Source organism: Synchiropus splendidus, unplaced genomic scaffold (assembly GCF_027744825.2).
Source record: "Synchiropus splendidus isolate RoL2022-P1 unplaced genomic scaffold, RoL_Sspl_1.0 HiC_scaffold_21, whole genome shotgun sequence".
Lineage (NCBI taxonomy): Eukaryota > Metazoa > Chordata > Actinopteri > Syngnathiformes > Callionymidae > Synchiropus > Synchiropus splendidus.
In genome coordinates this window covers 312,579-384,667 of record NW_026527055.1, presented here as the reverse complement: position 1 = coordinate 384,667, position 72,089 = coordinate 312,579, and positions in this window count along the sequence as shown.

Sequence of the window (72,089 nt, the reverse complement as noted above, 5' to 3'; positions counted from 1 at the left end):
GATGTGCAACTACTAGAAAGACCCTTTCTGCTATAGTGGGAGGTTAAAATTTCATGTTCTGAAGCTTCCCTGAAAAGTTATTGCACAATGCACAAAAACGCTTTTCAGCCTGAGATAAGGTGGGTTTCGGAACGCCAAACATAAAAGTGTTGATAACTTTTGAAAAACAATTCAGACAGCTTAGATTTGATGTGCAACTACTAGAAAGACCCTTTCTGCTATAGTGGGAGGTTAAAATTTCATGTTCTGAAGCTTCCCTGAAAAGTTATGGCACAATGCGTAAAAACGCTTTTCAGCCTGAGATAAGGTGGGTTTCGGAACGCCAAACATAAAAGTGTTGATAACTTTGGAAAAACACTTCAGACAGTTTAGATTTGATGTGCAACTACTAGAAAGACCCTTTCTGCTATAGTGGGAGGTTAAAATTTCATGTTCTGAAGCTTTCCTGAAAAGTTATTGCACAATGCACAAAAACGCTTTTCAGCCTGAGATAAGGTGGGTTTCGGAACGCCAAACATAAAAGTGTTGATAACTTTTGAAAAACACTTCAGACAGCTTAGATTTGATGTGCAACTACTAGAAAGACCCTTTCTGCTATAGTGGGAGGTTAAAATTTCATGTTCTGAAGCTTCCCTGAAAAGTTATGGCACAATGCACAAAAACGCTTTTCAGCCTGAGATAAGGTGGGTTTCGGAACGCCAAGCATAAAAGTGTTGATAACTTTCGAAAAACACTTCAGACAGCTTAGATTTGATGTGCACCTACTAGAAAGACCCTTTCTGCTATAGTGGGAGGTTAAAATTTCATGTTCTGAAGCTTCCCTGAAAAGTTATGGCACAATGCGTAAAAACGCTTTTCAGCCTGAGAAAAGGTGGGTTTCGGAACGCCAAACATAAAAGTGTTGATAACTTTGGAAAAACACTTCAGACAGTTTAGATTTGATGTGCAACTACTAGAAAGACCCTTTCTGCGATAGTGGGAGGTTAAAATTTCATGTTCTGAAGCTTCCCTGAAAAGTTATGGCACAATGCACAAAAACGCTTTTCAGCCTGAGATAAGGTGGGTTTCGGAACGCCAAACATAAAAGTGTTAATAACTTTGGAAAAACACTTCAGACAGTTTAGATTTGATGTGCAACTACTAGAAAGACCCTTTCTGCTATAGTGGGAGGTTAAAATTTCATGTTCTGAAGCTTCCCTGAAAAGTTATGGCACAATGCACAAAAACGCTTTTCAGCCTGAGATAAGGTGGGTTTCGGAACGCCAAACATAAAAGTGTTAATAACTTTGGAAAAACACTTCAGACAGTTTAGATTTGATGTGCAACTACTAGAAAGACCCTTTCTGCTATAGTGGGAGGTTAAAATTTCATGTTCTGAAGCTTTCCTGAAAAGTTATGGCACAATGCACAAAAACGCTTTTCAGCCTGAGATAAGGTGGGATTCGGAACGCCAAACATAAAAGTGTTGATAACTTTCGAAAAACACTTCAGAGAGCTTAGATTTGATGTGCACCTACTAGAAAGACCCTTTCTGCTATAGTGGGAGGTTAAAATTTCATGTTCTGAAGCTTCCCTGAAAAGTTATGGCACAATGCGTAAAAACGCTTTTCAGCCTGAGATAAGGTGGGTTTCGGAACGCCAAACATAAAAGTGTTGATAACTTTGGAAAAACACTTCAGACAGTTTAGATTTGATGTGCAACTACTAGAAAGACCCTTTCTGCTATAGTGGGAGGTTAAAATTTCATGTTCTGAAGCTTCCCTGAAAAGTTATGGCACAATGCACAAAAACGCTTTTCAGCCTGAGATAAGGTGGGTTTCGGAACGCCAAACATAAAAGTGTTAATAACTTTGGAAAAACACTTCAGACAGTTTAGATTTGATGTGCAACTACTAGAAAGACCCTTTCTGCTATAGTGGGAGGTTAAAATTTCATGTTCTGAAGCTTTCCTGAAAAGTTATGGCACAATGCACAAAAACGCTTTTCAGCCTGAGATAAGGTGGGTTTCGGAACGCCAAACATAAAAGTGTTGATAACTTTCGTAAAACACTTCAGAGAGCTTAGATTTGATGTGCACCTACTAGAAAGACCCTTTCTGCTATAGTGGGAGGTTAAAATTTCATGTTCTGAAGCTTCCCTGAAAAGTTATGGCACAATGCGTAAAAACGCTTTTCAGCCTGAGATAAGGTGGGTTTCGGAACGCCAAACATAAAAGTGTTGATAACTTTGGAAAAACACTTCAGACAGTTTAGATTAGATGTGCAACTACTAGAAAGACCCTTTCTGCTATAGTGGGAGGTTAAAATTTCATGTTCTGAAGCTTCCCTGAAAAGTTATGGCACAATGCACAAAAACGCTTTTCAGCCTGAGATAAGGTGGGTTTCGGAACGCCAAACATAAAAGTGTTGATAACTTTTGAAAAACACTTCAGACAGCTTAGATTTGATGTGCAACTACTAGAAAGACCCTTTCTGCTATAGTGGGAGGTTAAAATTTCATGTTCTGAAGCTTCCCTGAAAAGTTATGGCACAATGCACAAAAACGCTTTTCAGCCTGAGATAAGGTGGGTTTCGGAACGCCAAACATAAAAGTGTTGATAACTTTCGAAAAACACTTCAGACAGCTTAGATTTGATGTGCACCTACTAGAAAGACCCTTTCTGCTATAGTGGGAGGTTAAAATTTCATGTTCTGAAGCTTCCCTGAAAAGTTATGGCACAATGCGTAAAAACGCTTTTCAGCCTGAGATAAGGTGGGTTTCGGAACGCCAAACATAAAAGTGTTGATAACTTTGGAAAAACACTTCAGACAGTTTAGATTTGATGTGCAACTACTAGAAAGACCCTTTCTGCTATAGTGGGAGGTTAAAATTTCATGTTCTGAAGCTTCCCTGAAAAGTTATGGCACAATGCACAAAAACGCTTTTCAGCCTGAGATAAGGTGGGTTTCGGAACGCCAAACATAAAAGTGTTAATAACTTTGGAAAAACACTTCAGACAGTTTAGATTTGATGTGCAACTACTAGAAAGACCATTTCTGCTATAGTGGGAGGTTAAAATTTCATGTTCTGAAGCTTCCCCGAAAAGTTATGGCACAATGCACAAAACGCTTTTCAGCCTGAGATAAGGTGGGTTTCGGAACGCCAAACATAAAAGTGTTAATAACTTTGGAAAAACACTTCAGACAGTTTAGATTTGATGTGCAACTACTAGAAAGACCCTTTCTGCTATAGTGGGAGGTTAAAATTTCATGTTCTGAAGCTTTCCTGAAAAGTTATGGCACAATGCACAAAAACGCTTTTCAGCCTGAGATAAGGTGGGTTTCGGAACGCCAAACATAAAAGTGTTGATAACTTTGGAAAAACACTTCAGAGAGCTTAGATTTGATGTGCAACTACCAGAAAGACCCTTTCTGCTTTAGTGGGAGGTTAAAATTTCATGTTCTGAAGCTTTCCTGAAAAGTTATGGCACAATGCACAAAAACGCTTTTCAGCCTGAGATAAGGTGGGTTTCGGAACGCCAAACATAAAAGTGTTGATAACTTTTGAAAAACACTTCAGACAGTTTAGATTTGATGTGCAACTACTAGAAAGACCCTTTCTGCTATAGTGGGAGATTAAAATTTCATGTTCTGAAGCTTCCCTGAAAAGTTATGGCACAATGCGTAAAAACGCTTTTCAGCCTGAGATAAGGTGGGTTTCGGAACGCCAAACATAAAAGTGTTGATAACTTTGGAAAAACACTTCAGACAATTTAGATTTGATGTGCAACTACTAGAAAGACCCTTTCTGCTATAGTGGGAGGTTAAAATTTCATGTTCTGAAGCTTCCCTGAAAAGTTATGGCACAATGCGTAAAAACGCTTTTCAGCCTGAGATAAGGTGGGTTTCGGAACGCCAAACATAAAAGTGTTGATAACTTTGGAAAAACACTTCAGACAGTTTAGATTTGATGTGCAACTACTAGAAAGACCCTTTCTGCTATAGTGGGAGGTTAAAATTTCATGTTCTGAAGCTTCCCTGAAAAGTTATGGCACAATGCACAAAAACGCTTTTCAGCCTGAGATAAGGTGGGTTTCGGAACGCCAAACATAAAAGTGTTAATAACTTTTGAAAAACACTTCAGACAGTTTAGATTTGATGTGCAACTACTAGAAAGACCCTTTCTGCTATAGTGGGAGGTTAAAATTTCATGTTCTGAAGCTTCCCTGAAAAGTTATGGCACAATGCACAAAAATGCTTTTCAGCCTGAGATAAGGTGGGTTTCGGAACGCCAAACATAAAAGTGTTGATAACTTTCGAAAAACACTTCAGAGAGCTTAGATTTGATGTGCACCTACTAGAAAGACCCTTTCTGCTATAGTGGGAGGTTAAAATTTCATGTTCTGAAGCTTCCCTGAAAAGTTATGGCACAATGCGTAAAAACGCTTTTCAGCCTGAGATAAGGTGGGTTTCGGAACGCCAAACATAAAAGTGTTGATAACTTTGGAAAAACACTTCAGACAGTTTAGATTTGATGTGCAACTACTAGAAAGACCCTTTCTGCTATAGTGGGAGGTTAAAATTTCATGTTCTGAAGCTTCCCTGAAAAGTTATGGCACAATGCACAAAAACGCTTTTCAGCCTGAGATAAGGTGGGTTTCGGAACGCCAAACATAAAAGTGTTGATAACTTTGGAAAAACACTTCAGACAGCTTAGATTTGATGTGCAACTACTAGAAAGACCCTTTCTGCTATAGTGGGAGGTTAAAATTTCATGTTCTGAAGCTTCCCTGAAAAGTTATGGCACAATGCACAAAAACGCTTTTCAGCCTGAGATAAGGTGGGTTTCGGAACGCCAAACATAAAAGTGTTGATAACTTTCGAAAAACACTTCAGACAGCTTAGATTTGATGTGCACCTACTAGAAAGACCCTTTCTGCTATAGTGGGAGGTTAAAATTTCATGTTCTGAAGCTTCCCTGAAAAGTTATGGCACAATGCGTAAAAACGCTTTTCAGCCTGAGATAAGGTGGGTTTCGGAACGCCAAACATAAAAGTGTTGATAACTTTGGAAAAACACTTCAGACAGTTTAGATTTGATGTGCAACTACTAGAAAGACCCTTTCTGCTATAGTGGGAGGTTAAAATTTCATGTTCTGAAGCTTCCCTGAAAAGTTATGGCACAATGCACAAAAACGCTTTTCAGCCTGCGATAAGGTGGGTTTCGGAACGCCAAACATAAAAGTGTTAATAACTTTGGAAAAACACTTCAGACAGTTTAGATTTGATGTGCAACTACTAGAAAGACCCTTTCTGCTATAGTGGGAGGTTAAAATTTCATGTTCTGAAGCTTCCCTGAAAAGTTATGGCACAATGCACAAAAACGCTTTTCAGCCTGAGATAAGGTGGGTTTCGGAACGCCAAACATAAAAGTGTTAATAACTTTGGAAAAACACTTCAGACAGTTTAGATTTGATGTGCAACTACTAGAAAGACACTTTCTGCTATAGTGGGAGGTTAAAATTTCATGTTCTGAAGCTTTCCTGAAAAGTTATGGCACAATGCACAAAAACGCTTTTCAGCCTGAGATAAGGTGGGTTTCGGAACGCCAAACATAAAAGTGTTGATAACTTTTGAAAAACACTTCAGACAGCTTAGATTTGATGTGCAACTACTAGAAAGACCCTTTCTGCTATAGTGGGAGGTTAAAATTTCATGTTCTGAAGCTTCCCTGAAAAGTTATGGCACAATGCGTAAAAACGCTTTTCAGCCTGAGATAAGGTGGGTTTCGGAACGCCAAACATAAAAGTGTTGATAACTTTGGAAAAACACTTCAGACAGTTTAGATTTGATGTGCAACTACTAGAAAGACCCTTTCTGCTATAGTGGGAGGTAAAAATTCAATGTTCTGAAGCTTCCCTGAAAAGTTATGGCACAATGCACAAAAACGCTTTTCAGCCTGAGATAAGGTGGGTTTCGGAACGCCAAACATAAAAGTGTTAATAACTTTGGAAAAACACTTCAGACAGTTTAGATTTGATGTGCAACTACTAGAAAGACCCTTTCTGCTATAGTGGGAGGTTAAAATTTCATGTTCTGAAGCTTCCCTGAAAAGTTATGGCACAATGCACAAAAACGCTTTTCAGCCTGAGATAAGGTGGGTTTCGGAACGCCAAACATAAAAGTGTTGATAACTTTCGAAAAACACTTCAGAGAGCTTAGATTTGATGTGCACCTACTAGAAAGACCCTTTCTGCTATAGTGGGAGGTTAAAATTTCATGTTCTGAAGCTTTCCTGAAAAGTTATGGCACAATGCACAAAAACGCTTTTCAGCCTGAGATAAGGTGGGTTTCGGAACGCCAAACATAAAAGTGTTGATAACTTTTGAAAAACACTTCAGACAGCTTAGATTTGATGTGCAACTACTAGAAAGACCCTTTCTGCTATAGTGGGAGGTTAAAATTTCATGTTCTGAAGCTTCCCTGAAAAGTTATGGCACAATGCACAAAAACGCTTTTCAGCCTGAGATAAGGTGGGTTTCGGAACGCCAAACATAAAAGTGTTGATAACTTTGGAAAAACACTTCAGACAGTTTAGATTTGATGTGCAACTACTAGAAAGACCCTTTCTGCTATAGTGGGAGGTTAAAATTTCATGTTCTGAAGCTTCCCTGAAAAGTTATGGCACAATGCGTAAAAACGCTTTTCAGCCTCAGATAAGGTGGGTTTCGGAACGCCAAACATAAAAGTGTTGATAACTTTGGAAAAACACTTCAGACAGTTTAGATTTGATGTGCAACAACTAGAAAGACCCTTTCTGCTATAGTGGGAGGTTAAAATTTCATGTTCTGAAGCTTCCCTGAAAAGTTATGGCACAATGCACAAAAACGCTTTTCAGCCTCAGATAAGGTGGGTTTCGGAACGCCAAACATAAAAGTGTTGATAACTTTGGAAAAACACTTCAGACAGTTTAGATTTGATGTGCAACTACTAGAAAGACCCTTTCTGCTATAGTGGGAGGTTAAAATTTCATGTTCTGAAGCTTTCCTGAAAAGTTATGGCACAATGCACAAAAACGCTTTTCAGCCTGAGATAAGGTGGGTTTCGGAACGCCAAACATAAAAGTGTTGATAACTTTTGAAAAACACTTCAGACAGCTTAGATTTGATGTGCAACTACTAGAAAGACCCTTTCTGCTATAGTGGGAGGTTAAAATTTCATATTCTGAAGCTTCCCTGAAAAGTTATGGCACAATGCACAAAAACGCTTTTCAGCCTGAGATAAGGTGGGTTTCGGAACGCCAAACATAAAAGTGTTGATAACTTTCGAAAAACACTTCAGACAGCTTAGATTTGATGTGCACCTACTAGAAAGACCCTTTCTGCTATAATGGGAGGTTAAAATTTCATGTTCTGAAGCTTCCCTGAAAAGTTATGGCACAATGCGTAAAAACGCTTTTCAGCCTGAGATAAGGTGGGTTTCGGAACGCCAAACATAAAAGTGTTGATAACTTTGGAAAAACACTTCAGACAGTTTAGATTTGATGTGCAACTACTAGAAAGACCCTTTCTGCTATAGTGGGAGGTTAAAATTTCATGTTCTGAAGCTTTCCTGAAAAGTTATGGCACAATGCACAAAAACGCTTTTCAGCCTGAGATAAGGTGGGTTTCGGAACGCCAAACATAAAAGTGTTGATAACTTTTGAAAAACACTTCAGACAGCTTAGATTTGATGTGCAACTACTAGAAAGACCCTTTCTGCTATAGTGGGAGGTTAAAATTTCATGTTCTGAAGCTTCCCTGAAAAGTTATGGCACAATGCACAAAAACGCTTTTCAGCCTGAGATAAGGTGGGTTTCGGAACGCCAAACATAAAAGTGTTGATAACTTTGGAAAAACACTTCAGACAGTTTAGATTTGATGTGCAACTACTAGAAAGACCCTTTCTGCTATAGTGGGAGGTTAAAATTTCATGTTCTGAAGCTTCCCTGAAAAGTTATGGCACAATGCACAAAAACGCTTTCCAGCCTGAGATAAGGTGGGTTTCGGAACGCCAAACATAAAAGTGTTAATAACTTTGGAAAAACACTTCAGACAGTTTAGATTTGATGTGCAACTACTAGAAAGACCCTTTCTGCTATAGTGGGAGGTTAAAATTTCATGTTCTGGAGCTTCCCTGAAAAGTTATGGCACAATGCACAAAAACGCTTTTCAGCCTGAGATAAGGTGGGTTTCGGAACGCCAAACATAAAAGTGTTGATAACTTTCGAAAAACACTTCAGAGAGCTTAGATTTGATGTGCACCTACCAGAAAGACCCTTTCTGCTATAGTGGGAGGTTAAAATTTCATGTTCTGAAGCTTCCCTGAAAAGTTATGGCACAATGCGTAAAAACGCTTTTCAGCCTGAGATAAGGTGGGTTTCGGAACGCCAAACATAAAAGTGTTGATAACTTTGGAAAAACACTTCAGACAGTTTAGATTTGATGTGCAACTACTAGAAAGACCCTTTCTGCTATAGTGGGAGGTTAAAATTTCATGTTCTGAAGCTTTCCTGAAAAGTTATGGCACAATGCACAAAAACGCTTTTCAGCCTGAGATAAGGTGGGTTTCGGAACGCCAAACATAAAAGTGTTGATAACTTTTGAAAAACACTTCAGACAGCTTAGATTTGATGTGCAACTACTAGAAAGACCCTTTCTGCTATAGTGGGAGGTTAAAATTTCATGTTCTGAAGCTTCCCTGAAAAGTTATGGCACAATGCACAAAAACGCTTTTCAGCCTGAGATAAGGTGGGTTTCGGAACGCCAAACATAAAAGTGTTGATAACTTTGGAAAAACACTTCAGACAGTTTAGATTTGATGTGCAACTACTAGAAAGACCCTTTCTACTATAGTGGGAGGTTAAAATTTCATGTTCTGAAGCTTCCCTGAAAAGTTATGGCACAATGCACAAAAACGCTTTTCAGCCTGAGATAAGGTGGGTTTCGGAACGCCAAACATAAAAGTGTTAATAACTTTGGAAAAACACTTCAGACAGTTTAGATTTGATGTGCAACTACTAGAAAGACCCTTTCTGCTATAGTGGGAGGTTAAAATTTCATGTTCTGAAGCTTCCCTGAAAAGTTATGGCACAATGCACAAAAACGCTTTTCAGCCTGAGATAAGGTGGGTTTCGGAACGCCAAACATAAAAGTGTTGATAACTTTCGAAAAACACTTCAGAGAGCTTAGATTTGATGTGCACCTACTAGAAAGACCCTTTCTGCTATAGTGGGAGGTTAAAATTTCATGTTCTGAAGCTTCCCTGAAAAGTTAGGGCACAATGCGTAAAAACGCTTTTCAGCCTGAGATAAGGTGGGTTTCGGAACGCCAAACATAAAAGTGTTGATAACTTTGGAAAAACACTTCAGACAGTTTAGATTTGATGTGCAACTACTAGAAAGACCCTTTCTGCTATAGTGGGAGGTTAAAATTTCATGTTCTGAAGCTTTCCTGAAAAGTTATGGCACAATGCACAAAAACGCTTTTCAGCCTGAGATAAGGTGGGTTTCGGAACGCCAAACATAAAAGTGTTGATAACTTTTGAAAAACACTTCAGACAGCTTAGATTAGATGTGCAACTACTAGAAAGACCCTTTCTGCTATAGTGGGAGGTTAAAATTTCATGTTCTGAAGCTTCCCTGAAAAGTTATGGCACAATGCACAAAAACGCTTTTCAGCCTGAGATAAGGTGGGTTTCGGAACGCCAAACATAAAAGTGTTGATAACTTTGGAAAAACACTTCAGAGAGCTTAGATTTGATGTGCAACTACTAGAAAGACCCTTTCTGCTATAGTGGGAGGTTAAAATTTCATGTTCTGAAGCTTCCCTGAAAAGTTATGGCACAATGCGTAAAAACGCTTTTCAGCGTGAGATAAGGTGGGTTTCGGAACGCCAAACATAAAAGTGTTGATAACTTTGGAAAAACACTTTAGACAGTTTAGATTTGATGTGCAACTACTAGAAAGACCCTTTCTGCTATAGTGGGAGGTTAAAATTTCATGTTCTGAAGCTTTCCTGAAAAGTTATGGCACAATGCACAAAAACGCTTTTCAGCCTGAGATAAGGTGGGTTTCGGAACGCGAAACATAAAAGTGTTGATAACTTTTGAAAAACACTTCAGACAGCTTAGATTTGATGTGCAACTACTAGAAAGACCCTTTCTGCTATAGTGGGAGGTTAAAATTTCATGTTCTGAAGCTTCCCTGAAAAGTTATGGCACAATGCACAAAAACGCTTTTCAGCCTGAGATAAGGTGGGTTTCGGAACGCCAAACATAAAAGTGTTGATAACTTTGGAAAAACACTTCAGACAGTTTAGATTTGATGTGCAACTACTAGAAAGACCCTTTCTGCTATAGTGGGAGGTTAAAATTTCATGTTCTGAAGCTTCCCTGAAAAGTTATGGCACAATGCACAAAAACGCTTTTCAGCCTGAGATAAGGTGGGTTTCGGAACGCCAAACATAAAAGTGTTAATAACTTTGGAAAAACACTTCAGACAGTTTAGATTTGATGTGCAACTACTAGAAAGACCCTTTCTGCTATAGTGGGAGGTTAAAATGTCATGTTCTGAAGCTTCCCTGAAAAGTTATGGCACAATGCACAAAAACGCTTTTCAGCCTGAGATAAGGTGGGTTTCGGAACGCCAAACATAAAAGTGTTAATAACTTTGGAAAAACACTTCAGACAGTTTAGATTTGATGTGCAACTACTAGAAAGACCCTTTCTGCTATAGTGGGAGGTTAAAATTTCATGTTCTGAAGCTTCCCTGAAAAGTTATGGCACAATGCGTAAAAACGCTTTTCAGCCTGAGATAAGGTGGGTTTCGGAACGCCAAACATAAAAGTGTTGATAACTTTGGAAAAACACTTCAGACAGTTTAGATTTGATGTGCAACTACTAGAAAGACCCTTTCTGCTATAGTGGGAGGTTAAAATTTCATGTTCTGAAGCTTCCCTGAAAAGTTATGGCACAATGCACAAAAACGCTTTTCAGCCTGAGATAAGGTGGGTTTCGGAACGCCAAACATAAAAGTGTTAATAACTTTGGAAAAACACTTCAGACAGTTTAGATTTGATGTGCAACTACTAGAAAGACCCTTTCTGCTGTAGTGGGAGGTTAAAATTTCATGTTCTGAAGCTTCCCTGAAAAGTTATGGCACAATGCACAAAAACGCTTTTCAGCCTGAGATAAGGTGGGTTTCGGAACGCCAAACATAAAAGTGTTAATAACTTTGGAAAAACACTTCAGACTGTTTAGATTTGATGTGCAACTACTAGAAAGACCCTTTCTGCTATAGTGGGAGGTTAAAATTTCATGTTCTGAAGCTTCCCTGAAAAGTTATGGCACAATGCACAAAAATGCTTTTCAGCCTGAGATAAGGTGGGTTTCGGAACGCCAAACATAAAAGTGTTGATAACTTTCGAAAAACACTTCAGAGAGCTTAGATTTGATGTGCACCTACTAGAAAGACCCTTTCTGCTATAGTGGGAGGTTAAAATTTCATGTTCTGAAGCTTCCCTGAAAAGTTATGGCACAATGCGTAAAAACGCTTTTCAGCCTGAGATAAGGTGGGTTTCGGAACGCCAAACATAAAAGTGTTGATAACTTTGGAAAAACACTTCAGACAGTTTAGATTTGATGTGCAACTACTAGAAAGACCCTTTCTGCTATAGTGGGAGGTTAAAATTTCATGTTCTGAAGCTTCCCTGAAAAGTTATGGCACAATGCACAAAAACGCTTTTCAGCCTGAGATAAGGTGGGTTTCGGAACGCCAAACATAAAAGTGTTGATAACTTTGGAAAAACACTTCAGACAGCTTAGATTTGATGTGCAACTACTAGAAAGACCCTTTCTGCTATAGTGGGAGGTTAAAATTTCATGTTCTGAAGCTTCCCTGAAAAGTTATGGCACAATGCACAAAAACGCTTTTCAGCCTGAGATAAGGTGGGTTTCGGAACGCCAAACATAAAAGTGTTGATAACTTTCGAAAAACACTTCAGACAGCTTAGATTTGATGTGCACCTACTAGAAAGACCCTTTCTGCTATAGTGGGAGGTTAAAATTTCATGTTCTGAAGCTTCCCTGAAAAGTTATGGCACAATGCGTAAAAACGCTTTTCAGCCTGAGATAAGGTGGGTTTCGGAACGCCAAACATAAAAGTGTTGATAACTTTGGAAAAACACTTCAGACAGTTTAGATTTGATGTGCAACTACTAGAAAGACCCTTTCTGCTATAGTGGGAGGTTAAAATTTCATGTTCTGAAGCTTCCCTGAAAAGTTATGGCACAATGCACAAAAACGCTTTTCAGCCTGAGATAAGGTGGGTTTCGGAACGCCAAACATAAAAGTGTTAATAACTTTGGAAAAACACTTCAGACAGTTTAGATTTGATGTGCAACTACTAGAAAGACCCTTTCTGCTATAGTGGGAGGTTAAAATTTCATGTTCTGAAGCTTCCCTGAAAAGTTATGGCACAATGCACAAAAACGCTTTTCAGCCTGAGATAAGGTGGGTTTCGGAACGCCAAACATAAAAGTGTTAATAACTTTGGAAAAACACTTCAGACAGTTTAGATTTGATGTGCAACTACTAGAAAGACACTTTCTGCTATAGTGGGAGGTTAAAATTTCATGTTCTGAAGCTTTCCTGAAAAGTTATGGCACAATGCATAAAAACGCTTTTCAGCCTGAGATATGGTGGGTTTCGGAACGCCAAACATAAAAGTGTTGATAACTTTCGAAAAACACTTCAGAGAGCTTAGATTTGATGTGCACCTACTAGAAAGACCCTTTCTGCTATAGTGGGAGGTTAAAATTTCATGTTCTGAAGCTTCCCTGAAAAGTTATGGCACAATGCGTAAAAACGCTTTTCAGCCTGAGATAAGGTGGGTTTCGGAACGCCAAACATAAAAGTGTTGATAACTTTGGAAAAACACTTCAGACAGTTTCGATTTGATGTGCAACTACTAGAAAGACCCTTTCTGCTATAGTGGGAGGTTAAAATTTCATGTTCTGAAGCTTTCCTGAAAAGTTATGGCACAATGCACAAAAACGCTTTTCAGCCTGAGATAAGGTGGGTTTCGGAACGCCAAACATAAAAGTGTTGATAACTTTTGAAAAACACTTCAGACAGCTTAGATTTGATGTGCAACTACTAGAAAGACCCTTTCTGCTATAGTGGGAGGTTAAAATTTCATGTTCTGAAGCTTCCCTGAAAAGTTATGGCACAATGCACAAAAACGCCTTTCAGCCTGAGATAAGGTGGGTTTCGGAACGCCAAACATAAAAGTGTTAATAACTTTGGAAAAACACTTCAGACAGTTTAGATTTGATGTGCAACTACTAGAAAGACCCTTTCTGCTATAGTGGGAGGTTAAAATTTCATGTTCTGAAGCTTCCCTGAAAAGTTATGGCACAATGCACAAAAACGCTTTTCAGCCTGAGATAAGGTGGGTTTCGGAACGCCAAACATAAAAGTGTTGATAACTTTGGAAAAACACTTCAGACAGTTTAGATTTGATGTGCAACTACTAGAAAGACCCTTTCTGCTATAGTGGGAGGTTAAAATTTCATGTTCTGAAGCTTTCCTGAAAAGTTATGGCACAATGCACAAAAACGCTTTTCAGCCTGAGATAAGGTGGGTTTCGGAACGCCAAACATAAAAGTGTTGATAACTTTTGAAAAACACTTCAGACAGCTTAGATTTGATGTGCAACTACTAGAAAGACCCTTTCTGCTATAGTGGGAGGTTAAAATTTCATGTTCTGAAGCTTTCCTGAAAAGTTATGGCACAATGCACAAAAACGCTTTTCAGCCTGAGATAAGGTGGGTTTCGGAACGCCAAACATAAAAGTGTTGATAACTTTTGAAAAACACTTCAGACAGCTTAGATTTGATGTGCAACTACTAGAAAGACCCTTTCTGCTATAGTGGGAGGTTAAAATTTCATGTTCTGAAGCTTCCCTGAAAAGTTATGGCACAATGCACAAAAACGCTTTTCAGCCTGAGATAAGGTGGGTTTCGGAACGCCAAACATAAAAGTGTTGATAACTTTGGAAAAACACTTCAGACAGTTTAGATTTGATGTGCAACTACTAGAAAGACCCTTTCTGCTATAGTGGGAGGTTAAAATTTCATGTTCTGAAGCTTCCCTGAAAAGTTATGGCACAATGCGTAAAAACGCTTTTCAGCCTCAGATAAGGTGGGTTTCGGAACGCCAAACATAAAAGTGTTGATAACTTTGGAAAAACACTTCAGACAGTTTAGATTTGATGTGCAACAACTAGAAAGACCCTTTCTGCTATAGTGGGAGGTTAAAATTTCATGTTCTGAAGCTTCCCTGAAAAGTTATGGCACAATGCACAAAAACGCTTTTCAGCCTGAGATAAGGTGGGTTTCGGAACGCCAAACATAAAAGTGTTGATAACTTTTGAAAAACACTTCAGACACCTTAGATTTGATGTGCAACTACTAGAAAGACCCTTTCTGCTATAGTGGGAGGTTAAAATTTCATGTTCTGAAGCTTCCCTGAAAAGTTATGGCACAATGCACAAAAACGCTTTTCAGCCTGAGATAAGGTGGGTTTCGGAACGCCAAACATAAAAGTGTTGATAACTTTGGAAAAACACTTCAGACAGTTTAGATTTGATGTGCAACTACTAGAAAGACCCTTTCTGCTATAGTGGGAGGTTAAAATTTCATGTTCTGAAGCTTCCCTGAAAAGTTATGGCACAATGCACAAAAACGCTTTTCAGCCTGAGATAAGGTGGGTTTCGGAACGCCAAACATAAAAGTGTTGATAACTTTGGAAAAACACTTCAGAGAGCTTAGATTTGATGTGCACCTACTAGAAAGACCCTTTCTGCTATAGTGGGAGGTTAAAATTTCATGTTCTGAAGCTTCCCTGAAAAGTTATGGCACAATGCGTAAAAACGCTTTTCAGCCTGGGATAAGGTGGGTTTCGGAACGCCAAACATAAAAGTGTTGATAACTTTGGAAAAACACTTCAGACAGCTTAGATTTGATGTGCAACTACTAGAAAGACCCTTTCTGCTATAGTGGGAGGTTAAAATTTCATGTTCTGAAGCTTCCCTGAAAAGTTATGGCACAATGCACAAAAACGCTTTTCAGCCTGAGATAAGGTGGGTTTCGGAACGCCAAACATAAAAGTGTTGATAACTTTGGAAAAACACTTCGGACAGTTTAGATTTGATGTGCAACTACTAGAAAGACCCTTTCTGCTATAGTGGGAGGTTAAAATTTCATGTTCTGAAGCTTCCCTGAAAAGTTATGGCACAATGCACAAAAACGCTTTTCAGCCTGAGATAAGGTGGGTTTCGGAACGCCAAACATAAAAGTGTTAATAACTTTGGAAAAACACTTCAGACAGTTTAGATTTGATGTGCAACTACTAGAAAGACCCTTTCTGCTATAGTGGGAGGTTAAAATTTCATGTTCTGAAGCTTCCCTGAAAAGTTATGGCACAATGCACAAAAACGCTTTTCAGCCTGAGATAAGGTGGGTTTCGGAACGCCAAACATAAAAGTGTTGATAACTTTCGAAAAACACTTCAGAGAGCTTAGATTTGATGTGCACCTACTAGAAAGACCCTTTCTGCTATAGTGGGAGGTTAAAATTTCATGTTCTGAAGCTTCCCTGAAAAGTTATGGCACAATGCGTAAAAACGCTTTTCAGCCTGAGATAAGGTGGGTTTCGGAACGCCAAACATAAAAGTGTTGATAACTTTGGAAAAACACTTCAGACAGTTTAGATTTGATGTGCAACTACTAGAAAGACCCTTTCTGCTATAGTGGGAGGTTAAAATTTCATGTTCTGAAGCTTTCCTGAAAAGTTATGGCACAATGCACAAAAACGCTTTTCAGCCGGAGATAAGGTGGGTTTCGGAACGCCAAACATAAAAGTGTTGATAACTTTCGAAAAACACTTCAGACAGCTTAGATTTGATGTGCACCTACTAGAAAGACCCTTTCTGCTATAGTGGGAGGTTAAAATTTCATGTTCTGAAGCTTCCCTGAAAAGTTATGGCACAATGCGTAAAAACGCTTTTCAGCCTGAGATAAGGTGGGTTTCGGAACGCCAAACATAAAAGTGTTGATAACTTTGGAAAAACACTTCAGACAGTTTAGATTTGATGTGCAACTACTAGAAAGACCCTTTCTGCTATAGTGGGAGGTTAAAATTTCATGTTCTGAAGCTTTCCTGAAAAGTTATGGCACAATGCACAAAAACGCTTTTCAGCCTGAGATAAGGTGGGTTTCGGAACGCCAAACATAAAAGTGTTGATAACTTTTGAAAAACACTTCAGACAGCTTAGATTTGATGAGCAACTACTAGAAAGACCCTTTCTGCTATAGTGGGAGGTTAAAATTTCATGTTCTGAAGCTTCCCTGAAAAGTTATGGCACAATGCACAAAAACGCTTTTCAGCCTGAGATAAGGTGGGTTTCGGAACGCCAAACATAAACGTGTTGATAACTTTGGAACAACACTTCAGACAGTTTAGATTTGATGTGCAACTACTAGAAAGACCCTTTCTGCTATAGTGGGAGGTTAAAATTTCATGTTATGAAGCTTCCCTGAAAAGTTATGGCACAATGCACAAAAACGCTTTTCAGCCTGAGATAAGGTGGGTTTCGGAACGCCAAACATAAAAGTGTTAATAACTTTGGAAAAACACTTCAGACAGTTTAGATTTGATGTGCAACTACTAGAAAGACCCTTTCTGCTATAGTGGGAGGTTAAAATTTCATGTTCTGAAGCTTCCCTGAAAAGTTATGGCACAATGCACAAAAACGCTTTTCAGCCTGAGATAAGGTGGGTTTCGGAACGCCAAACATAAAAGTGTTGATAACTTTCGAAAAACACTTCAGAGAGCTTAGATTTGATGTGCACCTACTAGAAAGACCCTTTCTGCTATAGTGGGAGGTTAAAATTTCATGTTCTGAAGCTTCCCTGAAAAGTTATGGCACAATGCGTAAAAACGCTTTTCAGCCTGAGATAAGGTGGGTTTCGGAACGCCAAACATAAAAGTGTTGATAACTTTGGAAAAACACTTCAGACAGTTTAGATTTGATGTGCAACTACTAGAAAGACCCTTTCTGCTATAGTGGGAGGTTAAAATTTCATGTTCTGAAGCTTCCCTGAAAAGTTATGGCACAATGCACAAAAACGCTTTTCAGCCTGAGATAAGGTGGGTTTCGGAACGCCAAACATAAAAGTGTTAATAACTTTGGAAAAACACTTCAGACAGTTTAGATTTGATGTGCAACTACTATAAAGACCCTTTCTGCTATAGTGGGAGGTTAAAATTTCATGTTCTGAAGCTTCCCTGAAAAGTTATGGCACAATGCACAAAAACGCTTTTCAGCCTGAGATAAGGTGGGTTTCGGAACGCCAAACATAAAAGTGTTAATAACTTTGGAAAAACACTTCAGACAGTTTAGATTTGATGTGCAACTACTAGAAAGACCCTTTCTGCTATAGTGGGAGGTTAAAATTTCATGTTCTGAAGCTTTCCTGAAAAGTTATGGCACAATGCACAAAAACGCTTTTCAGCCTGAGATAAGGTGGGTTTCGGAACGCCAAACATGAAAGTGTTGATAACTTTCGAAAAACACTTCAGACAGCTTAGATTTGATGTGCACCTACTAGAAAGACCCTTTCTGCTATAGTGGGAGGTTAAAATTTCATGTTCTGAAGCTTCCCTGAAAAGTTATGGCACAATGCGTAAAAACGCTTTTCAGCCTGAGAAAAGGTGGGTTTCGGAACGCCAAACATAAAAGTGTTGATAACTTTGGAAAAACACTTCAGACAGTTTAGATTTGATGTGCAACTACTAGAAAGACCCTTTCTGCTATAGTGGGAGGTTAAAATTTCATGTTCTGAAGCTTCCCTGAAAAGTTATGGCACAATGCGTAAAAACGCTTTTCAGCCTGAGATAAGGTGGGTTTCGGAACGCCAAACATAAAAGTGTTGATAACTTTGGAAAAACACTTCAGACAGTTTAGATTTGATGTGCAACTACTAGAAAGACCCTTTCTGCTATAGTGGGAGGTTAAAATTTCATGTTCTGAAGCTTCCCTGAAAAGTTATGGCACAATGCACAAAAACGCTTTTCAGCCTGAGATAAGGTGGGTTTCGGAACGCCAAACATAAAAGTGTTGATAACTTTGGAAAAACACTTCAGACAGCTTAGATTTGATGTGCAACTACTAGAAAGACCCTTTCTGCTATAGTGGGAGGTTAAAATTTCATGTTCTGAAGCTTCCCTGAAAAGTTATGGCACAATGCACAAAAACGCTTTTCAGCCTGAGATAAGGTGGGTTTCGGAACGCCAAACATAAAAGTGTTGATAACTTTCGAAAAACACTTCAGACAGCTTAGATTTGATGTGCACCTACTAGAAAGACCCTTTCTGCTATAGTGGGAGGTTAAAATTTCATGTTCTGAAGCTTCCCTGAAAAGTTATGGCACAATGCCTAAAAACGCTTTTCAGCCTGAGATAAGGTGGGTTTCGGAACGCCAAACATAAAAGTGTTGATAACTTTGGAAAAACACTTCAGACAGTTTAGATTTGATGTGCAACTACTAGAAAGACCCTTTCTGCTATAGTGGGAGGTTAAAATTTCATGTTCTGAAGCTTCCCTGAAAAGTTATGGCACAATGCACAAAAACGCTTTTCAGCCTGAGATAAGGTGGGTTTCGGAACGCCAAACATAAAAGTGTTAATAACTTTGGAAAAACACTTCAGACAGTTTAGATTTGATGTGCAACTACTAGAAAGACCCTTTCTGCTATAGTGGGAGGTTAAAATTTCATGTTCTGAAGCTTCCCTGAAAAGTTATGGCACAATGCACAAAAACGCTTTTCAGCCTGAGATAAGGTGGGTTTCGGAACGCCAAACATAAAAGTGTTAATAACTTTGGAAAAACACTTCAGACAGTTTAGATTTGATGTGCAACTACTAGAAAGACACTTTCTGCTATAGTGGGAGGTTAAAATTTCATGTTCTGAAGCTTTCCTGAAAAGTTATGGCACAATGCATAAAAACGCTTTTCAGCCTGAGATAAGGTGGGTTTCGGAACGCCAAACATAAAAGTGTTGATAACTTTCGAAAAACACTTCAGAGAGCTTAGATTTGATGTGCACCTACTAGAAAGACCCTTTCTGCTATAGTGGGAGGTTAAAATTTCATGTTCTGAAGCTTCCCTGAAAAGTTATGGCACAATGCGTAAAATCGCTTTTCAGCCTGAGATAAGGTGGGTTTCGGAACGCCAAACATAAAAGTGTTGATAACTTTGGAAAAACACTTCAGACAGTTTAGATTTGATGTGCAACTACTAGAAAGACCCTTTCTGCTATAGTGGGAGGTTAAAATTTCATGTTCTGAAGCTTTCCTGAAAAGTTATGGCACAATGCACAAAAACGCTTTTCAGCCTGAGATAAGGTGGGTTTCGGAACGCCAAACATAAAAGTGTTGATAACTTTTGAAAAACACTTCAGACAGCTTAGATTTGATGTGCAACTACTAGAAAGACCCTTTCTGCTATAGTGGGAGGTTAAAATTTCATGTTCTGAAGCTTCCCTGAAAAGTTATGGCACAATGCGTAAAAACGCTTTTCAGCCTGAGATAAGGTGGGTTTCGGAACGCCAAACATAAAAGTGTTGATAACTTTGGAAAAACACTTCAGACAGTTTAGATTTGATGTGCAACTACTAGAAAGACCCTTTTCTGCTATAGTGGGAGGTTAAAATTTCATGTTCTGAAGCTTCCCTGAAAAGTTATGGCACAATGCACAAAAACGCTTTTCAGCCTGAGATAAGGTGGGTTTCGGAACGCCAAACATAAAAGTGTTAATAACTTTGGAAAAACACTTCAGACAGTTTAGATTTGATGTGCAACTACTAGAAAGACCCTTTCTGCTATAGTGGGAGGTTAAAATTTCATGTTCTGAAGCTTCCCTGAAAAGTTATGGCACAATGCACAAAAACGCTTTTCAGCCTGAGATAAGGTGGGTTTCGGAACGCCAAACATAAAAGTGTTGATAACTTTCGAAAAACACTTCAGAGAGCTTAGATTTGATGTGCACCTACTAGAAAGACCCTTTCTGCTATAGTGGGAGGTTAAAATTTCATGTTCTGAAGCTTCCCTGAAAAGTTATGGCACAATGCGTAAAAACGCTTTTCAGCCTGAGATAAGGTGGGTTTCGGAACGCCAAACATAAAAGTGTTGATAACTTTGGAAAAACACTTCAGACAGTTTAGATTTGATGTGCAACTACTAGAAAGACCCTTTCTGCTATAGTGGGAGGTTAAAATTTCATGTTCTGAAGCTTTCCTGAAAAGTTATGGCACAATGCACAAAAACGCTTTTCAGCCTGAGATAAGGTGGGTTTCGGAACGCCAAACATAAAAGTGTTGATAACTTTTGAAAAACACTTCAGACAGCTTAGATTTGATGTGCAACTACTAGAAAGACCCTTTCTGCTATAGTGGGAGGTTAAAATTTCATGTTCTGAAGCTTTCCTGAAAAGTTATGGCACAATGCACAAAAACGCTTTTCAGCCTGAGATAAGGTGGGTTTCGGAACGCCAAACATAAAAGTGTTGATAACTTTTGAAAAACACTTCAGACAGCTTAGATTTGATGTGCAACTACTAGAAAGACCCTTTCTGCTATAGTGGGAGGTTAAAATTTCATGTTCTGAAGCTTCCCTGAAAAGTTATGGCACAATGCACAAAAACGCTTTTCAGCCTGAGATAAGGTGGGTTTCGGAACGCCAAACATAAAAGTGTTGATAACTTTGGAAAAACACTTCAGACAGTTTAGATTTGATGTGCAACTACTAGAAAGACCCTTTCTGCTATAGTGGGAGGTTAAAATTTCATGTTCTGAAGCTTCCCTGAAAAGTTATGGCACAATGCGTAAAAACGCTTTTCAGCCTCAGATAAGGTGGGTTTCGGAACGCCAAACATAAAAGTGTTGATAACTTTGGAAAAACACTTCAGACAGTTTAGATTTGATGTGCAACAACTAGAAAGACCCTTTCTGCTATAGTGGGAGGTTAAAATTTCATGTTCTGAAGCTTCCCTGAAAAGTTATGGCACAATGCACAAAAACGCTTTTCAGCCTGAGATAAGGTGGGTTTCGGAACGCCAAACATAAAAGTGTTGATAACTTTTGAAAAACACTTCAGACAGTTTAGATTTGATGTGCAACTACTAGAAAGACCCTTTCTGCTATAGTGGGAGGTTAAAATTTCATGTTCTGAAGCTTCCCTGAAAAGTTATGGCACAATGCACAAAAACGCTTTTCAGCCTGAGATAAGGTGGGTTTCGGAACGCCAAACATAAAAGTGTTGATAACTTTCGAAAAACACTTCAGAGAGCTTAGATTTGATGTGCACCTACTAGAAAGACCCTTTCTGCTATAGTGGGAGGTTAAAATTTCATGTTCTGAAGCTTCCCTGAAAAGTTATGGCACAATGCGTAAAAACGCTTTTCAGCCTGAGATAAGGTGGGTTTCGGAACGCCAAACATAAAAGTGTTGATAACTTTGGAAAAACACTTCAGACAGTTTAGATTTGATGTGCAACTACTAGAAAGACCCTTTCTGCTATAGTGGGAGGTTGAAATTTCATGTTCTGAAGCTTTCCTGAAAAGTTATGGCACAATGCACAAAAACGCTTTTCAGCCTGAGATAAGGTGGGTTTCGGAACGCCAAACATAAAAGTGTTGATAACTTTCGAAAAACACTTCAGAGAGCTTAGATTTGATGTGCACCTACTAGAAAGACCCTTTCTGCTATAGTGGGAGGTTAAAATTTCATGTTCTGAAGCTTCCCTGAAAAGTTATGGCACAATGCGTAAAAACGCTTTTCAGCCTGAGATAAGGTGGGTTTCGGAACGCCAAACATAAAAGTGTTGATAACTTTGGAAAAACACTTCAGACAGTTTAGATTTGATGTGCAACTACTAGAAAGACCCTTTCTGCTATAGTGGGAGGTTAAAATTTCATGTTCTGAAGCTTTCCTGAAAAGTTATGGCACAATGCACAAAAACGCTTTTCAGCCTGAGATAAGGTGGGTTTCGGAACGCCAAACATAAAAGTGTTGATAACGTTTGAAAAACACTTCAGACAGCTTAGATTTGATGTGCAACTACTAGAAAGACCCTTTCTGCTATAGTGGGAGGTTAAAATTTCATGTTCTGAAGCTTCCCTGAAAAGTTATGGCACAATGCACAAAAACGCTTTTCAGCCTGAGATAAGGTGGGTTTCGGAACGCCAAACATAAAAGTGTTGATAACTTTGGAAAAACACTTCAGACAGTTTAGATTTGATGTGCAACTTCTAGAAAGACCCTTTCTACTATAGTGGGAGGTTAAAATTTCATGTTCTGAAGCTTCCCTGAAAAGTTATGGCACAATGCACAAAAACGCTTTTCAGCCTGAGATAAGGTGGGTTTCGGAACGCCAAACATAAAAGTGTTAATAACTTTGGAAAAACACTTCAGACAGTTTAGATTTGATGTGCAACTACTAGAAAGACCCTTTCTGCTATAGTGGGAGGTTAAAATTTCATGTTCTGAAGCTTCCCTGAAAAGTTATGGCACAATGCACAAAAACGCTTTTCAGCCTGAGATAAGGTGGGTTTCGGAACGCCAAACATAAAAGTGTTGATAACTTTCGAAAAACACTTCAGAGAGCTTAGATTTGATGTGCACCTACTAGAAAGACCCTTTCTGCTATAGTGGGAGGTTAAAATTTCATGTTCTGAAGCTTCCCTGAAAAGTTATGGCACAATGCGTAAAAACGCTTTTCAGCCTGAGATAAGGTGGGTTTCGGAACGCCAAACATAAAAGTGTTGATAACTTTGGAAAAACACTTCAGACAGTTTAGATTTGATGTGCAACTACTAGAAAGACCCTTTCTGCTATAGTGGGAGGTTAAAATTTCATGTTCTGAAGCTTTCCTGAAAAGTTATGGCACAATGCACAAAAACGCTTTTCAGCCTGAGATAAGGTGGGTTTCGGAACGCCAAAGATAAAAGTGTTGATAACTTTTGAAAAACACTTCAGACAGCTTAGATTTGATGTGCAACTACTAGAAAGACCCTTTCTGCTATAGTGGGAGGTTAAAATTTCATGTTCTGAAGCTTCCCTGAAAAGTTATGGCACAATGCACAAAAACGCTTTTCAGCCTGAGATAAGGTGGGTTTCGGAACGCCAAACATAAAAGTGTTGATAACTTTGGAAAAACACTTCAGACAGTTTAGATTTGATGTGCAACTACTAGAAAGACCCTTTCTGCTATAGTGGGAGGTTAAAATTTCATGTTCTGAAGCTTCCCTGAAAAGTTATGGCACAATGCGTAAAAACGCTTTTCAGCCTGAGATAAGGTGGGTTTCGGAACGCCAAACATAAAAGTGTTGATAACTTTGGAAAAACACTTCAGACAGTTTAGATTTGATTTGCAACTACTAGAAAGACCCTTTCTGCTATAGTGGGAGGTTAAAATTTCATGTTCTGAAGCTTTCCTGAAAAGTTATGGCACAATGCACAAAAACGCTTTTCAGCCTGAGATAAGGTGGGTTTCGGAACGCCAAACATAAAAGTGTTGATAACTTTTGAAAAACACTTCAGACAGCTTAGATTTGATGTGCAACTACTAGAAAGACCCTTTCTGCTATAGTGGGAGGTTAAAATTTCATGTTCTGAAGCTTCCCTGAAAAGTTATGGCACAATGCCCAAAAACGCTTTTCAGCCTGAGATAAGGTGGGTTTCGGAACGCCAAACATAAAAGTGTTGATAACTTTGGAAAAACACTTCAGACAGTTTAGATTTGATGTGCAACTACTAGAAAGACCCTTTCTGCTATAGTGGGAGGTTAAAATTTCATGTTCTGAAGCTTCCCTGAAAAGTTATGGCACAATGCACAAAAACGCTTTTCAGCCTGAGATAAGGTGGGTTTCGGAACGCCAAACATAATAGTGTTAATAACTTTGGAAAAACACTTCAGACAGTTTAGATTTGATGTGCAACTACTAGAAAGACCCTTTCTGCTATAGTGGGAGGTTAAAATTTCATGTTCTGAAGCTTCCCTGAAAAGTTATGGCACAATGCACAAAAACGCTTTTCAGCCTGAGATAAGGTGGGTTTCGGAACGCCAAACATAAAAGTGTTGATAACTTTCGAAAAACACTTCAGAGAGCTTAGATTTGATGTGCACCTACTAGAAAGACCCTTTCTGCTATAGTGGGAGGTTAAAATTTCATGTTCTGAAGCTTCCCTGAAAAGTTATGGCACAATGCGTAAAAACGCTTTTCAGCCTGAGATAAGGTGGGTTTCGGAACGCCAAACATAAAAGTGTTGATAACTTTGGAAAAACACTTCAGACAGTTTAGATTTGATGTGCAACTACTAGAAAGACCCTTTCTGCTATAGTGGGAGGTTAAAATTTCATGTTCTGAAGCTTTCCTGAAAAGTTATGGCACAATGCACAAAAACGCTTTTCAGCCTGAGATAAAGTGGGTTTCGGAACGCCGAACATAAAAGTGTTGATAACTTTTGAAAAACACTTCAGACAGCTTAGATTTGATGTGCAACTACTAGAAAGACCCTTTCTGCTATAGTGGAAGGTTAAAATTTCATGTTCTGAAGCTTCCCTGAAAAGTTATGGCACAATGCACAAAAACGCTTTTCAGCCTGAGATAAGGTGGGTTTCGGAACGCCAAACATAAAAGTGTTGATAACTTTCGAAAAACACTTCAGACAGCTTAGATTTGATGTGCACCTACTAGAAAGACCCTTTCTGCTATAGTGGGAGGTTAAAATTTCATGTTCTGAAGCTTCCCTGAAAAGTTATGGCACAATGCGTAAAAACGCTTTTCAGCCTGAGATAAGGTGGGTTTCGGAACGCCAAACATAAAAGTGTTGATAACTTTGGAAAAACACTTCAGACAGTTTAGATTTGATGTGCAACTACTAGAAAGACCCTTTCTGCTATAGTGGGAGGTTAAAATTTCATGTTCTGAAGCTTTCCTGAAAAGTTATGGCACAATGCACAAAAACGCTTTTCAGCCTGAGATAAGGTGGGTTTCGGAACGCCAAACATAAAAGTGTTGATAACTTTTGAAAAACACTTCAGACAGCTTAGATTTGATGTGCAACTACTAGAAAGACCCTTTCTGCTATAGTGGGAGGTTAAAATTTCATGTTCTGAAGCTTCCCTGAAAAGTTATGGCACAATGCACAAAAACGCTTTTCAGCCTGAGATAAGGTGGGTTTCGGAACGCCAAACATAAAAGTGTTGATAACTTTGGAAAAACACTTCAGACAGTTTAGATTTGATGTGCAACTACTAGAAAGACCCTTTCTGCTATAGTGGGAGGTTAAAATTTCATGTTCTGAAGCTTCCCTGAAAAGTTATGGCACAATGCACAAAAACGCTTTTCAGCCTGAGATAAGGTGGGTTTCGGAACGCCAAACATAAAAGTGTTAATAACTTTGGAAAAACACTTCAGACAGTTTAGATTTGATGTGCAACTACTAGAAAGACCCTTTCTGCTATAGTGGGAGGTTAAAATTTCATGTTCTGAAGCTTCCCTGAAAAGTTATGGCACAATGCACAAAAACGCTTTTCAGCCTGAGATAAGGTGGGTTTCGGAACGCCAAACATAAAAGTGTTGATAACTTTCGAAAAACACTTCAGAGAGCTTAGATTTGATGTGCACCTACTAGAAAGACCCTTTCTGCTATAGTGGGAGGTTAAAATTTCATGTTCTGAAGCTTCCCTGAAAAGTTATGGCACAATGCGTAAAAACGCTTTTCAGCCTGAGATAAGGTGGGTTTCGGAACGCCAAACATAAAAGTGTTGATAACTTTGGAAAAACACTTCAGACAGTTTAGATTTGATGTGCAACTACTAGAAAGACCCTTTCTGCTATAGTGGGAGGTTAAAATTTCATGTTCTGAAGCTTTCCTGAAAAGTTATGGCACAATGCACAAAAACGCTTTTCAGCCTGAGATAAGGTGGGTTTCGGAACGCCAAACATAAAAGTGTTGATAACTTTTGAAAAACACTTCAGACAGCTTAGATTTGATGTGCAACTACTAGAAAGACCCTTTCTGCTATAGTGGGAGGTTAAAATTTCATGTTCTGAAGCTTCCCTGAAAAGTTATGGCACAATGCACAAAAACGCTTTTCAGCCTGAGATAAGGTGGGTTTCGGAACGCCAAACATAAAAGTGTTGATAACTTTCGAAAAACACTTCAGAGAGCTTAGATTTGATGTGCACCTACTAGAAAGACCCTTTCTGCTATAGTGGGAGGTTAAAATTTCATGTTCTGAAGCTTCCCTGAAAAGTTATGGCACAATGCGTAAAAACGCTTTTCAGCCTGAGATAAGGTGGGTTTCGGAACGCCAAACATAAAAGTGTTGATAACTTTGGAAAAACACTTCAGACAGTTTAGATTTGATGTGCAACTACTAGAAAGACCCTTTCTGCTATAGTGGGAGGTTAAAATTTCATGTTCTGAAGCTTTCCTGAAAAGTTATGGCACAATGCACAAAAACGCTTTTCAGCCTGAGATAAGGTGGGTTTCGGAACGCCAAACATAAAAGTGTTGATAACTTTTGAAAAACACTTCAGACAGCTTAGATTTGATGTGCAACTACTAGAAAGACCCTTTCTGCTATAGTGGGAGGTTAAAATTTCATGTTCTGAAGCTTCCCTGAAAAGTTATGGCACAATGCACAAAAACGCCTTTGAGCCTGAGATAAGGTGGGTTTCGGAACGCCAAACATAAAAGTGTTGATAACTTTGGAAAAACACTTCAGACAGTTTAGATTTGATGTGCAACTACTAGAAAGACCCTTTCTGCTATAGTGGGAGGTTAAAATTTCATGTTCTGAAGCTTCCCTGAAAAGTAATGGCACAATGCACAAAAACGCTTTTCAGCCTGAGATAAGGTGGGTTTCGGAACGCCAAACATAAAAGTGTTAATAACTTTGGAAAAACACTTCAGACAGTTTAGATTTGATGTGCAACTACTAGAAAGACCCTTTCTGCTATAGTGGGAGGTTAAAATTTCATGTTCTGAAGCTTCCCTGAAAAGTTATGGCACAATGCACAAAAACGCTTTTCAGCCTGAGATAAGGTGGGTTTCGGAACGCCAAACATAAAAGTGTTGATAACTTTCGAAAAACACTTCAGAGAGCTTAGATTTGATGTGCACCTACTAGAAAGACCCTTTCTGCTATAGTGGGAGGTTAAAATTTCATGTTCTGAAGCTTCCCTGAAAAGTTATGGCACAATGCGTAAAAACGCTTTTCAGCCTGAGATAAGGTGGGTTTCGGAACGCCAAACATAAAAGTGTTGATAACTTTCGAAAAACACTTCAGACAGCTTAGATTTGATGTGCACCTACTAGAAAGACCCTTTCTGCTATAGTGGGAGGTTAAAATTTCATGTTCTGAAGCTTCCCTGAAAAGTTATGGCACAATGCGTAAAAACGCTTTTCAGCCTGAGAAAAGGTGGGTTTCGGAACGCCAAACATAAAAGTGTTGATAACTTTGGAAAAACACTTCAGACAGTTTAGATTTGATGTGCAACTACTAGAAAGACCCTTTCTGCGATAGTGGGAGGTTAAAATTTCATGTTCTGAAGCTTCCCTGAAAAGTTATGGCACAATGCACAAAAACGCTTTTCAGCCTGAGATAAGGTGGGTTTCGGAACGCCAAACATAAAAGTGTTAATAACTTTGGAAAAACACTTCAGACAGTTTAGATTTGATGTGCAACTACTAGAAAGACCCTTTCTGCTATAGTGGGAGGTTAAAATTTCATGTTCTGAAGCTTCCCTGAAAAGTTATGGCACAATGCACAAAAACGCCTTTCAGCCTGAGATAAGGTGGGTTTCGGAACGCCAAACATAAAAGTGTTAATAACTTTGGAAAAACACTTCAGACAGTTTAGATTTGATGTGCAACTACTAGAAAGACCCTTTCTGCTATAGTGGGAGGTTAAAATTTCATGTTCTGAAGCTTTCCTGAAAAGTTATGGCACAATGCACAAAAACGCTTTTCAGCCTGAGATAAGGTGGGTTTCGGAACGCCAAACATAAAAGTGTTGATAACTTTCGAAAAACACTTCAGAGAGCTTAGATTTGATGTGCACCTACTAGAAAGACCCTTTCTGCTATAGTGGGAGGTTAAAATTTCATGTTCTGAAGCTTCCCTGAAAAGTTATGGCACAATGCGTAAAAACGCTTTTCAGCCTGAGATAAGGTGGGTTTCGGAACGCCAAACATAAAAGTGTTGATAACTTTGGAAAAACACTTCAGACAGTTTAGATTTGATGTGCAACTACTAGAAAGACCCTTTCTGCTATAGTGGGAGGTTAAAATTTCATGTTCTGAAGCTTCCCTGAAAAGTTATGGCACAATGCACAAAAACGCTTTTCAGCCTGAGATAAGGTGGGTTTCGGAACGCCAAACATAAAAGTGTTAATAACTTTGGAAAAACACTTCAGACAGTTTAGATTTGATGTGCAACTACTAGAAAGACCCTTTCTGCTATAGTGGGAGGTTAAAATTTCATGTTCTGAAGCTTTCCTGAAAAGTTATGGCACAATGCACAAAAACGCTTTTCAGCCTGAGATAAGGTGGGTTTCGGAACGCCAAACATAAAAGTGTTGATAACTTTCGAAAAACACTTCAGAGAGCTTAGATTTGATGTGCACCTACTAGAAAGACCCTTTCTGCTATAGTGGGAGGTTAAAATTTCATGTTCTGAAGCTTCCCTGAAAAGTTATGGCACAATGCGTAAAAACGCTTTTCAGCCTGAGATAAGGTGGGTTTCGGAACGCCAAACATAAAAGTGTTGATAACTTTGGAAAAACACTTCAGACAGTTTAGATTAGATGTGCAACTACTAGAAAGACCCTTTCTGCTATAGTGGGAGGTTAAAATTTCATGTTCTGAAGCTTCCCTGAAAAGTTATGGCACAATGCACAAAAACGCTTTTCAGCCTGAGATAAGGTGGGTTTCGGAACGCCAAACATAAAAGTGTTGATAACTTTTGAAAAACACTTCAGACAGCTTAGATTTGATGTGCAACTACTAGAAAGACCCTTTCTGCTATAGTGGGAGGTTAAAATTTCATGTTCTGAAGCTTCCCTGAAAAGTTATGGCACAATGCACAAAAACGCTTTTCAGCCTGAGATAAGGTGGGTTTCGGAACGCCAAACATAAAAGTGTTGATAACTTTCGAAAAACACTTCAGACAGCTTAGATTTGATGTGCACCTACTAGAAAGACCCTTTCTGCTATAGTGGGAGGTTAAAATTTCATGTTCTGAAGCTTCCCTGAAAAGTTATGGCACAATGCGTAAAAACGCTTTTCAGCCTGAGATAAGGTGGGTTTCGGAACGCCAAAGATAAAAGTGTTGATAACTTTGGAAAAACACTTCAGACAGTTTAGATTTGATGTGCAACTACTAGAAAGACCCTTTCTGCTATAGTGGGAGGTTAAAATTTCATGTTCTGAAGCTTCCCTGAAAAGTTATGGCACAATGCACAAAAACGCTTTTCAGCCTGAAATAAGGTGGGTTTCGGAACGCCAAACATAAAAGTGTTAATAACTTTGGAAAAACACTTCAGACAGTTTAGATTTGATGTGCAACTACTAGAAAGACCCTTTCTGCTATAGTGGGAGGTTAAAATTTCATGTTCTGAAGCTTCCCTGAAAAGTTATGGCACAATGCACAAAACGCTTTTCAGCCTGAGATAAGGTGGGTTTCGGAACGCCAAACATAAAAGTGTTAATAACTTTGGAAAAACACTTCAGACAGTTTAGATTTGATGTGCAACTACTAGAAAGACCCTTTCTGCTATAGTGGGAGGTTAAAATTTCATGTTCTGAAGCTTTCCTGAAAAGTTATGGCACAATGCACAAAAACGCTTTTCAGCCTGAGATAAGGTGGGTTTCGGAACGCCAAACATAAAAGTGTTGATAACTTTGGAAAAACACTTCAGAGAGCTTAGATTTGATGTGCAACTACCAGAAAGACCCTTTCTGCTTTAGTGGGAGGTTAAAATTTCATGTTCTGAAGCTTTCCTGAAAAGTTATGGCACAATGCACAAAAACGCTTTTCAGCCTGAGATAACGTGGGTTTCGGAACGCCAAACATAAAAGTGTTGATAACTTTTGAAAAACACTTCAGACAGCTTAGATTTGATGTGCAACTACTAGAAAGACCCTTTCTGCTATAGTGGGAGGTTAAAATTTCATGTTCTGAAGCTTCCCTGAAAAGTTATGGCACAATGCACAAAAACGCTTTTCAGCCTGAGATAAGGTGGGTTTCGGAACGCCAAACATAAAAGTGTTGATAACTTTGGAAAAACACTTCAGACAGTTTAGATTTGATGTGCAACTACTAGAAAGACCCTTTCTGCTATAGTGGGAGGTTAAAATTTCATGTTCTGAAGCTTCCCTGAAAAGTTATGGCACAATGGACAAAAACGCTTTTCAGCCTGAGATAAGGTGGGTTTCGGAACGCCAAACATAAAAGTGTTAATAACTTTGGAAAAACACTTCAGACAGTTTAGATTTGATGTGCAACTACTAGAAAGACCCTTTCTGCTATAGTGGGAGGTTAAAATTTCATGTTCTGAAGCTTCCCTGAGAAGTTATGGCACAATGCACAAAAACGCTTTTCAGCCTGAGATAAGGTGGGTTTCGGAACGCCAAACATAAAAGTTTTGATAACTTTCGAAAAACACTTCAGAGAGCTTAGATTTGATGTGCACCTACTAGAAAGGCCCTTTCTGCTATAGTGGGAGGTTAAAATTTCATGTTCTGAAGCTTCCCTGAAAAGTTATGGCACAATGCACAAAAACGCTTTTCAGCCTGAGATAAGGTGGGTTTCGGAACGCCAAACATAAAAGTGTTGATAACTTTGGAAAAACACTTCAGACAGTTTAGATTTGATGTGCAACTACTAGAAAGACCCTTTCTGCTATAGTGGGAGGTTAAAATTTCATGTTCTGAAGCTTCCCTGAAAAGTTATGGCACAATGCACAAAAACGCTTTTCAGCCTGAGATAAGGTGGGTTTCGGAACGCCAAACATAAAAGTGTTAATAACTTTGGAAAAACACTTCAGACAGTTTAGATTTGATGTGCAACTACTAGAAAGACCCTTTCTGCTATAGTGGGAGGTTAAAATTTCATGTTCTGAAGCTTCCCTGAAAAGTTATGGCACAATGCGTAAAAACGCTTTTCAGCCTGAGATAAGGTGGGTTTCGGAACGCCAAACATAAAAGTGTTGATAACTTTGGAAAAACACTTCAGACAGTTTAGATTTGATGTGCAACTACTAGAAAGACCCTTTCTGCTATAGTGGGAGGTTAAAATTTCATGTTCTGAAGCTTCCCTGAAAAGTTATGGCACAATGCACAAAAACGCTTTTCAGCCTGAGATAAGGTGGGTTTCGGAACGCCAAACATAAAAGTGTTGATAACTTTCGAAAAACACTTCAGAGAGCTTAGATTTGATGTGCACCTACTAGAAAGACCCTTTCTGCTATAGTGGGAGCTTAAAATTTCATGTTCTGAAGCTTCCCTGAAAAGTTATGGCACAATGCGTAAAAACGCTTTTCAGCCTGAGATAAGGTGGGTTTCGGAACGCCAAACATAAAAGTGTTAATAACTTTGGAAAAACACTTCAGACAGTTTAGATTTGATGTGCAACTACTAGAAAGACCCTTTCTGCTATAGTGGGAGGTTAAAATTTCATGTTCTGAAGCTTTCCTGAAAAGTTATGGCACAATGCACAAAAACGCTTTTCAGCCTGAGATAAGGTGGGTTTCGGAACGCCAAACATAAAAGTGTTGATAACTTTTGAAAAACACTTCAGACAGCTTAGATTTGATGTGCAACTACTAGAAAGACCCTTTCTGCTATAGTGGGAGGTTAAAATTTCATGTTCTGAAGCTTTCCTGAAAAGTTATGGCACAATGCACAAAAACGCTTTTCAGCCTGAGATAAGGTGGGTTTCGGAACGCCAAACATAAAAGTGTTGATAACTTTTGAAAAACACTTCAGACAGCTTAGATTTGATGTGCAACTACTAGAAAGACCCTTTCTGCTATAGTGGGAGGTTAAAATTTCATGTTCTGAAGCTTCCCTGAAAAGTTATGGCACAATGCACAAAAACGCTTTTCAGCCTGAGATAAGGTGGGTTTCGGAACGCCAAACATAAAAGTGTTGATAACTTTGGAAAAACACTTCAGACAGTTTAGATTTGATGTGCAACTACTAGAAAGACCCTTTCTGCTATAGTGGGAGGTTAAAATTTCATGTTCTGAAGCTTCCCTGAAAAGTTATGGCACAATGCGTAAAAACGCTTTTCAGCCTCAGATAAGGTGGGTTTCGGAACGCCAAACATAAAAGTGTTGATAACTTTGGAAAAACACTTCAGACAGTTTAGATTTGATGTGCAACAACTAGAAAGACCCTTTCTGCTATAGTGGGAGGTTAAAATTTCATGTTCTGAAGCTTCCCTGAAAAGTTATGGCACAATGCACAAAAACGCTTTTCAGCCTGAGATAAGGTGGGTTTCGGAACGCCAAACAAAAAAGTGTTGATAACTTTTGAAAAACACTTCAGACACCTTAGATTTGATGTGCAACTACTAGAAAGACCCTTTCTGCTATAGTGGGAGGTTAAAATTTCATGTTCTGAAGCTTCCCTGAAAAGTTATGGCACAATGCACAAAAACGCTTTTCAGCCTGAGATAAGGTGGGTTTCGGAACGCCAAACATAAAAGTGTTGATAACTTTGGAAAAACACTTCAGACAGTTTAGATTTGATGTGCAACTACTAGAAAGACCCTTTCTGCTATAGTGGGAGGTTAAAATTTCATGTTCTGAAGCTTCCCTGAAAAGTTATGGCACAATGCACAAAAACGCTTTTCAGCCTGAGATAAGGTGGGTTTCGGAACGCCAAACATAAAAGTGTTAATAACTTTGGAAAAACACTTCAGACAGTTTAGATTTGATGTGCAACTACTAGAAAGACCCTTTCTGCTATAGTGGGAGGTTAAAATTTCATGTTCTGAAGCTTCCCTGAAAAGTTATGGCACAATGCACAAAAACGCTTTTCAGCCTGAGATAAGGTGGGTTTCGGAACGCCAAACATAAAAGTGTTGATAACTTTCGAAAAACACTTCAGAGAGCTTAGATTTGATGTGCACCTACTAGAAAGACCCTTTCTGCTATAGTGGGAGGTTAAAATTTCATGTTCTGAAGCTTCCCTGAAAAGTTATGGCACAATGCGTAAAAACGCTTTTCAGTCTGAGATAAGGTGGGTTTCGGAACGCCAAACATAAAAGTGTTGATAACTTTGGAAAAACACTTCAGACAGTTTAGATTTGATGTGCAACTACTAGAAAGACCCTTTCTGCTATAGTGGGAGGTTAAAATTTCATGTTCTGAAGCTTTCCTGAAAAGTTATGGCACAATGCACAAAAACGCTTTTCAGCCAGAGATAAGGTGGGTTTCGGAACGCCAAACATAAAAGTGTTGATAACTTTTGAAAAACACTTCAGACAGCTTAGATTTGATGTGCAACTACTAGAAAGACCCTTTCTGCTATAGTGGGAGGTTAAAATTTCATGTTCTGAAGCTTCCCTGAAAAGTTATGGCACAATGCACAAAAACGCTTTTCAGCCTGAGATAAGGTGGGTTTCGGGACGCCAAACATAAAAGTGTTGATAACTTTGGAAAAACACTTCAGACAGTTTAGATTTGCTGTGCAACTACTAGAAAGACCCTTTCTGCTATAGTGGGAGGTTAAAATTTCATGTTCTGAAGCTTCCCTGAAAAGTTATGGCACAATGCACAAAAACGCTTTTCAGCCTGAGATAAGGTGGGTTTCGGAACGCCAAACATAAAAGTGTTGATAACTTTGGAAAAACACTTCAGACAGTTTAGATTTGATGTGCAACTACTAGAAAGACCCTTTCTGCTATAGTGGGAGGTTACAATTTCATTGTCTGAAGCTTCCCTGAAAAGTTATGGCACAATGCGTAAAAACGCTTTTCAGCCTGAGATAAGGTGGGTTTCGGAACGCCAAACATAAAAGTGTTGATAACTTTGGAAAAACACTTCAGACAGTTTAGATTTGATGTGCAACTACTAGAAAGACCCTTTCTGCTATAGTGGGAGGTTAAAATTTCATGTTCTGAAGCTTTCCTGAAAAGTTATGGCACAATGCACAAAAACGCTTTTCAGCCTGAGATAAGGTGGGTTTCGGAACGCCAAACATAAAAGTGTTGATAACTTTGGAAAAACACTTCAGACAGCTTAGATTTGATGTGCAACTACTAGAAAGACCCTTTCTGCTATAGTGGGAGGTTAAAATTTCATGTTCTGAAGCTTCCCTGAAAAGTTATGGCACAATGCACAAAAACGCTTTTCAGCCTGAGATAAGGTGGGTTTCGGAACGCCAAACATAAAAGTGTTGATAACTTTCCAAAAACACTTCAGACAGCTTAGATTTGATGTGCACCTACTAGAAAGACCCTTTCTGCTATAGTGGGAGGTTAAAATTTCATGTTCTGAAGCTTCCCTGAAAAGTTATGGCACAATGCGTAAAAACGCTTTTCAGCCTGAGATAAGGTGGGTTTCGGAACGCCAAACATAAAAGTGTTGATAACTTTGGAAAAACACTTCAGACAGTTTAGATTTGATGTGCAACTACTAGAAAGACCCTTTCTGCTATAGTGGGAGGTTAAAATTTCATGTTCTGAAGCTTCCCTGAAAAGTTATGGCACAATGCACAAAAACGCTTTTCAGCCTGAGATAAGGTGGGTTTCGGAACGCCAAACATAAAAGTGTTAATAACTTTGGAAAAACACTTCAGACAGTTTAGATTTGATGTGCAACTACTAGAAAGACCCTTTCTGCTATAGTGGGAGGTTAAAGTTTCATGTTCTGAAGCTTCCCTGAAAAGTTATGGCACAATGCACAAAAACGCTTTTCAGCCTGAGATAAGGTGGGTTTCGGAAGGCCAAACATGAAAGTGTTAATAACTTTGGAAAAACACTTCAGACAGTTTAGATTTGATGTGCAACTACTAGAAAGACCCTTTCTGCTATAGTGGGAGGTTAAAATTTCATGTTCTGAAGCTTCCCTGAAAAGTTATGGCACAATGCACAAAAACGCTTTTCAGCCTGAGATAAGGTGGGTTTCGGAACGCCAAACATAAAAGTGTTGATAACTTTTGAAAAACACTTCAGACAGCTTAGATTTGATGTGCAACTACTAGAAAGACCCTTTCTGCTATAGTGGGAGGTTAAAATTTCATGTTCTGAAGCTTCCCTGAAAAGTTATGGCACAATGCGCAAAAACGCTTTTCAGCCTGAGATAAGGTGGGTTTCGGAACGCCAAACATAAAAGTGTTGATAACTTTGGAAAAACACTTCAGACAGTTTAGATTTGATGTGCAACTACTAGAAAGACCCTTTCTGCTATAGTGGGAGGTTAAAATTTCATGTTCTGAAGCTTTCCTGAAAAGTTATGGCACAATGCACAAAAACGCTTTTCAGCCTGAGATAAAGTGGGTTTCGGAACGCCAAACATAAAAGTGTTGATAACTTTTGAAAAACACTTCAGACAGCTTAGATTTGATGTGCAACTACTAGAAAGACCCTTTCTGCTATAGTGGGAGGTTAAAATTTCATGTTCTGAAGCTTCCCTGAAAAGTTATGGCACAATGCACAAAAACGCTTTTCAGCCTGAGATAAGGTGGGTTTCGGAACGCCAAACATAAAAGTGTTGATAACTTTCGAAAAACACTTCAGACAGCTTAGATTTGATGTGCACCTACTAGAAAGACCCTTTCTGCTATAGTGGGAGGTTAAAATTTCATGTTCTGAAGCTTCCCTGAAAAGTTATGGCACAATGCGTAAAAACGCTTTTCAGCCTGAGAAAAGGTGGGTTCCGGAACGCCAAACATAAAAGTGTTGATAACTTTCGAAAAACACTTCAGACAGTTTAGATTTGATGTGCAACTACTAGAAAGACCCTTTCTGCTATAGTGGGAGGTTAAAATTTCATGTTCTGAAGCTTGCCTGAAAAGTTATGGCACAATGCACAAAAACGCTTTTCAGCCTGAGATAAGGTGGGTTTCGGAACGCCAAACATAAAAGTGTTAATAACTTTGGAAAAAACACTTCAGACAGTTTAGATTTGATGTGCAACTACTAGAAAGACCCTTTCTGCTATAGTGGGAGGTTAAAATTTCATGTTCTGAAGCTTCCCTGAAAAGTTATGGCACAATGCACAAAAACGCTTTTCAGCCTGAGATAAGGTGGGTTTCGGAACGCCAAACATAAAAGTGTTAATAACTTTGGAAAAACACTTCAGACAGTTTAGATTTGATGTGCAACTACTAGAAAGACCCTTTCTGCTATAGTGGGAGGTTAAAATTTCATGTTCTGAAGCTTCCCTGAAAAGTTATGGCACAATGCGTAAAAACGCTTTTCAGCCTGAGATAAGGTGGGTTTCGGAACGCCAAACATAAAAGTGTTGATAACTTTGGAAAAACACTTCAGACAGTTTAGATTTGATGTGCAACTACTAGAAAGACCCTTTCTGCTATAGTGGGAGGTTAAAATTTCATGTTCTGAAGCTTTCCTGAAAAGTTATGGCACAATGCACAAAAACGCTTTTCAGCCTGAGATAAGGTGGGTTTCGGAACGCCAAACATAAAAGTGTTGATAACTTTTGAAAAACACTTCAGACAGCTTAGATTTGATGTGCAACTACTAGAAAGACCCTTTCTGCTATAGTGGGAGGTTAAAATTTCATGTTCTGAAGCTTCCCTGAAAAGTTATGGCACAATGCACAAAAACGCTTTTCAGCCTGAGATAAGGTGGGTTTCGGAACGCCAAACATAAAAGTGTTGATAACTTTCGAAAAACACTTCAGACAGCTTAGATTTGATGTGCACCTACTAGAAAGACCCTTTCTGCTATAGTGGGAGGTTAAAATTTCATGTTCTGAAGCTTCCCTGAAAAGTTATGGCACAATGCACAAAAACGCTTTTCAGCCTGAGATAAGGTGGGTTTCGGAACGCCAAACATAAAAGTGTTGATAACTTTCGAAAAACACTTCAGACAGCTTAGATTTGATGTGCACCTACTAGAAAGACCCTTTCTGTTATAGTGGGAGGTTAAAATTTCATGTTCTGAAGCTTTCCTGAAAAGTTATGGCACAATGCACAAAAACGCTTTTCAGCCTGAGATAAGGTGGGTTTCGTAGCGCCAAACATAAAAGTGTTGATAACTTTTGAAAAACACTTCAGACAGCTTAGATTTGATGTGCAACTACTAGAAAGACCCTTTCTGCTATAGTGGGAGGTTAAAATTTCATGTTCTGAAGCTTCCCTGAAAAGTTATGGCACAATGCACAAAAACGCTTTTCAGCCTGAGATAAGGTGGGTTTCGGAACGCCAAACATAAAAGTGTTGATAACTTTGGAAAAACACTTCAGACAGTTTAGATTTGATGTGCAACTACTAGAAAGACCCTTTCTGCTATAGTGGGAGGTTAAAATTTCATGTTCTGAAGCTTCCCTGAAAAGTTATGGCACAATGCACAAAAACGCTTTTCAGCCTGAGATAAGGTGGGTTTCGGAACGCCAAACATAAAAGTGTTAATAACTTTGGAAAAACACTTCAGACAGTTTAGATTTGATGTGCAACTACTAGAAAGACCCTTTCTGCTATAGGGGGAGGTTAACATTTCATGTTCTGAAGCTTCCCTGAAAAGTTATGGCACAATGCACAAAAACGCTTTTCAGCCTGAGATAAGGTGGGTTTCGGAACGCCAAACATAAAAGTGTTGATAACTTTCGAAAAACACTTCAGAGAGCTTAGATTTGATGTGCACCTACTAGAAAGACCCTTTCTGCTATAGTGGGAGGTTAAAATTTCATGTTCTGAAGCTTCCCTGAAAAGTTATGGCACAATGCGTAAAAACGCTTTTCAGCCTGAGATAAGGTGGGTTTCGGAACGCCAAACATAAAAGTGTTGATAACTTTGGAAAAACACTTCAGACAGTTTAGATTTGATGTGCAACTACTAGAAAGACCCTTTCTGCTATAGTGGGAGGTTAAAATTTCATGTTCTGAAGCTTTCCTGAAAAGTTATGGCACAATGCACAAAAACGCTTTTCAGCCTGAGATAAGGTGGGTTTCGGAACGCCAAACATAAAAGTGTTGATAACTTTTGAAAAACACTTCAGACAGCTTAGATTTGATGTGCAACTACTAGAAAGACCCTTTCTGCTATAGTGGGAGGTTAAAATTTCATGTTCTGAAGCTTCCCTGAAAAGTTATGGCACAATGCACAAAAACGCTTTTCAGCCTGAGATAAAGTGGGTTTCGGAACGCCAAACATAAAAGTGTTGATAACTTTCGAAAAACACTTCAGACAGCTTAGATTTGATGTGCACCTACTAGAAAGACCCTTTCTGCTATAGTGGGAGGTTAAAATTTCATGTTCTGAAGCTTCCCTGAAAAGTTATGGCACAATGCGTAAAAACGCTTTTCAGCCTGAGATAAGGTGGGTTTCGGAACGCCAAACATAAAAGTGTTGATAACTTTGGAAAAACACTTCAGACAGTTTAGATTTGATGTGCAACTACTAGAAAGACCCTTTCTGCTATAGTGGGAGGTTAAAATTTCATGTTCTGAAGCTTCCCTGAAAAGTTATGGCACAATGCACAAAAACGCTTTTCAGCCTGAGATAAGGTGGGTTTCGGAACGCCAAACATAAAAGTGTTAATAACTTTGGAAAAACACTTCAGACAGTTTAGATTTGATGTGCAACTACTAGAAAGACCCTTTCTGCTATAGTGGGAGGTTAAAATTTCATGTTCTGAAGCTTCCCTGAAAAGTTATGGCACAATGCACAAAAACGCTTTTCAGCCTGAGATAAGGTGGGTTTCGGAACGCCAAACATAAAAGTGTTAATAACTTTGGAAAAACACTTCAGACAGTTTAGATTTGATGTGCAACTACTAGAAAGACCCTTTCTGCTATAGTGGGAGGTTAAAATTTCATGTTCTGAAGCTTCCCTGAAAAGTTATGGCACAATGCACAAAAACGCTTTTCAGCCTGAGATAAGGTGGGTTTCGGAACGCCAAACATAAAAGTGTTAATAACTTTGGAAAAACACTTCAGACAGTTTAGATTTGATGTGCAACTACTAGAAAGACCCTTTCTGCTATAGTGGGAGGTTAAAATTTCATGTTCTGAAGCTTTCCTGAAAAGTTATGGCACAATGCACAAAAACGCTTTTCAGCCTGAGATAAGGTGGGTTTCGGAACGCCAAACATAAAAGTGTTGATAACTTTCGAAAAACACTTCAGAGAGCTTAGATTTGATGTGCACCTACTAGAAAGACCCTTTCTGCTATAGTGGGAGGTTAAAATGTCATGTTCTGAAGCTTCCCTGAAAAGTTATGGCACAATGCGTAAAAACGCTTTTCAGCCTGAGATAAGGTGGGTTTCGGAACGCCAAACATAAAAGTGTTGATAACTTTGGAAAAACACTTCAGACAGTTTAGATTTGATGTGCAACTACTAGAAAGACCCTTTCTGCTATAGTGGGAGGTTAAAATTTCATGTTCTGAAGCTTCCCTGAAAAGTTATGGCACAATGCACAAAAACGCTTTTCAGCCTGAGATAAGGTGGGTTTCGGAACGCCAAACATAAAAGTGTTAATAACTTTGGAAAAACACTTCAGACAGTTTAGATTTGATGTGCAACTACTAGAAAGACCCTTTCTGCTATAGTGGGAGGTTAAAATTTCATGTTCTGAAGCTTCCCTGAAAAGTTATGGCACAATGCACAAAAACGCTTTTCAGCCTGAGATAAGGTGGGTTTCGGAACGCCAAACATAAAAGTGTTAATAACTTTGGAAAAACACTTCAGACAGTTTAGATTTGATGTGCAACTACTAGAAAGACCCTTTCTGCTATAGTGGGAGGTTAAAATTTCATGTTCTGAAGCTTTCCTGAAAAGTTATGGCACAATGCACAAAAACGCTTTTCAGCCTGAGATAAGGTGGGATTCGGAACGCCAAACATAAAAGTGTTGATAACTTTCGAAAAACACTTCAGAGAGCTTAGATTTGATGTGCACCTACTAGAAAGACCCTTTCTGCTATAGTGGGAGGTTAAAATTTCATGTTCTGAAGCTTCCCTGAAAAGTTATGGCACAATGCGTAAAAACGCTTTTCAGCCTGAGATAAGGTGGGTTTCGGAACGCCAAACATAAAAGTGTTGATAACTTTGGAAAAACACTTCAGACAGTTTAGATTTGATGTGCAACTACTAGAAAGACCCTTTCTGCTATAGTGGGAGGTTAAAATTTCATGTTCTGAAGCTTTCCTGAAAAGTTATGGCACAATGCACAAAAACGCTTTTCAGCCTGAGATAAGGTGGGTTTCGGAACGCCAAACATAAAAGTGTTGATAACTTTTGAAAAACACTTCAGACAGCTTAGATTTGATGTGCAACTACTAGAAAGACCCTTTCTGCTATAGTGGGAGGTTAAAATTTCATGTTCTGAAGCTTCCCTGAAAAGTTATGGCACAATGCCCAAAAACGCTTTTCAGCCTGAGATAAGGTGGGTTTCGGAACGCCAAACATAAAAGTGTTGATAACTTTGGAAAAACACTTCAGACAGTTTAGATTTGATGTGCAACTACTAGAAAGACCCTTTCTGCTATAGTGGGAGGTTAAAATTTCATGTTCTGAAGCTTCCCTGAAAAGTTATGGCACAATGCACAAAAACGCTTTTCAGCCTGAGATAAGGTGGGTTTCGGAACGCCAAACATAAAAGTGTTAATAACTTTGGAAAAACACTTCAGACAGTTTAGATTTGATGTGCAACTACTAGAAAGACCCTTTCTGCTATAGTGGGAGGTTAAAATTTCATGTTCTGAAGCTTCCCTGAGAAGTTATGGCACAATGCACAAAAACGCTTTTCAGCCTGAGATAAGGTGGGTTTCGGAACGCCAAACATAAAAGTGTTGATAACTTTGGAAAAACACTTCAGACAGTTTAGATTTGATGTGCAACTACTAGAAAGACCCTTTCTGCTATAGTGGGAGGTTAAAATTTCATGTTCTGAAGCTTCCCTGAAAAGTTATGGCACAATGCACAAAAACGCTTTTCAGCCTGAGATAAGGTGGGTTTCGGAACGCCAAACATAAAAGTGTTGATAACTTTCGAAAAACACTTCAGAGAGCTTAGATTTGATGTGCACCTACTAGAAAGACCCTTTCTGCTATAGTGGGAGGTTAAAATTTCATGTTCTGAAGCTTCCCTGAAAAGTTATGGCACAATGCGTAAAAACGCTTTTCAGCCTGAGATAAGGTGGGTTTCGGAACGCCAAACATAAAAGTGTTGATAACTTTGGAAAAACACTTCAGACAGTTTAGATTTGATGTGCAACTACTAGAAAGACCCTTTCTGCTATAGTGGGAGGTTAAAATTTCATGTTCTGAAGCTTTCCTGAAAAGTTATGGCACAATGCACAAAAACGCTTTTCAGCCTGAGATAAGGTGGGTTTCGGAACGCCAAACATAAAAGTGTTGATAACTTTTGAAAAACACTTCAGACAGCTTAGATTTGATGTGCAACTACTAGAAAGACCCTTTCTGCTATAGTGGGAGGTTAAAATGTCATGTTCTGAAGCTTCCCTGAAAATTTATGGCACAATGCACAAAAACGCTTTTCAGCCTGAGATAAGGTGGGTTTCGGAACGCCAAACATAAAAGTGTTGATAACTTTCGAAAAACACTTCAGACAGCTTAGATTTGATGTGCACCTACTAGAAAGACCCTTTCTGCTATAGTGGGAGGTTAAAATTTCATGTTCTGATGCTTCCCTGAAAAGTTATGGCACAATGCGTAAAAACGCTTTTCAGCCTGAGATAAGGTGGGTTTCGGAACGCCAAACATAAAAGTGTTAATAACTTTGGAAAAACACTTCAGACAGTTTAGATTTGATGTGCAACTACTAGAAAGACCCTTTCTGCTATAGTGGGAGGTTAAAATTTCATGTTCTGAAGCTTTCCTGAAAAGTTATGGCACAATGCACAAAAACGCTTTTCAGCCTGAGATAAGGTGGGTTTCGGAAAGCCAAACATAAAAGTGTTGATAACTTTCGAAAAACACTTCAGAGAGCTTAGATTTGATGTGCACCTACTAGAAAGACCCTTTCTGCTATAGTGGGAGGTTAAAATTTCATGTTCTGAAGCTTCCCTGAAAAGTTATGGCACAATGCGTAAAAACGCTTTTCAGCCTGAGATAAGGTGGGTTTCGGAACGCCAAACATAAAAGTGTTGATAACTTTGGAAAAACACTTCAGACAGTTTAGATTTGATGTGCAACTACTAGAAAGACCCTTTCTGCTATAGTGGGAGGTTAAAATTTCATGTTCTGAAGCTTCCCTGAAAAGTTATGGCACAATGCACAAAAACGCTTTTCAGCCTGAGATAAGGTGGGTTTCGGAACGCCAAACATAAAAGTGTTAATAACTTTGGAAAAACACTTCAGACAGTTTAGATTTGATGTGCAACTACTAGAAAGACCCTTTCTGCTATAGTGGGAGGTTAAAATTTCATGTTCTGAAGCTTCCCTGAAAAGTTATGGCACAATGCACAAAAACGCTTTTCAGCCTGAGATAAGGTGGGTTTCGGAACGCCAAACATAAAAGTGTTAATAACTTTGGAAAAACACTTCAGACAGTTTAGATTTGATGTGCAACTACTAGAAAGACCCTTTCTGCTATAGTGGGAGGTTAAAATTTCATGTTCTGAAGCTTCCCTGAAAGGTTATGGCACAATGCACAAAAACGCTTTTCAGCCTGAGATAAGGTGGGTTTCGGAACGCCAAACATAAAAGTGTTAATAACTTTGGAAAAACACTTCAGACAGTTTAGATTTGATGTGCAACTACTAGAAAGACCCTTTCTGCTATAGTGGGAGGTTAAAATTTCATGTTCTGAAGCTTCCCTGAGAAGTTATGGCACAATGCACAAAAACGCTTTTCAGCCTGAGATAAGGTGGGTTTCGGAACGCCAAACATAAAAGTGTTGATAACTTTGGAAAAACACTTCAGACAGTTTAGATTTGATGTGCAACTACTAGAAACACCCTTTCTGCTATAGTGGGAGGTTAAAATTTCATGTTCTGAAGCTTCCCTGAAAAGTTATGGCACAATGCACAAAAACGCTTTTCAGCCTGAGATAAGGTGGGTTTCGGAACGCCAAACATAAAAGTGTTGATAACTTTCGAAAAACACTTCAGAGAGCTTAGATTTGATGTGCACCTACTAGAAAGACCCTTTCTGCTATAGTGGGAGGTTAAAATTTCATGTTCTGAAGCTTCTCTGAAAAGTTATGGCACAATGCGTAAAAACGCTTTTCAGCCTGAGATAAGGTGGGTTTCGGAACGCCAAACATAAAAGTGTTGATAACTTTGGAAAAACACTTCAGACAGTTTAGATTTGATGTGCAACTACTAGAAAGACCCTTTCTGCTATAGTGGGAGGTTAAAATTTCATGTTCTGAAGCTTTCCTGAAAAGTTATGGCACAATGCACAAAAACACTTTTCAGCCTGAGATAAGGTGGGTTTCGGAACGCCAAACATAAAAGTGTTGATAACTTTTAAAAAACACTTCAGACAGCTTAGATTTGATGTGCAACTACTAGAAAGACCCTTTCTGCTATAGTGGGAGGTTAAAATTTCATGTTCTGAAGCTTCCCTGAAAAGTTATGGCACAATGCACAAAAACGCTTTTCAGCCTGAGATAAGGTGGGTTTCGGAACGCCAAACATAAAAGTGTTGATAACTTTCGAAAAACACTTCAGACAGCTTAGATTTGATGTGCACCTACTAGAAAGACCCTTTCTGCTATAGTGGGAGGTTAAAATTTCATGTTCTGATGCTTCCCTGAAAAGTTATGGCACAATGCGTAAAAACGCTTTTCAGCCTGAGATAAGGTGGGTTTCGGAACGCCAAACATAAAAGTGTTGATAACTTTGGAAAAACACTTCAGACAGTTTAGATTTGATGTGCAACTACTAGAAAGACCCTTTCTGCTATAGTGGGAGGTTAAAATTTCATGTTCTGAAGCTTCCCTGAAAAGTTATGGCACAATGCACAAAAACGCTTTTCAGCCTGAGATAAGGTGGGTTTCGGAACGCCTAACATAAAAGTGTTAATAACTTTGGAAAAACACTTCAGACAGTTTAGATTTGATGTGCAACTACTAGAAAGACCCTTTCTGCTATAGTGGGAGGTTAAAATTTCATGTTCTGAAGCTTCCCTGAAAAGTTATGGCACAATGCACAAAAACGCTTTTCAGCCTGAGATAAGGTGGGTTTCGGAACGCCAAACATAAAAGTGTTGATAACTTTGGAAAAACACTTCAGAGAGCTTAGATTTGATGTGCACCTACTAGAAAGACCCTTTCTGCTATAGTGGGAGGTTAAAATTTCATGTTCTGAAGCTTCCCTGAAAAGTTATGGCACAATGCGTAAAAACGCTTTTCAGCCTGAGATAAGGTGGGTTTCGGAACGCCAAACATAAAAGTGTTGATAACTTTGGAAAAACACTTCAGACAGTTTAGATTTGATGTGCAACTACTAGAAAGACCCTTTCTGCTATAGTGGGAGGTTAAAATTTCATGTTCTGAAGCTTCCCTGAAAAGTTATGGCACAATGCACAAAAACGCTTTTCAGCCTGAGATAAGGTGGGTTTCGGAACGCCAAACATAAAAGTGTTAATAACTTTGGAAAAACACTTCAGACAGTTTAGATTTGATGTGCAACTACTAGAAAGACCCTTTCTGCTATAGTGGGAGGTTAAAATTTCATGTTCTGAAGCTTCCCTGAAAAGTTATGGCACAATGCACAAAAACGCTTTTCAGCCTGAGATAAGGTGGGTTTCGGAACGCCAAACATAAAAGTGTTGATAACTTTGGAAAAACACTTCAGACAGTTTAGATTTGATGTGCAACTACTAGAAAGACCCTTTCTGCTATAGTGGGAGGTTAAAATTTCATGTTCTGAAGCTTTCCTGAAAAGTTATGGCACAATGCACAAAAACGCTTTTCAGCCTGAGATAAGGTGGGTTTCGGAACGCCAAACATAAAAGTGTTGATAACTTTTGAAAAACACTTCAGACAGCTTAGATTTGATGTGCAACTACTAGAAAGACCCTTTCTGCTATAGTGGGAGGTTAAAATTTCATGTTCTGAAGCTTCCCTGAAAAGTTATGGCACAATGCACAAAAACGCTTTTCAGCCTGAGATAAGGTGGGTTTCGGAACGCCAAACATAAAAGTGTTGATAACTTTGGAAAAACACTTCAGACAGTTTAGATTTGATGTGCAACTACTAGAAAGACCCTTTCTGCTATAGTGGGAGGTTAAAATTTCATGTTCTGAAGCTTCCCTGAAAAGTTATGGCACAATGCACAAAAACGCTTTTCAGCCTGAGATAAGGTGGGTTTCGGAACGCCAAACATAAAAGTGTTAATAACTTTGGAAAAACACTTCAGACAGTTTAGATTTGATGTGCAACTACTAGAAAGACCCTTTCTGCTATAGGGGGAGGTTAACATTTCATGTTCTGAAGCTTCCCTGAAAAGTTATGGCACAATGCACAAAAACGCTTTTCAGCCTGAGATAAGGTGGGTTTCGGAACGCCAAACATAAAAGTGTTGATAACTTTCGAAAAACACTTCAGAGAGCTTAGATTTGATGTGCACCTACTAGAAAGACCCTTTCTGCTATAGTGGGAGGTTAAAATTTCATGTTCTGAAGCTTCCCTGAAAAGTTATGGCACAATGCGTAAAAACGCTTTTCAGCCTGAGATAAGGTGGGTTTCGGAACGCCAAACATAAAAGTGTTGATAACTTTGGAAAAACACTTCAGACAGTTTAGATTTGATGTGCAACTACTAGAAAGACCCTTTCTGCTATAGTGGGAGGTTAAAATTTCATGTTCTGAAGCTTTCCTGAAAAGTTATGGCACAATGCACAAAAACGCTTTTCAGCCTGAGATAAGGTGGGTTTCGGAACGCCAAACATAAAAGTGTTGATAACTTTTGAAAAACACTTCAGACAGCTTAGATTTGATGTGCAACTACTAGAAAGACCCTTTCTGCTATAGTGGGAGGTTAAAATTTCATGTTCTGAAGCTTCCCTGAAAAGTTATGGCACAATGCACAAAAACGCTTTTCAGCCTGAGATAAGGTGGGTTTCGGAACGCCAAACATAAAAGTGTTGATAACTTTGGAAAAACACTTCAGACAGTTTAGATTTGATGTGCAACTACTAGAAAGACCCTTTCTGCTATAGTGGGAGGTTAAAATTTCATGTTCTGAAGCTTCCCTGAAAAGTTATGGCACAATGCACAAAAACGCTTTTCAGCCTGAGATAAGGTGGGTTTCGGAACGCCAAACATAAAAGTGTTATTAACTTTGGAAAAACACTTCAGACAGTTTAGATTTGATGTGCAACTACTAGAAAGACCCTTTCTGCTATAGTGGGAGGTTAAAATTTCATGTTCTGAAGCTTCCCTGAGAAGTTATGGCACAATGCACAAAAACGCTTTTCAGCCTGAGATAAGGTGGGTTTCGGAACGCCAAACATAAAAGTGTTGATAACTTTGGAAAAACACTTCAGACAGTTTAGATTTGATGTGCAACTACTAGAAAGACCCTTTCTGCTATAGTGGGAGGTTAAAATTTCATGTTCTGAAGCTTCCCTGAAAAGTTATGGCACAATGCACAAAAACGCTTTTCAGCCTGAGATAAGGTGGGTTTCGGAACGCCAAACATAAAAGTGTTGATAACTTTCGAAAAACACTTCAGAGAGCTTAGATTTGATGTGCACCTACTAGAAAGACCCTTTCTGCTATAGTGGGAGGTTAAAATTTCATGTTCTGAAGCTTCCCTGAAAAGTTATGGCACAATGCGTAAAAACGCTTTTCAGCCTGAGATAAGGTGGGTTTCGGAACGCCAAACATAAAAGTGTTGATAACTTTGGAAAAACACTTCAGACAGTTTAGATTTGATGTGCAACTACTAGAAAGACCCTTTCTGCTATAGTGGGAGGTTAAAATTTCATGTTCTGAAGCTTCCCTGAAAAGTTATGGCACAATGCACAAAAACGCTTTTCAGCCTGAGATAAGGTGGGTTTCGGAACGCCAAACATAAAAGTGTTGATAACTTTCGAAAAACACTTCAGAGAGCTTAGATTTGATGTGCACCTACTAGAAAGACCCTTTCTGCTATAGTGGGAGGTTAAAATTTCATGTTCTGAAGCTTCCCTGAAAAGTTATGGCACAATGCGTAAAAACGCTTTTCAGCCTGAGATAAGGTGGGTTTCGGAACGCCAAACATAAAAGTGTTGATAACTTTGGAAAAACACTTCAGACAGTTTAGATTTGATGTGCAACTACTAGAAAGACCCTTTCTGCTATAGTGGGAGGTTAAAATTTCATGTTCTGAAGCTTTCCTGAAAAGTTATGGCACAATGCACAAAAACGCTTTTCAGCCTGAGATAAGTGGGTTTCGGAACGCCAAACATAAAAGTGTTGATAACTTTCGAAAAACACTTCAGAGAGCTTAGATTTGATGTGCACCTACTAGAAAGACCCTTTCTGCTATAGTGGGAGGTTAAAATTTCATGTTCTGAAGCTTCCCTGAAAAGTTATGGCACAATGCGTAAAAACGCTTTTCAGCCTGAGATAAGGTGGGTTTCGGAACGCCAAACATAAAAGTGTTGATAACTTTGGAAAAACACTTCAGACAGTTTAGATTTGATGTGCAACTACTAGAAAGACCCTTTCTGCTATAGTGGGAGGTTAAAATTTCATGTTCTGAAGCTTCCCTGAAAAGTTATGGCACAATGCACAAAAACGCTTTTCAGCCTGAGATAAGGTGGGTTTCGAAACGCCAAACATAAAAGTGTTAATAACTTTGGAAAAACACTTCAGACAGTTTAGATTTGATGTGCAACTACTAGAAAGACCCTTTCTGCTATAGTGGGAGGTTAAAATTTCATGTTCTGAAGCTTCCCTGAAAAGTTATGGCACAATGCACAAAAACGCTTTTCAGCCTGAGATAAGGTGGGTTTCGGAACGCCAAACATAAAAGTGTTGATAACTTTCGAAAAACACTTCAGACAGCTTAGATTTGATGTGCACCTACTAGAAAGACCCTTTCTGCTATAGTGGGAGGTTAAAATTTCATGTTCTGATGCTTCCCTGAAAAGTTATGGCACAATGCGTAAAAACGCTTTTCAGCCTGAGATAAGGTGGGTTTCGGAACGCCAAACATAAAAGTGTTGATAACTTTGGAAAAACACTTCAGACAGTTTAGATTTGATGTGCAACTACTAGAAAGACCCTTTCTGCTATAGTGGGAGGTTAAAATTTCATGTTCTGAAGCTTCCCTGAAAAGTTATGGCACAATGCACAAAAACGCTTTTCAGCCTGAGATAAGGTGGGTTTCGGAACGCCAAACATAAAAGTGTTAATAACTTTGGAAAAACACTTCAGACAGTTTAGATTTGATGTGCAACTACTAGAAAGACCCTTTCTGCTATAGTGGGAGGTTAAAATTTCATGTTCTGAAGCTTTCCTGAAAAGTTATGGCACAATGCACAAAAACGCTTTTCAGCCTGAGATAAGGTGGGTTTCGGAACGCCAAACATAAAAGTGTTGTTAACTTTGGAAAAACACTTCAGAGAGCTTAGATTTGATGTGCACCTACTAGAAAGACCCTTTCTGCTATAGTGGGAGGTTAAAATTTCATGTTCTGAAGCTTCCCTGAAAAGTTATGGCACAATGCGTAAAAACGCTTTTCAGCCTGAGATAAGGTGGGTTTCGGAACGCCAAACATAAAAGTGTTGATAACTTTGGAAAAACACTTCAGACAGTTTAGATTTGATGTGCAACTACTAGAAAGACCCTTTCTGCTATAGTGGGAGGTTAAAATTTCATGTTCTGAAGCTTCCCTGAAAAGTTATGGCACAATGCACAAAAACGCTTTTCAGCCTGAGATAAGGTGGGTTTCGGAACGCCAAACATAAAAGTGTTAATAACTTTGGAAAAACACTTCAGACAGTTTAGATTTGATGTGCAACTACTAGAAAGACCCTTTCTGCTATAGTGGGAGGTTAAAATTTCATGTTCTGAAGCTTCCCTGAAAAGTTATGGCACAATGCACAAAAACGCTTTTCAGCCTGAGATAAGGTGGGTTTCGGAACGCCAAACATAAAAGTGTTGATAACTTTGGAAAAACACTTCAGACAGTTTAGATTTGATGTGCAACTACTAGAAAGACCCTTTCTGCTATAGTGGGAGGTTAAAATTTCATGTTCTGAAGCTTTCCTGAAAAGTTATGGCACAATGCACAAAAACGCTTTTCAGCCTGAGATAAGGTGGGTTTCGGAACGCCAAACATAAAAGTGTTGATAACTTTTGAAAAACACTTCAGACAGCTTAGATTTGATGTGCAACTACTAGAAAGACCCTTTCTGCTATAGTGGGAGGTTAAAATTTCATGTTCTGAAGCTTCCCTGAAAAGTTATGGCACAATGCACAAAAACGCTTTTCAGCCTGAGATAAGGTGGGTTTCGGAACGCCAAACATAAAAGTGTTGATAACTTTGGAAAAACACTTCAGACAGTTTAGATTTGATGTGCAACTACTAGAAAGACCCTTTCTGCTATAGTGGGAGGTTAAAATTTCATGTTCTGAAGCTTCCCTGAAAAGTTATGGCACAATGCACAAAAACGCTTTTCAGCCTGAGATAAGGTGGGTTTCGGAACGCCAAACATAAAAGTGTTAATAACTTTGGAAAAACACTTCAGACAGTTTAGATTTGATGTGCAACTACTAGAAAGACCCTTTCTGCTATAGGGGGAGGTTAACATTTCATGTTCTGAAGCTTCCCTGAAAAGTTATGGCACAATGCACAAAAACGCTTTTCAGCCTGACATAAGGTGGGTTTCGGAACGCCAAACATAAAAGTGTTGATAACTTTCGAAAAACACTTCAGAGAGCTTAGATTTGATGTGCACCTACTAGAAAGACCCTTTCTGCTATAGTGGGAGGTTAAAATTTCATGTTCTGAAGCTTCCCTGAAAAGTTATGGCACAATGCGTAAAAACGCTTTTCAGCCTGAGATAAGGTGGGTTTCGGAACGCCAAACATAAAAGTGTTGATAACTTTGGAAAAACACTTCAGACAGTTTAGATTTGATGTGCAACTACTAGAAAGACCCTTTCTGCTATAGTGGGAGGTTAAAATTTCATGTTCTGAAGCTTTCCTGAAAAGTTATGGCACAATGCACAAAAACGCTTTTCAGCCTGAGATAAGGTGGGTTTCGGAACGCCAAACATAAAAGTGTTGATAACTTTGGAAAAACACTTCAGACAGCTTAGATTTGATGTGCAACTACTAGAAAGACCCTTTCTGCTATAGTGGGAGGTTAAAATTTCATGTTCTGAAGCTTCCCTGAAAAGTTATGGCACAATGCACAAAAACGCTTTTCAGCCTGAGATAAGGTGGGTTTCGGAACGCCAAACATAAAAGTGTTGATAACTTTCGAAAAACACTTCAGAGAGCTTAGATTTGATGTGCACCTACTAGAAAGACCCTTTCTGCTATAGTGGGAGGTTAAAATTTCATGTTCTGAAGCTTCCCTGAAAAGTTATGGCACAATGCGTAAAAACGCTTTTCAGCCTGAGATAAGGTGGGTTTCGGAACGCCAAACATAAAAGTGTTGATAACTTTGGAAAAACACTTCAGACAGTTTAGATTTGATGTGCAACTACTAGAAAGACCCTTTCTGCTATAGTGGGAGGTTAAAATTTCATGTTCTGAAGCTTTCCTGAAAAGTTATGGCACAATGCACAAAAACGCTTTTCAGCCTGAGATAAGTGGGTTTCGGAACGCCAAACATAAAAGTGTTGATAACTTTCGAAAAACACTTCAGAGACCTTAGATTTGATGTGCACCTACTAGAAAGACCCTTTCTGCTATAGTGGGAGGTTAAAATTTCATGTTCTGAAGCTTCCCTGAAAAGTTATGGCACAATGCGTAAAAACGCTTTTCAGCCTGAGATAAGGTGGGTTTCGGAACGCCAAACATAAAAGTGTTGATAACTTTGGAAAAACACTTCAGACAGTTTAGATTTGATGTGCAACTACTAGAAAGACCCTTTCTGCTATAGTGGGAGGTTAAAATTTCATGTTCTGAAGCTTCCCTGAAAAGTTATGGCACAATGCACAAAAACGCTTTTCAGCCTGAGATAAGGTGGGTTTCGAAACGCCAAACATAAAAGTGTTAATAACTTTGGAAAAACACTTCAGACAGTTTAGATTTGATGTGCAACTACTAGAAAGACCCTTTCTGCTATAGTGGGAGGTTAAAATTTCATGTTCTGAAGCTTCCCTGAAAAGTTATGGCACAATGCACAAAAACGCTTTTCAGCCTGAGATAAGGTGGGTTTCGGAACGCCAAACATAAAAGTGTTGATAACTTTCGAAAAACACTTCAGACAGCTTAGATTTGATGTGCACCTACTAGAAAGACCCTTTCTGCTATAGTGGGAGGTTAAAATTTCATGTTCTGATGCTTCCCTGAAAAGTTATGGCACAATGCGTAAAAACGCTTTTCAGCCTGAGATAAGGTGGGTTTCGGAACGCCAAACATAAAAGTGTTGATAACTTTGGAAAAACACTTCAGACAGTTTAGATTTGATGTGCAACTACTAGAAAGACCCTTTCTGCTATAGTGGGAGGTTAAAATTTCATGTTCTGAAGCTTCCCTGAAAAGTTATGGCACAATGCACAAAAACGCTTTTCAGCCTGAGATAAGGTGGGTTTCGGAACGCCAAACATAAAAGTGTTAATAACTTTGGAAAAACACTTCAGACAGTTTAGATTTGATGTGCAACTACTAGAAAGACCCTTTCTGCTATAGTGGGAGGTTAAAATTTCATGTTCTGAAGCTTTCCTGAAAAGTTATGGCACAATGCACAAAAACGCTTTTCAGCCTGAGATAAGGTGGGTTTCGGAACGCCAAACATAAAAGTGTTGTTAACTTTGGAAAAACACTTCAGAGAGCTTAGATTTGATGTGCACCTACTAGAAAGACCCTTTCTGCTATAGTGGGAGGTTAAAATTTCATGTTCTGAAGCTTCCCTGAAAAGTTATGGCACAATGCGTAAAAACGCTTTTCAGCCTGAGATAAGGTGGGTTTCGGAACGCCAAACATAAAAGTGTTGATAACTTTGGAAAAACACTTCAGACAGTTTAGATTTGATGTGCAACTACTAGAAAGACCCTTTCTGCTATAGTGGGAGGTTAAAATTTCATGTTCTGAAGCTTCCCTGAAAAGTTATGGCACAATGCACAAAAACGCTTTTCAGCCTGAGATAAGGTGGGTTTCGGAACGCCAAACATAAAAGTGTTAATAACTTTGGAAAAACACTTCAGACAGTTTAGATTTGATGTGCAACTACTAGAAAGACCCTTTCTGCTATAGTGGGAGGTTAAAATTTCATGTTCTGAAGCTTCCCTGAAAAGTTATGGCACAATGCACAAAAACGCTTTTCAGCCTGAGATAAGGTGGGTTTCGGAACGCCAAACATAAAAGTGTTGATAACTTTGGAAAAACACTTCAGACAGTTTAGATTTGATGTGCAACTACTAGAAAGACCCTTTCTGCTATAGTGGGAGGTTAAAATTTCATGTTCTGAAGCTTTCCTGAAAAGTTATGGCACAATGCACAAAAACGCTTTTCAGCCTGAGATAAGGTGGGTTTCGGAACGCCAAACATAAAAGTGTTGATAACTTTTGAAAAACACTTCAGACAGCTTAGATTTGATGTGCAACTACTAGAAAGACCCTTTCTGCTATAGTGGGAGGTTAAAATTTCATGTTCTGAAGCTTCCCTGAAAAGTTATGGCACAATGCACAAAAACGCTTTTCAGCCTGAGATAAGGTGGGTTTCGGAACGCCAAACATAAAAGTGTTGATAACTTTGGAAAAACACTTCAGACAGTTTAGATTTGATGTGCAACTACTAGAAAGACCCTTTCTGCTATAGTGGGAGGTTAAAATTTCATGTTCTGAAGCTTCCCTGAAAAGTTATGGCACAATGCACAAAAACGCTTTTCAGCCTGAGATAAGGTGGGTTTCGGAACGCCAAACATAAAAGTGTTAATAACTTTGGAAAAACACTTCAGACAGTTTAGATTTGATGTGCAACTACTAGAAAGACCCTTTCTGCTATAGGGGGAGGTTAACATTTCATGTTCTGAAGCTTCCCTGAAAAGTTATGGCACAATGCACAAAAACGCTTTTCAGCCTGACATAAGGTGGGTTTCGGAACGCCAAACATAAAAGTGTTGATAACTTTCGAAAAACACTTCAGAGAGCTTAGATTTGATGTGCACCTACTAGAAAGACCCTTTCTGCTATAGTGGGAGGTTAAAATTTCATGTTCTGAAGCTTCCCTGAAAAGTTATGGCACAATGCGTAAAAACGCTTTTCAGCCTGAGATAAGGTGGGTTTCGGAACGCCAAACATAAAAGTGTTGATAACTTTGGAAAAACACTTCAGACAGTTTAGATTTGATGTGCAACTACTAGAAAGACCCTTTCTGCTATAGTGGGAGGTTAAAATTTCATGTTCTGAAGCTTTCCTGAAAAGTTATGGCACAATGCACAAAAACGCTTTTCAGCCTGAGATAAGGTGGGTTTCGGAACGCCAAACATAAAAGTGTTGATAACTTTGGAAAAACACTTCAGACAGCTTAGATTTGATGTGCAACTACTAGAAAGACCCTTTCTGCTATAGTGGGAGGTTAAAATTTCATGTTCTGAAGCTTCCCTGAAAAGTTATGGCACAATGCACAAAAACGCTTTTCAGCCTGAGATAAGGTGGGTTTCGGAACGCCAAACATAAAAGTGTTGATAACTTTGGAAAAACACTTCAGACAGTTTAGATTTGATGTGCAACTACTAGAAAGACCCTTTCTGCTATAGTGGGAGGTTAAAATTTCATGTTCTGAAGCTTCCCTGAAAAGTTATGGCACAATGCACAAAAACGCTTTTCAGCCTGAGATAAGGTGGGTTTCGGAACGCCAAACATAAAAGTGTTAATAACTTTGGAAAAACACTTCAGACAGTTTAGATTTGATGTGCAACTACTAGAAAGACCCTTTCTGCTATAGTGGGAGGTTAAAATTTCATGTTCTGAAGCTTCCCTGAGAAGTTATGGCACAATGCACAAAAACGCTTTTCAGCCTGAGATAAGGTGGGTTTCGGAACGCCAAACATAAAAGTGTTGATAACTTTGGAAAAACACTTCAGACAGTTTAGATTTGATGTGCAACTACTAGAAAGACCCTTTCTGCTATAGTGGGAGGTTAAAATTTCATGTTCTGAAGCTTTCCTGAAAAGTTATGGCACAATGCACAAAAACGCTTTTCAGCCTGACATAAGGTGGGTTTCGGAACGCCAAACATAAAAGTGTTGATAACTTTTGAAAAACACTTCAGACAACTTAGATTTGATGTGCAACTACTAGAAAGACCCTTTCTGCTATAGTGGGAGGTTAAAATTTCATGTTCTGAAGCTTCCCTGAAAAGTTATGGCACAATGCACAAAAACGCTTTTCAGCCTGAGATAAGGTGGGTTTCGGAACGCCAAACATAAAAGTGTTGATAACTTTCGAAAAACACTTCAGACAGCTTAGATTTGATGTGCACCTACTAGAAAGACCCTTTCTGCTATAGTGGGAGGTTAAAATTTCATGTTCTGATGCTTCCCTGAAAAGTTATGGCACAATGCGTAAAAACGCTTTTCAGCCTGAGATAAGGTGGGTTTCGGAACGCCAAACATAAAAGTGTTGATAACTTTGGAAAAACACTTCAGACAGTTTAGATTTGATGTGCAACTACTAGAAAGACCCTTTCTGCTATAGTGGGAGGTTAAAATTTCATGTTCTGAAGCTTCCCTGAAAAGTTATGGCACAATGCACAAAAACGCTTTTCAGCCTGAGATAAGGTGGGTTTCGGAACGCCAAACATAAAAGTGTTAATAACTTTGGAAAAACACTTCAGACAGTTTAGATTTGATGTGCAACTACTAGAAAGACCCTTTCTGCTATAGTGGGAGGTTAAAATTTCATGTTCTGAAGCTTTCCTGAAAAGTTATGGCACAATGCACAAAAACGCTTTTCAGCCTGAGATAAGGTGGGTTTCGGAACGCCAAACATAAAAGTGTTGATAACTTTGGAAAAACACTTCAGAGAGCTTAGATTTGATGTGCACCTACTAGAAAGACCCTTTCTGCTATAGTGGGAGGTTAAAATTTCATGTTCTGAAGCTTCCCTGAAAAGTTATGGCACAATGCGTAAAAACGCTTTTCAGCCTGAGATAAGGTGGGTTTCGGAACGCCAAACATAAAAGTGTTGATAACTTTGGAAAAACACTTCAGACGGTTTAGATTTGATGTGCAACTACTAGAAAGACCCTTTCTGCTATAGTGGGAGGTTAAAATTTCATGTTCTGAAGCTTCCCTGAAAAGTTATGGCACAATGCACAAAAACGCTTTTCAGCCTGAGATAAGGTGGGTTTCGGAACGCCAAACATAAAAGTGTTAATAACTTTGGAAAAACACTTCAGACAGTTTAGATTTGATGTGCAACTACTAGAAAGAACCTTTCTGCTATAGTGGGAGGTTAAAATTTCATGTTCTGAAGCTTCCCTGAAAAGTTATGGCACAATGCACAAAAACGCTTTTCAGCCTGAGATAAGGTGGGTTTCGGAACGCCAAACATAAAAGTGTTGATAACTTTGGAAAAACACTTCAGACAGTTTAGATTTGATGTGCAACTACTAGAAAGACCCTTTCTGCTATAGTGGGAGGTTAAAATTTCATGTTCTGAAGCTTTCCTGAAAAGTTATGGCACAATGCACAAAAACGCTTTTCAGCCTGAGATAAGGTGGGTTTCGGAACGCCAAACATAAAAGTGTTGATAACTTTTGAAAAACACTTCAGAAAGCTTTGATTTGATGTGCAACTACTAGAAAGACCCTTTCTGCTATAGTGGGAGGTTAAAATTTCATGTTCTGAAGCTTCCCTGAAAAGTTATGGCACAATGCACAAAAACGCTTTTCAGCCTGAGATAAGGTGGGTTTCGGAACGCCAAACATAAAAGTGTTGATAACTTTGGAAAAACACTTCAGACAGTTTAGATTTGATGTGCAACTACTAGAAAGACCCTTTCTGCTATAGTGGGAGGTTAAAATTTCATGTTCTGAAGCTTCCCTGAAAAGTTATGGCACAATGCACAAAAACGCTTTTCAGCCTGAGATAAGGTGGGTTTCGAAAGGCCAAACATAAAAGTGTTGATAACTTTCGAAAAACACTTCAGAGAGCTTAGATTTGATGTGCACCTACTAGAAAGACCCTTTCTGCTATAGTGGGAGGTTAAAATTTCATGTTCTGAAGCTTCCCTGAAAAGTTATGGCACAATGCGTAAAAACGCTTTTCAGCCTGAGATAAGGTGGGTTTCGGAACGCCAAACATAAAAGTGTTGATAACTTTGGAAAAACACTTCAGACAGTTTAGATTTGATGTGCAACTACTAGAAAGACCCTTTCTGCTATAGTGGGAGGTTAAAATTTCATGTTCTGAAGCTTTCCTGAAAAGTTATGGCACAATGCACAAAAACGCTTTTCAGCCTGAGATAAGGTGGGTTTCGGAACGCCAAACATAAAAGTGTTGATAACTTTTGAAAAACACTTCAGACAGCTTAGATTTGATGTGCAACTACTAGAAAGACCCTTTCTGCTATAGTGGGAGGTTAAAATTTCATGTTCTGATGCTTCCCTGAAAAGTTATGGCACAATGCGTAAAAACGCTTTTCAGCCTGAGATAAGGTGGGTTTCGGAACGCCAAACATAAAAGTGTTGATAACTTTGGAAAAACACTTCAGACAGTTTAGATTTGATGTGCAACTACTAGAAAGACCCTTTCTGCTATAGTGGGAGGTTAAAATTTCATGTTCTGAAGCTTCCCTGAAAAGTTATGGCACAATGCACAAAAACGCTTTTCAGCCTGAGATAAGGTGGGTTTCGGAACGCCAAACATAAAAGTGTTAATAACTTTGGAAAAACACTTCAGACAGTTTAGATTTGATGTGCAACTACTAGAAAGACCCTTTCTGCTATAGTGGGAGGTTAAAATTTCATGTTCTGAAGCTTCCCTGAAAAGTTATGGCACAATGCACAAAAACGCTTTTCAGCCTGAGATAAGGTGGGTTTCGGAACGCCAAACATAAAAGTGTTAATAACTTTGGAAAAACACTTCAGACAGTTTAGATTTGATGTGCAACTACTAGAAAGACCCTTTCTGCTATAGTGGGAGGTTAAAATTTCATGTTCTGAAGCTTCCCTGAAAAGTTATGGCACAATGCACAAAAACGCTTTTCAGCCTGAGATAAGGTGGGTTTCGGAACGCCAAACATAAAAGTGTTAATAACTTTGGAAAAACACTTCAGACAGTTTAGATTTGATGTGCAACTACTAGAAAGACCCTTTCTGCTATAGTGGGAGGTTAAAATTTCATGTTCTGAAGCTTTCCTGAAAAGTTATGGCACAATGCACAAAAACGCTTTTCAGCCTGAGATAAGGTGGGTTTCGGAACGCCAAACATAAAAGTGTTGATAACTTTCGAAAAACACTTCAGAGAGCTTAGATTTGATGTGCACCTACTAGAAAGACCCTTTCTGCTATAGTGGGAGGTTAAAATTTCATGTTCTGAAGCTTTCCTGAAAAGTTATGGCACAATGCGTAAAAACGCTTTTCAGCCTGAGATAAGGTGGGTTTCGGAACGCCAAACATAAAAGTGTTGATAACTTTGGACAAACACTTCAGACAGTTTAGATTTGATGTGCAACTACTAGAAAGACCCTTTCTGCTATAGTGGGAGGTTAAAATTTCATGTTCTGAAGCTTCCCTGAAAAGTTATGGCACAATGCACAAAAACGCTTTTCAGCCTGAGATAAGGTGGGTTTCGGAACGCCAAACATAAAAGTGTTAATAACTTTGGAAAAACACTTCAGACAGTTTAGATTTGATGTGCAACTACTAGAAAGACCCTTTCTGCTATAGTGGGAGGTTAAAATTTCATGTTCTGAAGCTTCCCTGAAAAGTTATGGCACAATGCACAAAAACGCTTTTCAGCCTGAGATAAGGTGGGTTTCGGAACGCCAAACATAAAAGTGTTAATAACTTTGGAAAAACACTTCAGACAGTTTAGATTTGATGTGCAACTACTAGAAAGACCCTTTCTGCTATAGTGGGAGGTTAAAATTTCATGTTCTGAAGCTTTCCTGAAAAGTTATGGCACAATGCACAAAAACGCTTTTCAGCCTGAGATAAGGTGGGATTCGGAACGCCAAACATAAAAGTGTTGATAACTTTCGAAAAACACTTCAGAGAGCTTAGATTTGATGTGCACCTACTAGAAAGACCCTTTCTGCTATAGTGGGAGGTTAAAATTTCATGTTCTGAAGCTTCCCTGAAAAGTTATGGCACAATGCGTAAAAACGCTTTTCAGCCTGAGATAAGGTGGGTTTCGGAACGCCAAACATAAAAGTGTTGATAACTTTGGAAAAACACTTCAGACAGTTTAGATTTGATGTGCAACTACTAGAAAGACCCTTTCTGCTATAGTGGGAGGTTAAAATTTCATGTTCTGAAGCTTTCCTGAAAAGTTATGGCACAATGCACAAAAACGCTTTTCAGCCTGAGATAAGGTGGGTTTCGGAACGCGAAACATAAAAGTGTTGATAACTTTCGAAAAACACTTCAGACAGCTTAGATTTGATGTGCAACTACTAGAAAGACCCTTTCTGCTATAGTGGGAGGTTAAAATTTCATGTTCTGAAGCTTTCCTGAAAAGTTATGGCACAATGCACAAAAACGCTTTTCAGCCTGAGATAAGGTGGGTTTCGGAACGCCAAACATAAAAGTGTTGATAACTTTTGAAAAACACTTCAGACAGCTTAGATTTGATGTGCAACTACTAGAAAGACCCTTTCTGCTATAGTGGGAGGTTAAAATTTCATGTTCTGAAGCTTCCCTGAAAAGTTATGGCACAATGCACAAAAACGCTTTTCAGCCTGAGATAAGGTGGGTTTCGGAACGCCAAACATAAAAGTGTTGATAACTTTCGAAAAACACTTCAGACAGCTTAGATTTGATGTGCACCTACTAGAAAGACCCTTTCTGCTATAGTGGGAGGTTAAAATTTCATGTTCTGATGCTTCCCTGAAAAGTTATGGCACAATGCGTAAAAACGCTTTTCAGCCTGAGATAAGGTGGGTTTCGGAACGCCAAACATAAAAGTGTTGATAACTTTGGAAAAACACTTCAGACAGTTTAGATTTGATGTGCAACTACTAGAAAGACCCTTTCTGCTATAGTGGGAGGTTAAAATTTCATGTTCTGAAGCTTCCCTGAAAAGTTATGGCACAATGCACAAAAACGCTTTTCAGCCTGAGATAAGGTGGGTTTCGGAACGCCAAACATAAAAGTGTTAATAACTTTGGAAAAACACTTCAGACAGTTTAGATTTGATGTGCAACTACTAGAAAGACCCTTTCTGCTATAGTGGGAGGTTAAAATTTCATGTTCTGAAGCTTCCCTGAAAAGTTATGGCACAATGCACAAAAACGCTTTTCAGCCTGAGATAAGGTGGGTTTCGGAACGCCAAACATAAAAGTGTTGATAACTTTGGAAAAACACTTCAGACAGTTTAGATTTGATGTGCAACTACTAGAAAGACCCTTTCTGCTATAGTGGGAGGTTAAAATTTCATGTTCTGAAGCTTCCCTGAAAAGTTATGGCACAATGCACAAAAACGCTTTTCAGCCTGAGATAAGGTGGGTTTCGGAACGCCAAACATAAAAGTGTTAATAACTTTGGAAAAACACTTCAGACAGTTTAGATTTGATGTGCAACTACTAGAAAGACCCTTTCTGCTATAGTGGGAGGTTAAAATTTCATGTTCTGAAGCTTTCCTGAAAAGTTATGGCACAATGCACAAAAACGCTTTTCAGCCTGAGATAAGGTGGGTTTCGGAACGCCAAACATAAAAGTGTTGATAACTTTGGAAAAACACTTCAGAGAGCTTAGATTTGATGTGCACCTACTAGAAAGACCCTTTCTGCTATAGTGGGAGGTTAAAATTTCATGTTCTGAAGCTTCCCTGAAAAGTTATGGCACAATGCGTAAAAACGCTTTTCAGCCTGAGATAAGGTGGGTTTCGGAACGCCAAACATAAAAGTGTTGATAACTTTGGAAAAACACTTCAGACAGTTTAGATTTGATGTGCAACTACCAGAAAGACCCTTTCTGCTATAGTGGGAGGTTAAAATTTCATGTTCTGAAGCTTTCCTGAAAAGTTATGGCACAATGCACAAAAACGCTTTTCAGCCTGAGATAAGGTGGGTTTCGGAACGCCAAACATAAAAGTGTTGATAACTTTTGAAAAACACTTCAGACAGCTTAGATTTGATGTGCAACTACTAGAAAGACCCTTTCTGCTATAGTGGGAGGTTAAAATTTCATGTTCTGAAGCTTCCCTGAAAAGTTATGGCACAATGCACAAAAACGCTTTTCAGCCTGAGATAAGGTGGGTTTCGGAACGCCAAACATAAAAGTGTTGATAACTTTGGAAAAACACTTCAGACAGTTTAGATTTGATGTGCAACTACTAGAAAGACCCTTTCTGCTATAGTGGGAGGTTAAAATTTCATGTTCTGAAGCTTCCCTGAAAAGTAATGGCACAATGCACAAAAACGCTTTTCAGCCTGAGATAAGGTGGGTTTCGGAACGCCAAACATAAAAGTGTTAATAACTTTGGAAAAACACTTCAGACAGTTTAGATTTGATGTGCAACTACTAGAAAGACCCTTTCTGCTATAGTGGGAGGTTAAAATTTTATGTTCTGAAGCTTCCCTGAGAAGTTATGGCACAATGCACAAAAACGCTTTTCAGCCTGAGATAAGGTGGGTTTCGGAACGCCAAACATAAAAGTGTTGATAACTTTCGAAAAACACTTCAGAGAGCTTAGATTTGATGTGCACCTACTAGAAAGACCCTTTCTGCTATAGTGGGAGGTTAAAATTTCATGTTCTGAAGCTTCCCTGAGAAATTATGGCACAATGCACAAAAACGCTTTTCAGCCTGAGATAAGGTGGGTTTCGGAACGCCAAACATAAAAGTGTTGATAACTTTGGAAAAACACTTCAGACAGTTTAGATTTGATGTGCAACTACTAGAAAGACCCTTTCTGCTATAGTGGGAGGTTAAAATTTCATGTTCTGAAGCTTCCCTGAAAAGTTATGGCACAATGCACAAAAACGCTTTTCAGCCTGAGATAAGGTGGGTTTCGGAACGCCAAACATAAAAGTGTTGATAACTTTCGAAAAACACTTCAGAGAGCTTAGATTTGATGTGCACCTACTAGAAAGACCCTTTCTGCTATAGTGGGAGGTTAAAATTTCATGTACTGAAGCTTCCCTGAAAAGTTATGGCACAATGCGTAAAAACGCTTTTCAGCCTGAGATAAGGTGGGTTTCGGAACGCCAAACATAAAAGTGTTGATAACTTTGGAAAAACACTTCAGACAGTTTAGATTTGATGTGCAACTACTAGAAAGACCCTTTCTGCTATAGTGGGAGGTTAAAATTTCATGTTCTGAAGCTTTCCTGAAAAGTTATGGCACAATGCACAAAAACGCTTTTCAGCCTGAGATAAGGTGGGTTTCGGAACGCCAAACATAAAAGTGTTGATAACTTTGGAAAAACACTTCAGAGAGCTTAGATTTGATGTGCACCTACTAGAAAGACCCTTTCTGCTATAGTGGGAGGTTAAAATTTCATGTTCTGAAGCTTCCCTGAAAAGTTATGGCACAATGCGTAAAAACGCTTTTCAGCCTGAGATAAGGTGGGTTTCGGAACGCCAAACATAAAAGTGTTGATAACTTTGGAAAAACACTTCAGACAGTTTAGATTTGATGTGCAACTACTAGAAAGACCCTTTCTGCTATAGTGGGAGGTTAAAATTTCATGTTCTGAAGCTTTCCTGAAAAGTTATGGCACAATGCACAAAAACGCTTTTCAGCCTGAGATAAGGTGGGTTTCGGAACGCCAAACATAAAAGTGTTGATAACTTTTGAAAAACACTTCAGACAGCTTAGATTTGATGTGCAACTACTAGAAAGACCCTTTCTGCTATAGTGGGAGGTTAAAATTTCATGTTCTGAAGCTTCCCTGAAAAGTTATGGCACAATGCACAAAAACGCTTTTCAGCCTGAGATAAGGTGGGTTTCGGAACGCCAAACATAAAAGTGTTGATAACTTTGGAAAAACACTTCAGACAGTTTAGATTTGATGTGCAACTACTAGAAAGACCCTTTCTGCTATAGTGGGAGGTTAAAATTTCATGTTCTGAAGCTTCCCTGAAAAGTTATGGCACAATGCACAAAAACGCTTTTCAGCCTGAGATAAGGTGGGTTTCGGAACGCCAAACATAAAAGTGTTAATAACTTTGGAAAAACACTTCAGACAGTTTAGATTTGATGTGCAACTACTAGAAAGACCCTTTCTGCTATAGTGGGAGGTTAAAATTTTATGTTCTGAAGCTTCCCTGAGAAGTTATGGCACAATGCACAAAAACGCTTTTCAGCCTGAGATAAGGTGGGTTTCGGAACGCCAAACATAAAAGTGTTGATAACTTTCGAAAAACACTTCAGAGAGCTTAGATTTGATGTGCACCTACTAGAAAGACCCTTTCTGCTATAGTGGGAGGTTAAAATTTCATGTTCTGAAGCTTCCCTGAGAAGTTATGGCACAATGCACAAAAACGCTTTTCAGCCTGAGATAAGGTGGGTTTCGGAACGCCAAACATAAAAGTGTTGATAACTTTGGAAAAACACTTCAGACAGTTTAGATTTGATGTGCAACTACTAGAAAGACCCTTTCTGCTATAGTGGGAGGTTAAAATTTCATGTTCTGAAGCTTCCCTGAAAAGTTATGGCACAATGCACAAAAACGCTTTTCAGCCTGAGATAAGGTGGGTTTCGGAACGCCAAACATAAAAGTGTTGATAACTTTGGAAAAACACTTCAGAGAGCTTAGATTTGATGTGCACCTACTAGAAAGACCCTTTCTGCTATAGTGGGAGGTTAAAATTTCATGTTCTGAAGCTTCCCTGAAAAGTTATGGCACAATGCGTAAAAACGCTTTTCAGCCTGAGATAAGGTGGGTTTCGGAACGCCAAACATAAAAGTGTTGATAACTTTGGAAAAACACTTCAGACAGTTTAGATTTGATGTGCAACTACTAGAAAGACCCTTTCTGCTATAGTGGGAGGTTAAAATTTCATGTTCTGAAGCTTTCCTGAAAAGTTATGGCACAATGCACAAAAACGCTTTTCAGCCTGAGATAAGGTGGGTTTCGGAACGCCAAACATAAAAGTGTTGATAACTTTTGAAAAACACTTCAGACAGCTTAGATTTGATGTGCAACTACTAGAAAGACCCTTTCTGCTATAGTGGGAGGTTAAAATTTCATGTTCTGAAGCTTCCCTGAAAAGTTATGGCACAATGCACAAAAACGCTTTTCAGCCTGAGATAAGGTGGGTTTCGGAACGCCAAACATAAAAGTGTTGATAACTTTGGAAAAACACTTCAGACAGTTTAGATTTGATGTGCAACTACTAGAAAGACCCTTTCTGCTATAGTGGGAGGTTAAAATTTCATGTTCTGAAGCTTTCCTGAAAAGTTATGGCACAATGCACAAAAACGCTTTTCAGCCTGAGATAAGGTGGGTTTCGGAACGCCAAACATAAAAGTGTTGATAACTTTGGAAAAACACTTCAGAGAGCTTAGATTTGATGTGCACCTACTAGAAAGACCCTTTCTGCTATAGTGGGAGGTTAAAATTTCATGTTCTGAAGCTTCCCTGAAAAGTTATGGCACAATGCGTAAAAACGCTTTTCAGCCTGAGATAAGGTGGGTTTCGGAACGCCAAACATAAAAGTGTTGATAACTTTGGAAAAACACTTCAGACAGTTTAGATTTGATGTGCAACTACCAGAAAGACCCTTTCTGCTATAGTGGGAGGTTAAAATTTCATGTTCTGAAGCTTTCCTGAAAAGTTATGGCACAATGCACAAAAACGCTTTTCAGCCTGAGATAAGGTGGGTTTCGGAACGCCAAACATAAAAGTGTTGATAACTTTTGAAAAACACTTCAGACAGTTTAGATTTGATGTGCAACTACTAGAAAGACCCTTTCTGCTATAGTGGGAGGTTAAAATTTCATGTTCTGAAGCTTCCCTGAAAAGTTATGGCACAATGCACAAAAACGCTTTTCAGCCTGAGATAAGGTGGGTTTCGGAACGCCAAACATAAAAGTGTTGATAACTTTGGAAAAACACTTCAGACAGTTTAGATTTGATGTGCAACTACTAGAAAGACCCTTTCTGCTATAGTGGGAGGTTAAAATTTCATGTTCTGAAGCTTCCCTGAAAAGTTATGGCACAATGCACAAAAACGCTTTTCAGCCTGAGATAAGGTGGGTTTCGGAACGCCAAACATAAAAGTGTTAATAACTTTGGAAAAACACTTCAGACAGTTTAGATTTGATGTGCAACTACTAGAAAGACCCTTTCTGCTGTAGTGGGAGGTTAAAATTTGATGTTCTGAAGCTTCCCTGAGAAGTTATGGCACAATGCACAAAAACGCTTTTCAGCCTGAGATAAGGTGGGTTTCGGAACGCCAAACATAAAAGTGTTGATAACTTTCGAAAAACACTTCAGAGAGCTTAGATTTGATGTGCACCTACTAGAAAGACCCTTTCTGCTATAGTGGGAGGTTAAAATTTCATGTTCTGAAGCTTCCCTGAGAAGTTATGGCACAATGCACAAAAACGCTTTTCAGCCTGAGATAAGGTGGGTTTCGGAACGCCAAACATAAAAGTGTTGATAACTTTGGAAAAACACTTCAGACAGTTTAGATTTGATGTGCAACTACTAGAAAGACCCTTTCTGCTATAGTGGGAGGTTAAAATTTCATGTTCTGAAGCTTCCCTGAAAAGTTATGGCACAATGCACAAAAACGCTTTTCAGCCTGAGATAAGGTGGGTTTCGGAACGCCAAACATAAAAGTGTTGATAACTTTGGAAAAACACTTCAGAGAGCTTAGATTTGATGTGCACCTACTAGAAAGACCCTTTCTGCTATAGTGGGAGGTTAAAATTTCATGTTCTGAAGCTTCCCTGAAAAGTTATGGCACAATGCGTAAAAACGCTTTTCAGCCTGAGATAAGGTGGGTTTCGGAACGCCAAACATAAAAGTGTTGATAACTTTGGAAAAACACTTCAGACAGTTTAGATTTGATGTGCAACTACTAGAAAGACCCTTTCTGCTATAGTGGGAGGTTAAAATTTCATGTTCTGAAGCTTTCCTGAAAAGTTATGGCACAATGCACAAAAACGCTTTTCAGCCTGAGATAAGGTGGGTTTCGGAACGCCAAACATAAAAGTGTTGATAACTTTTGAAAAACACTTCAGACAGCTTAGATTTGATGTGCAACTACTAGAAAGACCCTTTCTGCTATAGTGGGAGGTTAAAATTTCATGTTCTGAAGCTTCCCTGAAAAGTTATGGCACAATGCACAAAAACGCTTTTCAGCCTGAGATAAGGTGGGTTTCGGAACGCCAAACATAAAAGTGTTGATAACTTTCGAAAAACACTTCAGACAGCTTAGATTTGATGTGCACCTACTAGAAAGACCCTTTCTGCTATAGTGGGAGGTTAAAATTTCATGTTCTGATGCTTCCCTGAAAAGTTATGGCACAATGCGTAAAAACGCTTTTCAGCCTGAGATAAGGTGGGTTTCGGAACGCCAAACATAAAAGTGTTGATAACTTTGGAAAAACACTTCAGACAGTTTAGATTTGATGTGCAACTACTAGAAAGACCCTTTCTGCTATAGTGGGAGGTTAAAATTTCATGTTCTGAAGCTTCCCTGAAAAGTTATGGCACAATGCACAAAAACGCTTTTCAGCCTGAGATAAGGTGGGTTTCGGAACGCCAAACATAAAAGTGTTAATAACTTTGGAAAAACACTTCAGACAGTTTAGATTTGATGTGCAACTACTAGAAAGACCCTTTCTGCTATAGTGGGAGGTTAAAATTTCATGTTCTGAAGCTTTCCTGAAAAGTTATGGCACAATGCACAAAAACGCTTTTCAGCCTGAGATAAGGTGGGTTTCGGAACGCCAAACATAAAAGTGTTGATAACTTTGGAAAAACACTTCAGAGAGCTTAGATTTGATGTGCACCTACTAGAAAGACCCTTTCTGCTATAGTGGGACGTTAAAATTTCATGTTCTGAAGCTTCCCTGAAAAGTTATGGCACAATGCGTAAAAACGCTTTTCAGCCTGAGATAAGGTGGGTTTCGGAACGCCAAACATAAAAGTGTTGATAACTTTGGAAAAACACTTCAGACAGTTTAGATTTGATGTGCAACTACTAGAAAGACCCTTTCTGCTATAGTGGGAGGTTAAAATTTCATGTTCTGAAGCTTCCCTGAAAAGTTATGGCACAATGCACAAAAACGCTTTTCAGCCTGAGATAAGGTGGGTTTCGGAACGCCAAACATAAAAGTGTTAATAACTTTGGAAAAACACTTCAGACAGTTTAGATTTGATGTGCAACTACTAGAAAGACCCTTTCTGCTATAGTGGGAGGTTAAAATTTCATGTTCTGAAGCTTCCCTGAAAAGTTATGGCACAATGCGTAAAAACGCTTTTCAGCCTGAGATAAGGTGGGTTTCGGAACGCCAAACATAAAAGTGTTGATAACTTTGGAAAAACACTTCAGACAGTTTAGATTTGATGTGCAACTACTAGAAAGACCCTTTCTGCTATAGTGGGAGGTTAAAATTTCATGTTCTGAAGCTTTCCTGAAAAGTTATGGCACAATGCACAAAAACGCTTTTCAGCCTGAGATAAGGTGGGTTTCGGAACGCCAAACATAAAAGTGTTGATAACTTTTGAAAAACACTTCAGACAGCTTAGATTTGATGTGCAACTACTAGAAAGACCCTTTCTGCTATAGTGGGAGGTTAAAATTTCATGTTCTGAAGCTTCCCTGAAAAGTTATGGCACAATGCACAAAAACGCTTTTCAGCCTGAGATAAGGTGGGTTTCGGAACGCCAAGCATAAAAGTGTTGATAACTTTCGAAAAACACTTCAGACAGCTTAGATTTGATGTGCACCTACTAGAAAGACCCTTTCTGCTATAGTGGGAGGTTAAAATTTCATGTTCTGATGCTTCCCTGAAAAGTTATGGCACAATGCGTAAAAACGCTTTTCAGCCTGAGATAAGGTGGGTTTCGGAACGCCAAACATAAAAGTGTTGATAACTTTGGAAAAACACTTCAGACAGTTTAGATTTGATGTGCAACTACTAGAAAGACCCTTTCTGCTATAGTGGGAGGTTAAAATTTCATGTTCTGAAGCTTCCCTGAAAAGTTATGGCACAATGCACAAAAACGCTTTTCAGCCTGAGATAAGGTGGGTTTCGGAACGCCAAACATAAAAGTGTTAATAACTTTGGAAAAACACTTCAGACAGTTTAGATTTGATGTGCAACTACTAGAAAGACCCTTTCTGCTATAGTGGGAGGTTAAAATTTCATGTTCTGAAGCTTTCCTGAAAAGTTATGGCACAATGCACAAAAACGCTTTTCAGCCTGAGATAAGGTGGGTTTCGGAACGCCAAACATAAAAGTGTTGATAACTTTGGAAAAACACTTCAGAGAGCTTAGATTTGATGTGCACCTACTAGAAAGACCCTTTCTGCTATAGTGGGACGTTAAAATTTCATGTTCTGAAGCTTCCCTGAAAAGTTATGGCACAATGCGTAAAAACGCTTTTCAGCCTGAGATAAGGTGGGTTTCGGAACGCCAAACATAAAAGTGTTGATAACTTTGGAAAAACACTTCAGACAGTTTAGATTTGATGTGCAACTACTAGAAAGACCCTTTCTGCTATAGTGGGAGGTTAAAATTTCATGTTCTGAAGCTTCCCTGAAAAGTTATGGCACAATGCACAAAAACGCTTTTCAGCCTGAGATAAGGTGGGTTTCGGAACGCCAAACATAAAAGTGTTAATAACTTTGGAAAAACACTTCAGACAGTTTAGATTTGATGTGCAACTACTAGAAAGACCCTTTCTGCTATAGTGGGAGGTTAAAATTTCATGTTCTGAAGCTTCCCTGAAAAGTTATGGCACAATGCGTAAAAACGCTTTTCAGCCTGAGATAAGGTGGGTTTCGGAACGCCAAACATAAAAGTGTTGATAACTTTGGAAAAACACTTCAGACAGTTTAGATTTGATGTGCAACTACCAGAAAGACCCTTTCTGCTATAGTGGGAGGTTAAAATTTCATGTTCTGAAGCTTTCCTGAAAAGTTATGGCACAATGCACAAAAACGCTTTTCAGCCTGAGATAAGGTGGGTTTCGGAACGCCAAACATAAAAGTGTTGATAACTTTTGAAAAACACTTCAGACAGCTTAGATTTGATGTGCAACTACTAGAAAGACCCTTTCTGCTATAGTGGGAGGTTAAAATTTCATGTTCTGAAGCTTCCCTGAAAAGTTATGGCACAATGCACAAAAACGCTTTTCAGCCTGAGATAAGGTGGGTTTCGGAACGCCAAACATAAAAGTGTTGATAACTTTGGAAAAACACTTCAGACAGTTTAGATTTGATGTGCAACTACTAGAAAGACCCTTTCTGCTATAGTGGGAGGTTAAAATTTCATGTTCTGAAGCTTCCCTGAAAAGTTATGGCACAATGCACAAAAACGCTTTTCAGCCTGAGATAAGGTGGGTTTCGGAACGCCAAACATAAAAGTGTTAATAACTTTGGAAAAACACTTCAGACAGTTTAGATTTGATGTGCAACTACTAGAAAGACCCTTTCTGCTATAGTGGGAGGTTAAAATCTTATGTTCTGAAGCTTCCCTGAGAAGTTATGGCACAATGCACAAAAACGCTTTTCAGCCTGAGATAAGGTGGGTTTCGGAACGCCAAACATAAAAGTGTTGATAACTTTCGAAAAACACTTCAGAGAGCTTAGATTTGATGTGCACCTACTAGAAAGACCCTTTCTGCTATAGTGGGAGGTTAAAATTTCATGTTCTGAAGCTTCCCTGAAAAGTTATGGCACAATGCGTAAAAACGCTTTTCAGCCTGAGATAAGGTGGGTTTCGGAACGCCAAACATAAAAGTGTTGATAACTTTGGAAAAACACTTCAGACAGTTTAGATTTGATGTGCAACTACTAGAAAGACCCTTTCTGCTATAGTGGGAGGTTAAAATTTCATGTTCTGAAGCTTCCCTGAAAAGTTATGGCACAATGCGTAAAAACGCTTTTCAGCCTGAGATAAGGTGGGTTTCGGAACGCCAAACATAAAAGTGTTGATAACTTTGGAAAAACACTTCAGACAGTTTAGATTTGATGTGCAACTACTAGAAAGACCCTTTCTGCTATAGTGGGAGGTTAAAATTTCATGTTCTGAAGCTTCCCTGAAAAGTTATGGCACAATGCGTAAAAACGCTTTTCAGCCTGAGATAAGGTGGGTTTCGGAACGCCAAACATAAAAGTGTTGATAACTTTTGAAAAACACTTCAGACAGTTTAGATTTGATGTGCAACTACTAGAAAGACCCTTTCTGCTATAGTGGGAGGTTAAAATTTCATGTTCTGAAGCTTCCCTGAAAAGTTATGGCACAATGCACAAAAACGCTTTTCAGCCTGAGATAAGGTGGGTTTCGGAACGCCAAACATAAAAGTGTTAATAACTTTGGAAAAACACTTCAGACAGTTTAGATTTGATGTGCAACTACTAGAAAGACCCTTTCTGCTATAGTGGGAGGTTAAAATTTCATGTTCTGAAGCTTTCCTGAAAAGTTATGGCACAATGCACAAAAACGCTTTTCAGCCTGAGATAAGGTGGGTTTCGGAACGCCAAACATAAAAGTGTTGATAACTTTCGAAAAACACTTCAGACAGCTTAGATTTGATGTGCACCTACTAGAAAGACCCTTTCTGCTATATTGGGAGGTTAAAATTTCATGTTCTGAAGCTTCCCTGAAAAGTTATGGCACAATGCGTAAAAACGCTTTTCAGCCTGAGATAAGGTGGGTTTCGGAACGCCAAACATAAAAGTGTTGATAACTTTGGAAAAACACTTCAGACAGTTTAGATTTGATGTGCAACTACTAGAAAGACCCTTTCTGCTATAGTGGGAGGTTAAAATTTCATGTTCTGAAGCTTTCCTGAAAAGTTATGGCACAATGCACAAAAACGCTTTTCAGCCTGAGATAAGGTGGGATTCGGAACGCCAAACATAAAAGTGTTGATAACTTTCGAAAAACACTTCAGAGAGCTTAGATTTGATGTGCACCTACTAGAAAGACCCTTTCTGCTATAGTGGGAGGTTAAAATTTCATGTTCTGAAGCTTCCCTGAAAAGTTATGGCACAATGCGTAAAAACGCTTTTCAGCCTGAGATAAGGTGGGTTTCGGAACGCCAAACATAAAAGTGTTGATAACTTTGGAAAAACACTTCAGACAGTTTAGATTTGATGTGCAACTACTAGAAAGACCCTTTCTGCTATAGTGGGAGGTTAAAATTTCATGTTCTGAAGCTTTCCTGAAAAGTTATGGCACAATGCACAAAAACGCTTTTCAGCCTGGGATAAGGTGGGTTTCGGAACGCCACACATAAAAGTGTTGATAACTTTTGAGAAACACTACAGACAGCTTAGATTTGATGTGCAACTACTAGAAAGACCCTTTCTGCTATAGTGGGAGGTTAAAATTTCATGTTCTGAAGTTTCCCTGAAAAGTTATGGCACAATGCACAAAAACGCTTTTCAGCCTGAGATAAGGTGGGTTTCGGAACGCCAAACATAAAAGTGTTGATAACTTTGGAAAAACACTTCAGACAGTTTAGATTTGATGTGCAACTACTAGAAAGACCCTTTCTGCTATAGTGGGAGGTTAAAATTTCATGTTCTGAAGCTTCCCTGAAAAGTTATGGCACAATGCACAAAAACGCTTTTCAGCCTGAGATATGGTGGGTTTCGGAACGCCAAACATAAAAGTGTTAATAACTTTGGAAAAACACTTCAGACAGTTTAGATTTGATGTGCAACTACTAGAAAGACCCTTTCTGCCATAGTGGGAGGTTAAAATTTCATGTTCTGAAGCTTCCCTGAGAAGTTATGGCACAATGCACAAAAACGCTTTTCAGCCTGAGATAAGGTGGGTTTCGGAACGCCAAACATAAAAGTGTTGATAACTTTGGAAAAACACTTCAGACAGTTTAGATTTGATGTGCAACTACTAGAAAGACCCTTTCTGCTATAGTGGGAGGTTAAAATTTCATGTTCTGAAGCTTCCCTGAAAAGTTATGGCACAATGCACAAAAACGCTTTTCAGCCTGAGATAAGGTGGGTTTCGGAACGCCAAACATAAAAGTGTTGATAACTTTGGAAAAACACTTCAGAGAGCTTAGATTTGATGTGCACCTACTAGAAAGACCCTTTCTGCTATAGTGGGAGGTTAAAATTTCATGTTCTGAAGCTTCCCTGAAAAGTTATGGCACAATGCGTAAAAACGCTTTTCAGCCTGAGATAAGGTGGGTTTCGGAACGCCAAACATAAAAGTGTTGATAACTTTGGAAAAACACTTCAGACAGTTTAGATTTGATGTGCAACTACTAGAAAGACCCTTTCTGCTATAGTGGGAGGTTAAAATTTCATGTTCTGAAGCTTCCCTGAAAAGTTATGGCACA